The sequence below is a fragment of the Pyxicephalus adspersus genome, chromosome 1 (assembly GCF_032062135.1).
Source record: "Pyxicephalus adspersus chromosome 1, UCB_Pads_2.0, whole genome shotgun sequence".
Lineage (NCBI taxonomy): Eukaryota > Metazoa > Chordata > Amphibia > Anura > Pyxicephalidae > Pyxicephalus > Pyxicephalus adspersus.
Window position 1 is genome coordinate 76,035,641 of NC_092858.1, and position 72,089 is coordinate 76,107,729.

Here is a 72,089-nt window from a genome sequence, read left to right on the forward strand (position 1 = left end):
TTTCATTGAAAACAATGGGGGCTTTTATAAACATTTTTTGCAGGACTTTGGGATCTGGAAGCCCCCTTTAATAAGGAGACTCCCAGATCTCCACCAAATTATTTTATTAATGTGTGTGTTTGTGTAATTTAACTTTTTTTTTTTTTTAAAGGTTATCCCAATGACAGGAGGATTTCCAGGGTTGCAATGAACCTGGAAATCCTCCTGACAGTGAGGGATTGCAGGGCACTAGGGGTTAAATGAGGACAAGCCTCTCCATTCACCCCTAGTGCTCTGGCTGAGGTTTTATATTCCTCAGCCATTCAGCACTAGAGATGAATAGGGAGACTTGTGCCCATTCATCCCTAGTGCTCTGTGATTGGCTGAGAAATAGGAAATCCTGATGACAGCTCAAGCATAATCAGGGTTTCCCTTTCCTCAGCCAATCACAGATCAGTAGAGGTATGAATGGAGATAGTATCTCCATTCAACCTCTATCGCCCTCGTATTGCCTCCAGGATCAGTGGAGCAGAGCTGTCAGCATAGTAAAGCTCCGCTGATTGCTCTGCTCCCTGAGGAAAGGGAAACCCTGATGACAGCAAAGGCATCATCAGGATTTCCCTTTCCTCAGCAACTCTATTCAACCTCTATTGCCCTCGTATTGCCTGCGGTTACAGCTAATTGAAGGCATCTGCTTTTAATTAGCTGTGACCGCACAGTTCCCATGGTCCAGGAATCCCACAATGACATTATGATTCATAATGTCATTGTCGGATAACCTGTAAAAAATAAAAAAAGAACAAGTTTAAAATAAAAAACACATACGAAATAAATAATTTAAGAAAATTTTTGCTGTCGAATCCCGTGTTTTTCGGGTCGGGTCTACCCGAATTCGAACAGCCATATTCGGGTCGAATATAGGGACAACCCGGATTCGAACATCAACACTACTATTTACTAGCCTAAATTTTCATTTTTTGATTGTTACAGCTCAGGATGATGGTAAATGTTCTTATATTATTATTAAACACTTTTTTTATTAGTTCCAGTTACCATTAACAAGGCTATGATTGTCTTGCATTTCTTCTTTTGATAAACTTACAAATATTTTCTCATACTACATGATTGAATGCATTGTATCGGTCTAAGAAATATGGAAATCCAGGAGTACCATATGACTTTCCACAAACAACTACTTATTTCTAAAGACCTAAGCTCATGGCATATGAAAAGGGAGAAAAGTTGATGAGGGGTTTCTTTGGCATTTAAACAATATGGTTTAATTGTAATATATGTGTGTTTCAGTACAAATCTTTACATTCCCCTGATGAACCCTTTTTGGGGAAACGCGTTAGGTAAAGATGACTGTGTTGTTATTGAAATTATCATTATTGTATTTTTCTTAATTGTAATTGCTACCCCTCACCTAATATTATAGCTTAGGTGAATTTTGTATAGTTAGTAGTCACCTTAGATGGTGTCCAACCTGAAACGCAAGTATATTACAATTAAACCTCATTGTTTAAATGCTAAAGAAACCCCTCTTCTTCTTTTCTCCCTTTTTATCTGTCTGAGCCCAAACCAGTTCTCTAACTCTATTGTTTGTCTTTTAGCCAAAAAAAATACATGTTGGAAATCCCACTCATATGTGACCATTAAAATTTAGTCAGCATCCTTTTTCAGTTTTACAGTTTGTACATCTGTGCATGGGAAATTTGATTCCAGATTTGGGTCATATGCAATGTTGCTCTGACCTCTCAAAAATTAAGAAAGATCTATTCTAGCATTCTCGATATCGGTAACAGTGTGTTTGTGAGTGGTTTTATTCCACGTTTGCGTTATATGCATTTTGTTGTTCCTTTTACCAAAAAATTCAAATGTGTATGTGTATTTTTGGTTTCTGTAACTGTGTGCAGATTTAAGAACATGGAATTTTGTTCCACATTTGGGTGACATGGTTGAAAATGTAGTTATCATCTACAGTTATTTTCTATCAGCTACTGTGTCAGTTTACAGAAAATGCAAATTGTGCAAAGATGCTACCAGCAGTGATGCTACTTCTATCTGTGGCATCTCTGCCACCCATGGAAGAGCCTTTATGTTCTGTTCAGGCAGGTCTAGTCACAGTTAGCACCCACAGGCAACACAGAGCCTTGGAGTCTTTGATCTGCAGCTCACCTAACTATAGGTGCCTGAACTGAGAAATGTCTATATGTCTTCTCCTTGATAGAAACTCTGACTGAGAATAAAGTAAATGCAATTATTTCAGTGGTACATTTACCTCTGTGTTTTTTTTTTTGCTTACATATACAGCTATTTAGGCTAAAGACAGGAAGGAAAAACATACCTGTAGTAAGTCAACAGGTTGAACACAACAATTAATGAATATGAATAGTCTAGACCAGTGTTTCTCAACCTTTTTAACCCAGGGGGACACCTTAAAATAACTTTCAGACTTTTCAGCAGATTTTCAGATCTTCGAGTAACCCCTGATATAGTTACCATATCTAGAGCTCACTGTACATTACTATGCTGGTCAGTGGGGAAGTTGCTTCTTAAAATGCTGGCAATTGGAAGATTTTGACTAGTGTTGGTGTTTAAATTCAGGTTGTCTTTATATTCGACCCAAAAATGGCTGTTCAAATTCGGGTAGACCCGACTGAAAAAAACGAGATTCGGCGGTAAAAATTTGGATAAAAAAACAATGTGTTAAAAAAAATAAAAATTAATGGTAAACATATTTATTGAGTGTTTCTGTTTATTTAACTAAATTTTTATTTCATTTATTTTAACAGGTTTTTCTACAATGACATAATATCTCTTACTCTCTAACACTCTTTCCAGCATAGTAATATTATGATACATTTGTTACATTTTACTTTTATCCATAGTGAGAAAAAAGTAACAAATGTATCATATTACTGTGCGTGTTACACAGTAAGAGATACTTGCCAAGGCTGCAATCATTGAGAAGAGTGTGCGATCCCCGGGACACTACAGGTTAATTAGCCTATAGTGCCTAGGGGATCGTAGTGGAACTGCAATTGAGTTGAATGTGCAATTCATTTCCCACAGTCACATGACTGTGGGAACTTTGCGGTCACAGCTGTGACTGCAGGCGATCCCCGGCACTGGAGGTTGAATGGGGAATGGAGAAACTCTATCCAAGAACACATACAACTAGTAAAGGGCTGCAAGAGCAATCTGATTGGCCTCTGATCACCCAAACAAAATCCCACTATTCGATCGAAAAGCTGTCGAATCGAATAGTGAGATATTCGACCAACACTAATTTTGACCCCTACAGATAGCCAAAAACATCATTGGTGTTAGACTAACTTGAGAGGTACAAATTGCTCATTGCTAAAGGAACCCCTAGCAACCTCTGGAGAAACCCTAGAGTTCCATGGAACCCTGGTTAAGAAAAACTGACCCAGACATTTATCCTAAAAAATATTGTGTATAATATATGACATCTTACAGGTAAAATTTTTATTCTATTAATAATTTTATCACAAAATATTTAAACATTGTTCACACAATACTTCTTTTTCATAGTTTTATTATTTTTTTTTTACTTTTTCATTTAGCTAAGTATAGTTTGATTTTCTAAATCAATATATTTGTCATCAATTGGGTGAATTAAAAAAAAAATCTGCTTTTATATTCCTATGTTTTAAAATAAACAAAGCACTTGAGTGACTAATGCTATGCAGTGGAACTGAAGTGTAAAGGGATTTAGAAAACAATGTCTGTCTGCGACAGAGGATGAAGCATGTCTGTAAAAAACATGGAGATGATCTCTTGGAAAGTCTAATGTTTACATTGCTGTCATGTCAAATTATAAATTGTAAGGAACTCTTTGGGTACTTGGCTGAGACCTAGTGTGTGCTATTTGTTCCAAAGCATCATCTTCCCTTTCACAAACTGATGGATGGAAACACTTTAATTAACTATAAAGCTAAAATTCATCTAAAAACAGATTAATATTAACAATGTGCACAGCTTTGGTATCACTCCAACTTAATAGCAATTTGTGATTCTGCTGAGAAACGCTTAACAGCCTTTCCTGGAAGTATTCCCTTTATTACAGTGTTTGGGTCTGCAGACACTGTTTTCTCTCAGTAAATTCCCAATTCTGTTTTTTTAAAGTGTACCTACTATTAAGATTTGCTTTTCACATGTTTAATCTATAGGACACATATCAGCACTACCAAATCACTTTAATATTGTGATGAAAAAATAAACTTAGACATAAAAAAAACTATCCCTACCAAGAAACCTACTGAAAGGGGCCATTTATACCCCATATTGGCACAAAAATCACACCAGACATCTACAAAAGACTGCTGTCTTTTCCTCTCTTAACAATTCTCCTCCTCTTAACAATTTGCTCCCTCCTAAACCCCACACCTGCCCCCCCTACAACTACCTCCTCTGCCCAAGACATAGCCAACCTGCTTTAGACTTTAAAGTTGTCATAATCGGGCAAATTGTCTCCACTCACCATGCTGCTCCAACCATATCCACTCCTTCCACCTGTAAATCATCACTAACCTCCTTCGGCCCTATTACTGTGGATGTCTCCTCTTATCATCTCCATCTACTTTCTGTTGGCTTGACCCAATTGCCTCTTATCTTTTCTGTGCCCACTCCTCCACCCTGACCCCTGCACTAACCAAACTATTCAACCTCTCCCTATTTACCCCTCTGCTTTCAAACATGCCATTATTCTCCCTATCCTAAAGAAACTTTCCTTAGACCCCTCCTTACTTTCTAGCTACTGTTTTATCTCCCTTCTCCCATGTATTTCCAAACTTCTTGAGCGCCTTGTCTATTACTTGAACACCAACTTTTACTTGAAGACTAACTCTCTCCTTGACCCTCTCCAGTCTGGCTTTTGAGTTGCCCATTCCACCGAAACAGCCCTTATTACAGGGGCCAATGATCTCATCAGAGCTAAGTCTCAGACACTTTTTCCTCCTTCCCCTAGATTTTTCCTCTATTTTTGACTCTGTTGATCACCCACTTCTAATCCAAATCATGAGCTCATTGGTATCAACGACACTTCTCTCTATTAGTTTGCATCCTACCTGTCTGACCACTCCTTTCAAGCTCCTACCTGTCCCCAGATACCACCAAACTCCTTGTACACGCCCCTATAATTTCTTGTCTGGACTATTGTAACATCCTTCTCTATGGAATTCCACAAACCTGACTCTCTCCTCTACAATCTATTATGAATGCTGCAGCCAGATATATCCATCCTCCCCACCATTTCTCGTCCATTTCTCGTCCGCTGCCTCTCTTTATAATTCTCTTCATTGGCTTCCACTACACCTTAAAATCAAATTAAAGCTTGTGTGCTTTGCCTTCTTTTCTCCACAGTTCTTGTCCCACTTACCTTTCTGATCTGATAGAAAAATACACTCCTAGCGTCTCTCTTCATTCCCCCAATGACCTTGTCAAATGCATGGGCATGGGTTTCTAGAACTGCCCCTTCTCTCTGGAATGGTCTTCCACATCCTTTTTGGCTTGTTCCTACCTATTGCTCATGTAAAAGAGCCCTCAAAACCCATCTTTTCAAATTTGCCTATCCATCTTATTTTGTCCTAAAACCCTCACTATTTTCCCATCATTCCACCCCCCTCCTATTGTGTGCTACTTCCCCCACCTCTTAGATTGTAAGCTCTTCTGGGAGGGGTCCTCCCCTCCTCCTGTGTCACTGTCTGTATCTGTCTGTCATTTGCAATCCCTATTTATTGTACAATGCTGTGTAATATGTTGGCATTATATAAATCCTCTTTCATAATAAAATATAATAATTTTAAATTAAATAATTTTTAAAACAGTTTTTATAGGCCAAACTTATGGGCCTAATGCACTATTGTGCAACTTAGAATATAAAAAAATACTGAAAGTTTTTAAAACTCAAAGGCATGTAATGCTTTGCTGGCTTTAGAAGTCTGAAAGCGATGGTGTCTGGTCGCATGATCTGACACAGTCAGAGTTCTCTATGTTCCCTTTGGATACTACTGCAAGCTCAATGTGGAGGACTGTAGTTCTTTAATGGTGTACAAAATTCAGGCTGTGGAATGGAATAAGACTTCAGAGTATAACAGAAAATAGACAGAAATACTGCTAAAACTATATAAACAAAGATAACCAGAAAACTCAGGTAACTGGCACTCGACGGATCCACTTTCTTGATTCTGCATCCAAAAACACATACCCCACCTCTGCTAGGGCTGTGGGAGCAATCAGGAGAGCGGGGCTGTCAGGAGAGCAGAGCTCCGCTTACTGCTCTGCTCTGTGTTTGGCTGAGAAAAGGGAAACCCTAATGACGGCTAAAGCATCATCAGGGTTTACCTTTTCTCAGCCATTCAGCTATTAAGCACTTGAGGTGAATGGGGACAAGCCTCAGTTTCACCAGTTTGAAGTTTCAAAGTAACCTCAGTTAACTGCAAACTACATTTTTCTGGAATCGGCCATTCCCCGTGGGTGCAGGATAACCAAGGTTCCACTGTATTGTAATGTCTGTTTTGTGATTACAGTGGCCTGCTAATTTTGAGATATTACATATTGCAATATCATTGATTCTCAGCTGTATATGAATTTAAATGATTTACAATATATTTTTATGTAAAGCATCAAGAGTATCCATAGAGTCATTTTTATCCTTCCTTAATCATAACTAAAAAAGGTCACTCCTTAGAAAGTAGACATCACAGAAGATTTTTAGCCTGATCACCACTTTATGTTAGTATTTGTCACTTTGAAAGTGGAGAATGCCACAGGCACAAGGTTCACCTGATCAGCACTTTTGAACTTTTAAATGTAATGTTGGGAAGTAGTAGTTACAGCTACTGACATATTACTAACAAACATTGGCTGCAGTAAGGGCACTTATAGGCACTCCCAATGATGGCATTAAGACTGGAAAAAAAATCATTATGGCTGGAAAAATGGCTATGAGTGCTCCATTACCTGAATGGAGTTTCCCATTTACCAATTTAGGGTACTTATAGTATGACAATCAAACACTGATCACTACTGTAAGAAAACAGATTACTGTTTCATAACTGTTGTGTTCTAAAAGTGGTATGACGACAAAACAGAAATACATTTTAACGTGGAACTCTTTTATCTGACTGTCCATTTTCTTATAAAGGCCCCTTAATTAGTCAGTATAAAAATAGGATTTAACTTGTTTTGTCCTCACATGAACATGTGTAACCTTTTTGAATAGGAGTTTAGGTGTAGATACATTTTAATATTATGTACATGCATGGTATAATGCAATATTGAAACCTAATATTGTATTTAACAGCAGTTTCTCCAACCTTCTCATGCTTATGTGTAGCCAGAAACATGTAATGTCTGGCTATTCACTAGAAGACTGCCTTCTGCTCTTTGGCTGGTTTTGATAACAATCAGGATCAATACTTCTGTTACTGTATGTGTAGCAGCCTCTCCACGGTGTCTGGGAATCTTACATTGCATGTCCCACAGAGACAGTTTCACTAATGAAACCAAGTCCTGGAACAACATTCTAATAGGATAATATTGATTTGGAATCACACATGCTGGGAAGTTCAATAGAATAAAGCTATCTTGTTTACTTTTGTGATGAAAACGTAAGTGAAGGTTTCATTTATTCAGACAAGGTGAAGAATCATACTGTAGTACATGCATGAAATCCAAAGTCTTATCCAGTGCAACCAAAGATCTATCTATTTGTACTTGAAGATGAAGACAAACTTTCATTTTAATTTTCCTTCTTTTCTAAATTCATTTAATCTTCATTTTTCTTCGACCAGTAACATATTTAATTTGAAAATGTTCCAGCAGTCAATGCTGAATAATCTTTTCAGCACTCCTAAAAGAAAATCGCTTTTCAATCTTCTCAGTGCTACTTAATACATTTATTTTCATTGGGGAATCATTGATATTGTTCTACTATTATTTGCCCATTTGGAGATTTGTAGCTGAGAAAATGTACATAGAATGCCAAAATATGACATTATAAGAATTTCTATCTTAAATACTGCTGACAGTGAAAATATTGTACAGTAATAAACAAAAAAAAAATCAACTGCAATAGGAATAATTCTAAAAGCTCTTATTAGACGGATTCATGGAAAATTAACCTGTAAATAATATATTTTACCTATTGATGTTACTTTGTTCTATTTGCATAGAATATACTGTTTGTTGAAGTGTGGCTTAGCAAGTCTTTAACCACACTTATGATATTCACATTATTAAATATGTTTTTGCAAACCAAACAAATATTTTAAATGTTTATTTGTAAAATGTTGGTATACATTTTCCAAGTTAAAATGAAACAAAATAACATTAAATGTTATTTTACTTTTTCCATTGAATGACAAATAACTAAATATTGTGGTATGGAAAATCTAGACGTAGCTACAATTACAAGTGCTGTATGTCAGATTGTAGTGCGGCTTACATTTTCATAATGAAACCTATGGTTTTTTAGTTTATCTATGAATAAAAAACACTTTGGATACAGTCTATAGCAGTCTACAGCCTATACTAAAACCATAAATCAGCTCACCCTAAACATTATTATATCTAATTAGTTATGAATTATGGTAAAATGGGTCCTAAGCAGAAGGCTTTGTCTCTGCTGCTTAAGTCACTCATTGCCCTAAAGTATTTTGGGCATGCTTAAAAGAATGTGTCTGTTCTTTTAACTTACTTTAGCATAAAGATATGATTCCACCTTTATTTTGCATATGAAGCAGAGATGTCAGTACATGAAATAATTTAAAAAGGTAAATTTTCTGCTAAAGTTTTCACACACACCACCTAACAATCTACTTAAAAATATAGTATCCTATTCAACATATGTTTCTCAACAATAGCAGATCTGTAGGCAAAATCATGTTTTTTTTTGTGCGCTGCTTTTCTAAAACCAAGTTATCCAGTCCAACATGTGTTTAGAATGTATCCAAAGTTATCCAACGACCATATTACAAGCATTTATAAATACAATCAATTCATTATTATTTATAATATTTCAGTCCAGACCAGTTATTATGTAAATCCTGTTTAAAAGCATTAAACACAATACATGTCTAATAGAAGAGTGATGTTATGTTTGATCTCTTTCAATGGGTCGGATTTATTAAAGTTCTCCAAGGCTGGAGAGAATACACTAGCAAACCTGGGATGGATCTGGTCCTGGATTTAAAACATTTGCTAGCAAATAGCAAATTACTTTCAAGAAATACATTTCAGGTTTGCTGGATCACCCAGCTTCACTAATGAAAGTGTATCCTCTCCAGCCATGGAGAGCTTTATTAAATCAGGCCCAAAAGATCTAATCTTATATTTGGCTGTGGAATCTGCTTTTGGGCAAGAAACTCTGGTTTCAGCAAAAATACACACTGTCCTTACCAATCTGGTGTGGTATGATTGCTCTCACAATGATTAACAAGTATTTCCACCAATGATAAAGTTATATAAAGGTCACAATATTCAAGTCAGCCATGGCCAAATGTAAATGGTAGCTAACATACGGGTTCCAAAAGCTTGTAAACTGCCATTTTTGTGATGATAGGTATTTTGGCTGTATCATGTTGCCAGGGTCTCCAATTCACCACAAGTTCCCTAATACATTTCTTCCAGACTTTTTCAGAGGGGTAGACAAATTGGTGTTTCACACACAATTTTAAATACCATGCTACTTAAAAAATATATTGTGATGCAAATATCTGAAAACCATATACATCTTGATTTTGAAACAACTTAACAAATTTCCCTACAAAAAGCAAAAAGTAGATACAGAAGGCTGTTATGTAAATTGGTTATTCCCTGGGCTGCATAAATAGTAGAAAGCAAGAGGTAGTATCAATATTAAAAACAAAGCAAAAGTTTGTTGCTTGACAGGTAAAATGTGAAACAGCATATAAATCATGGAAGCACTAAAAACTTGTGATGGTTATTCAGCGCATGCTGGATCAGATTAGGAATTGTAGAATCATTTACAGGATATTTAGGCACATGTAGAATAATCCAGTTAATTGGAAAAGTAAACAGTAAGTAAATAAAAGTGTCACCTCTGAAACAAAATCTGTCCAATAGGCAAAAGTCCACCACAAAAGGGTGTCCATTTCACCATGCATTTGCTAATGCATTTTCCCAGACTTTTTTAAAGGGGCATGGAAAAAGGTAAACAAATTGGCATTTCACAGATGATTGAATTCTGACCTTTTTAAAATGCAGTTTATATGTTTATTTTTATTTGTTTACTTCACATGCTTATGAGATTGCTGTACAAGTAAAATAACACAGTTGCAATACAAGTGATTACAATGTCACTGAGTATTATGTGCTTGTCCTTTTTATAGTCCAGTCTATAGGTACTTATCAAATCTATAATTATTATATATTACCTTTTTAAAAAATAGCTGTGCCTAGAAATAAAATACATTTTATCAATTATACCGTGTTTACAACAGTTCTTGGCAGTCTGTTGTATTGGTAATTGCTTTAGAAAGCAGTAGTGTTGTAAACACAGATCAATGGAGGAACAGCTTATTTCTACTGTAATAAATTAAAGTAACCAACCATTAAATAATGATGTGGTCTGATCATTTTTGCGCTGATTATATTTTGATAGGCTTGGCCATGGAATCGATATGGTTGTTACTGCTGTTGTCCACTTACATGATGTCAGTGGGTGCACAGTTTAATGGCTACAACTGCGATGCTAGTCAACATAGCAGATTTCCAGGTAAGAAATGTTTCCAGAATTTCTACACATACATTTTGATATATACAAAAAAAAAAAAAAACAGATAAACTATGATTTTTTTACATGAAATACCAACACTAAATCCAGTCTATAAGTTATAGTAGTCCCATATAGTTCCATATCTTACATGCAGCTGCATTGATCTTAGGCAACCTTAAAATATACTGATCAATATGACTGAACCATATACTACCAAAAGACTTGTAGTCTTTGAAGTTTATGTTAGTATAAAAAAAGTTCTAACTAACAACTTTTTTTTATTCCAATAAAGTGAGAGACATTAGAGTTAATTTATTAAAGTAATAGAGCATCCTTACTTTGCAAAGTGAGTATTAACCTAGCTTAGGAAATAAGTTTTGGTTTTGTTCAATTTATTCATTTAAATGTCAATGCAAAAGTCTATTGTACATTACTGAGTATTCAGAACACAGCTTTACCTTAATCATTATTTACCTTAATCATACACGTTGCAAAGCTATTACAAACTACAAAGTGAATAGCCATTATTCCTTTAGTAAATCAACCTCAATGCAGAAACTCAATGTAGAAGGTAGTGAGATGGCCAGCCACTAATATCCTAAGCATTCAGGAAAACAGGGTGTGCTATTCAATCCAAATATATTTTAGTTGTTGGGTACAGTTATGGTTGGCAGAATGTCCACAAATACTCTGCTATATAGTATTTTAGAAACTCATCTACTCTTAAACATAATGTTTATTTACATGCTTTTCTTAACAAGCCCGGGGCAGCTGTTTAAAAGCTGGATAAGTAGATCTGTTTCAGACAGTATAGGTGGAGTGATTCTGACCATTTAAATGGCTGGCAAAGAAAAGCTGCAAAAACAGCTGTACTATACTATATGTATACTATTTTAACAAATGTGATCAAATTAGAAATAAAAATGACTGTTAGTGGGGAACAACATTCTATGACATCACTACCCTGGTCCTTACATTTGCCCACCATTTTTATTTGTCTATGCCCATGAGCTGTATCCATAATACTCTTGTTCTTCCTCATAGAATGTTCTATTATGTGTTTATTCACAAGAAAGAGGACTGAAAAAAAGAACATAGGCTAGTGAAATTTAAATTCCCTGCGCTTAGTTATAAACAGCATATAAGCCTTCTTTTTTAAAACCTTGCAGTACATTTTATTGATTGTACAAGAATTGCATTGGTTTTAAACAAATGGAACTACAGTGAATGTACAAAAGCATAACATTATGAAACTTACTAGCATTGTAAACACTGAAATGCATTCTAAATAAGCATTGATTTTGGAACCACAGCACTGATGGACTCCATATGAGCAACATTTAGCAGTCTGTAATGTAATTAGGCTGGCCTAGACTGCAGACAAAGAGATAAAACTGCAGCATCCCTTCACAGATTCAGAGATACTTGCTGTCAAACTAAACTTGATTCTTATCTACATATATTGTTTTAGTGTTTAGGAAATTATTACAATTATTAGAGGAAAGAGAAACAATATGTCAATAATATTATATGATCCAAAAAAATGTTAATTACTGAAACAATTTTACTTAAACTTTGACTAAAACATAAGCTTAAAGTACATCTATGCCAAAATTTTAGAGTTTAACATATTTTCTTTTCATTTTACCAATTCCTATTGAAAAATTCATTACCTGTATTGGAAAACTTGACAATTATTCTGTCATTTTTTTTAGTGATGAATATTCACTTTTTAAAGTGGTTCTGCTTGTTCAGAATGTGTTAATACTTTAGTGAGTTTAGGATGGGCCCCGGGTACAAATTGTTAACCATTCAATTTTTTTCCTTTAAGGTATTCCAAAGCATTAAATTATAATTAATCTCCTCACTGAGGGGATGGATTTTAGAGCTTGACAAATTCTATTTGGAAATTAACATTAGGAAGCTGGAAAGTTCTTTAACACTGTGATGTACAAAACATATCCTTCAATTTATTTCTTTTATAATGGAGCTTTATGGGTAAATATAATTTTATAAATTACAGAAACTGTACAGTACAAAATAAAAGGAGGGGGGGGGGGAAGGAAACATAAGTAATAAAACATGTAAGTATTGCACAGCAGCGTACATTCAACCAATGAACAGTTTTGTAACAACAAATATGCAAAAGTAAAAAGCAGGGGGAGCAGGAATAGGGATAGAAGCAACCCTGGGGGCAAAATGGAAGATGTTGTGGGTACTCTCAGATCAGGTTAGAACTGGGATGGGTCAGACGTCTGGATCCACAATAAAAATAACGGGAGGGGGGAGAAACCAGGACTTCAGGACCATGCAGGGGTGCCACGTGTAAAATGACCTAAATTAATGCAGTAGAGGTACCATAGTGTTCCCAGCACGCCCACCGGGTGGTAAAGTTAACATAACAGTCATTATCAAATGCCCTGATTTCCTCCATTCTCATTATGTCATTGACATTACTAACCCAATAGGCTAGGGAAGGAGGTATTGTTTGTTTGCAAAAAAGGGGGATAAGTTGGTGGGCTGCCACTAATAAATGGCAGAACACAGATTTTTTTGTGAGAGGCTGGGGGACCAGGGAGAATAGACAGCAAACCCATTTCTGGGGTCGGGGTGTATGTAGTGGCATACAGGTCCCAGCAAATTGAGAAAATATCCCTCCACAATGGTTGCAGAATCAGGCAGGTCCATCAGATATGCAAGTAGGACCCTCCCTCTGCACCACATCTCCAGCAAGTACCGAAGGGAACATGCGGTGCAGGGAGACTGACTCTCTATACTTGCGGGATAAAATTTAATAGAGCTTTATTTCTAGTTTTGTGATCCTTACTAAATATAAAGCCAATACCTGTGTCCTTGGATCTATATTTATCATGTAAGGATGGTTTATTCTATACGGTAACTTTCTAAAACTAACTACTGCCATAAAATCTTCAGTGTTCTGTCAGTAGTAGTACACAGCTATTTATATCTGACAAAACTTGTATCTCTGAATTTCTGCTGTTATTATTGTGATTTGCATCATACTCTGTACCACTCTCCATTTATTACCCTTTGCATAAGGGTAGCAAAGTAAAGAAAATGAAAAAAAGGAGGGAAATAAGAACCCATCCCAACCCCCGTGGCTGACTCACACCAGATTAGTAGTAGAAGGGTCATTTTTAGTAACATGACAGTCATGTCAGATGTGAATAATCCAGGGCTGCAATACCTTTCGTAATTATTTTGAAAAAAATTGCCCAGAGCTTTTTATTTATGCACATAACACACTACAAGAGTAGTGTTCTAGAGAGCGTGGCTCCCTCGTACTTTAAGGAGTTTAAATATATAGTAAAGGGGTGCAGGGTTATTTGGAGTGGAACTCCAAAGTTAATGGAAGAGGTAGTATGGTTGGTGCCAGGTTGCATATTAAAAAGGTTCACTGTTATATAGAGTGGGGCTACCTAGTACTAGGAAGGGGAAGCCTAAGTTGGGAGAAGGATACTTAGGGTGCAGTACAAAGTACACAGTAGATTTGTTTGACAGCCCTATTTTAGAGGTAAAGTTATTCTTAGATATTTTAGAGAATGTTTAAGAGAAGGAGACACAGGAAGATAACAATTGGGGATAGTTGATAGAGATAGTGCCTGAAGCATGGGAGTCTTAGATACCATACAAAATATTATCAAAATTGAATGTGCCACAAAGTTATCCACATTTAAACTTTGGAACAGTAAACATTCCAGTGAAATTCCTAGATGTACCTTGACAACCATGGGAGGTCATAGCTCACAAAAAGTACACTGAACACTCTGCTTATATTCAGAACTGATTAGAAACAACCAAGACATTAGTTTGGGAAGATATGCTTATGTGTGTTACCAGCTTTAATTTGATTTAGAATATTGTTCTATACAACAATGAATGACACAACCCTGGACGTTTCATCAAAGCCAAAAATATGAATATATTTCCAAATATTTCATCAAATCTGAATAAATTTGTGATAGCAACATTTATCATTTATCACAATTTTGGACCTGTATACCTTTGCTATAGGATGCTTGAGAAAGTAAAATGTTTTATTTATTACAGCTTATAAACACGTACAAAACATTTGGCAGCATACCGCCGAGCTGATAAAAACATCCTGGATACTTTGAAATAAGCAATAACAATGGACAATACACTTATATAAATCCATAAAAGTTTTTAAATATTGTTTTTTTAATTTACAGGAAGAGTGAGAGGAATTTGGAGGGCAGTAATTGAGGAATTTATACATCTTGTCTAAGGGCAATTGCAACATACAGCTTTATGAGGTTTTTGAAAACTATATTGAAAATGGCTAAGTGGATATGAGTAGGCACAAGATATATATATATATATATATATATTATACACAACTCTAATAATCAGGGCTCCATACAGCAAATAATACCATTTAACACACATTAGGTACTGGAAATGCTGGTTTTAAATGGTCACTTGTGCAAAAAGCTTCATGAAGTTTCTATTTATTTGTTTCAGCAGCTCTTAGCCATTATTTTTTTTTTTTTAAACAATATGATAAAGAGTATCTGTCTTTTTTCTAATATTTAAAAATAAATCATAAAATGTACTCACTGCTCTACAGTTTTTCTTTCAGCTTTTCATATATCTTTTAAGTTGCCACAAATGCTTGTTTAATTATATCAATAGTGAAATATTTTATACATGTATTTATTATATGTGTGCTTTTGAACTCCCTATTTCATCTGGCTCTGGGCTTTTCATCTGGTAGATTCAGTTTAAGCCAATAAAATTATTATAATTTACTGAAGAAGTTGACAGGATATGTGGCATTACTTTCTTCTAAAAACATACGAGCTGTTACAATTAAAATGCATTCTATCAACAGATATTTTTCTAGAAAACAAATAGGAAAATGTACTATTAAAAACAGTACCTTTACAAATGCAAACGCAGGATACAATACAATAACACAGAAACAGAAAATGTTTTTCCTGCTTTATTAAATATAGAATTTAAGTATTAAGGGATAAAAATCATTATGCAGTCATAGCTCAAATTTTAGACTGCAATGGACTCAAAACAACCAAAAGACCTGGCTACTTAAAATAAATTTTCATGAAAAACAAAGTACCACTTTTAGACATATAAAACCGGAGAGAAATGCTAGGAAGTTTAACAAATAAATATATTATATATTAAAAGATCTATACAATGCTATGAGATATTAACAGTTAGACAGTATAGGTGTGTCTTTCTGATTCTCAGGACTGAGCAGCCTAATAAGGGACCATTTACTGTAGAAAATTATTTCTCTGACTAATTAACTTGTATGTACATTTGTATACCAGGTAATGGGCTTCAAAAACTGTTCACTTTGCAAAGTAAATGCTCACTGTATTTTCACTTTGTATTGAAAATATAGTGAATCAGATGTCACTTTAAATATCAAATTATGTACAAGAGCAATAAACAGTTATTTTTGTGAACACAGGGATGGACGATTAAAGTGAACAAGGCTTTATCTCATTAACTCACTTGCATTTGATTTACAAAGTGAACACGATACATCTCCTAATACAACAGGTCATATGTGAAAATGAGAATAAAGCTCCTCCAGTGGGCACAAATATATATGTTAGAAAAATATATGTGCTGTTTCCTTTTTTTAAGTTCACAGCATTAAAAGAAAAAATATGAAAAACTGAACACAACTAGACAGCAGCACATCTGTTACAGTGTTTCAAAACAATTTGAGCTACTACAGAATTATCATTTTTATTTTATTGAATGCGTTCATTCGATACTCAGAAGTTGACCGGGAAAAACATATTTAACCACTTATTTTTATTTCTGCCACCTTTACAGAGTGTGAAATAATAGCTTGTAATGCTGCTTTGTGCTTCAACAGTGCACCTAATAATGCTACCTCAAATCTATTCTTGCACCTCACCCCTATTATGACCAAATGGCCAATAGGCTGCGTCAGGCATGGCCACTTTCCTAACATAGGTTAAATTTACATGGAACATCTGTAAAACAACTATCTGTCCCCTTGTTACCCCCAAGCAGAAAGAACTTTTATTTATTCAGTGGAATTGTACTTGCTGCTGGGGTTAGCAAAGGCTAAGGAGGCAGAGCAGCGGTCAGCTAGCCGTTCTGCAGGCACGTCATGTAAATTCAGCCAAAGAGTTACCATCACAGTCCTTTAAAGCATGACACTAATGAATTGCACAGATTTTATAGCGGATGTTAAGGTGGTAACTTCACTCACTGTCACCTACCTGCAGTTAGTTATCAACAAAGCCTATATAATTCTTATCTGTTCAGTTTTAAAGTTAAGAGGCAGCATCCCTATTTTCAAATATCTAAAGTATCAGAATTAGAATTTTAAAATGCTGTTTCAGGGCTCTCTAAGTTTTCTTAACGTACATAAAAAATGTCAATATACCTCTATGTGTCTGAAATGTAATTCCATTATCAGGTTTGATTTATGGTTAAACAGTTAATGAACACTTTGGTCAACAGAATGAAACTTGGTGCCAAAGAAGAAATAGATGAGTAATATTAGGATTGTTAATAATAAAGTAAAATATTATGCACAAACTGTATATTTTTCCTATTAAAGAAATCAAACAATAAATCAAATATGATTGTAAAAAATATGAAAAAATGATTGAAGTATGTGTCCGTGTTATGAAAGAAAATGAGAGATCCTAGCATCGCAGTTAAGCACTCCCCATTGTGGTCCACAGGAATAAAAATGCTGAAGTAGAAATCTCATCACCAGGGCAACTCAATTTTCTTTATCAGAAATGAGGTACTTAGAAGTAAAGGTTGTGCAAGAGGCATCTGCTGATCTGTTGATATATGAATATTGCCTAATTATCTCCTAGGTGTACTGAAGGCCACAAATAAAATAAAGAACAGAAAAACTCACTATTTATGAAAGCTGCTCTCAATTATCTTTCCAGGAGTCAACATTATAATATCTGTTTCATTACACATATTCTCAGCTACTGCTTTTAAAGAATATACTTACTTATTGATTCACAATAAGGACCTAAATAAAAAAATGACTACCACAGAAGCCTTGGAGCACTGGCCATAGGGAAATAAAAGTACATGATCTCATAAAACATAATGAAAACACCTTATGTACACCTTTCAGTGGAAGACTGAATTCTTTATTTCCTATTCACATGTATTCCCCCTCCAACAATAACAATACCTTGCACACCAAGCATAAGGGTTGCTATGCCGGTAACTGTTTGGACCACAAGTTTATTATGTGCAATCCTAATCACTAGGAAGGATTTTATTTATTTGGGGGCCCTATATGTATGTATGCAGGGAAAGAGGTAAATTGTTAATCTTTGGTAAGGAGTATTACTTGTCTGCTAACCACAGTTCAACCAAATGTTTATGACAAGTATTTATTGGAATAAAACAACCTTCTGGTTTATAGGTTTCTTCTATATGGGATAAGGTGTAGGAAAAGTTAATATCTGGGTATATCCTTACATCTATGAAATGTATTTGATATACAGACCGCAACTGTACGCTCTCATTAATCAATCGGAGCATACACACGTAGGCTCTGGGAATATTTCAGAAGTGGTAGGCTCACAGTCCTTTATCATTAGTAATAACAGTTACTACGCAATACTATGCTCTAAATTCTGTTGGATAAATTATTATACATAGCTTATGTTTAGGTTTCTGAAGTAAGTTTCAGTTGACATTTTTGGAAAATCCCCCAACAGTTTATTATTTTTCATTTTCAGCGGAAAGAGATATCAGCGTCTACTGTGGAGTGCAGACAATTACAATGAAGATAAACTTTTGCACGGTTCTGTTTTCTGGATATTCAGAATCAGACTTATCACTTAATGGAAAACATGGGGACGCACACTGCAGAGGATTTATAAACAACAACACATTTCCTGCCGTGGTAATTTTTACCATCAACCTGAGCACCTTGGAATCTTGTGCAAATAACCTAGTGGTAAGTAAAAATTATACTTAACATGAAACTCCCCTAAAATCTAATGTGCTTTTGAAGGAATTTAGGGAGTCAAATTACTGTTCAGAAAACTTCCTTTGTCTTAACTAATAACCTTAAACATCAGAGAAACATGGAGACTGCCATTGATATGGCAATTGGTAGGACAACAAGGCTCATTTTAAGTATAGCTGAGAAAGTACTATCATCCACAGCATCATCCATGTAATCCAGAGTCTTTGGCACTTATAACAGCTTCCATCTCCAAACCATAAAACCCAAAAGTACTTTTCCAAGTACTGGTAATACGCAATCTATTGTTCAGTGTTGATGGGACCCTGTAACTGTAGCACTCCATTACTGAAATTAGGTCATTAGCACCACTCAGGGTCAAGATTGGACTTCTATGTTCCATTTTTTTCTAGTTTGTTTGTAGTGTCAAAAAATACTATAATGAATACAATGGCACTTTGTCCAGCTCACATGGAATACATAGAAACAAAGTTGCATACAATGTGAAAATATGTACGTTTGTTGGCTTTTTTTTTAATTTACTGGATTCCTTAATAAAGTCCTGCAATTAATATCAGAAACTGTTTCTACATATCTCAGTATGGTTAATTTGTATTGATGATCTGCCTGTGAATCAGTAAACATGTTTTAAAGAAAGTATATGCAAATGATAATTATCCAAAATCAGTACTGCATTTATTGTATTTTTTGCTATTTGCATGCTCATTCCCTTCATTATTTCCATTCCCTCAGCCATTCTAATAGGGAAATTATGAAAAATTACAAATATTTGTAAGTCCATATGATGTTTATTCTTGATCCAACATCTTTACTTATTTTTGACATTATAAAAATATAAATAATTATAGGTAATATTATTCAAAGAAATGTTAATGACTGCTTATGGTTTGATGAGTCACAAAACCAAAAAATTCCATACATTTTTTTATATTATGTTTAGAGGGAGGCATATTAGTTAAATTTGCTTACAAAAAAGTTACTTAGCTGCTGAAATAAATGTATACTATAAAAGTAATCCAGCACAGTTATCAGTTATGAGCAGACTTCTGCAGCATTATTTTACTATGCATTATGAACACTTAGTTTCTGTATTAAAAAAAAAACCATAAAGAATTTCATAACTAGTAAAGCTCCACCACCAATATATAAAAAAGAGCCACTAATTTGGTGTGCTTCCAGTACAACATAGATAGGTCTACATGATACATATTCCTAATCTTGAAATGTTTACAGACACAGGAAAAAAGATGTGGGATAAAGAAACTATTAGGCTTATTTGACAAGGCTGTGCATAGAGAAACAACAATATGTAAAAATGCAGTAACCCATACCATACAATGTGTGTTTTACAGTCAGATCAGTAAAATGTGATCTCTGATTTTGATGGGCTACTGCAATTTACACATAAATGTTGATCTTTGCAATGCCTTATTGAATAAACCTGTTTGTGTTGTGATCAAGAAAAAAAAAGCATGTGGATTTAAAAATATTTGTTTTATTTTTTAGGCTTTCTTTTTGTTTTGCGTGGCTCTTTTTTTAATAAAAAGAGGCTGTGGACTGAAAAGAAGGGAAAGGGTAAGTAATCAAGGGAAAGGGTAAATATTAATCAAAGTTTGCAAATTTTGGTACCTGGACCCTTCTTAAAATAAAAACAATTAGAGAGCAAAGTAGTCAGCCCTCTCTAAACTTTCCATAGGTATGAAGTAATACCGTAGTTGTTCTATCTAGTTGATCATATGTCTATGGAGAAAGCCAGATACCTTCAAGCCCAAGGTCATTTTGCAGTAAGATGCTTAAACAGGTTAGATAATCTATGGAATTCATATTTTACCCCATGAGACACACAGTTGAGATAACATTTCCTATCCTCATTGCAAAAAATGCTTATCCCAGCCTAGCTTTTTTAAACTAGATAATATAGAGGCCTGAGACTGGTTTCATTATGCCTGCATATCTATCTGGTCCCAGAAGTCAGAAGATGAGCACAATTGCTGCTAAAGACCCTTGAAGTTTTAAAGCTCTACTAAAAAACAACTGTTTACACAGTCATTAAAAAACGAATATATATATATACTGTATATATATATATATACTGTATATATATAATATATATATATATATATATATATATATATATATATAGGTGGTGCATTTCATCACCATCATTCAAATAATATGGCCTACTCTAGACCAGGCCTACTGTAGACGCTGGCCAACAGTGCAGCATTTCCTCTGCCCCCAATGCAGCAAAAATGCAGTAAAGTATGTGTCAACAAATCATATCAATCACAATTAATTTAGCTGACTTTTGACCTAAAGAATTTACTTCGTAAAAAGCTTTTTTAATTTAAGGCCCAAATTTAACAAAGGCTTTATTTTTCTTGGACTGGCAAACTGTCTGCCCCATGTTATCATTTTATTATTGTATTTATTATTTTTCAATTTAAAAAAACCCTGCAACAATAAAAACTAATGAGCAACTAAAATTTCTCCAACGTATAATGATTTTTTTTCTACATAGTATACGTAATATATAGATTATATATATGATCTGTGTTGATTGTTTAACAGGTGTCAACTGTACCTGGGGTCAATGCATATGGAGAAGCGTCAGTTATACAAATAGGAAATATTTCTGGATATATAGATACCCCAGACCCTCCAACCATTATTAGTTATCTGCCTGGACTTTTATACAAGTTTAGCTGCAGTTATCCCCTGGAGTATTTGGTAAACAACACTCAGCTGGCTTCGTAAGTATACAGTACAATTATATTTATATATAAAAAGCAAAAAGGCAATACCACCAGGAAAACCATAGGCATAGATTACAAAACAATTATTTAAAACTGTATAAATCTGTTTTGTAAATTACAAACATAAAGGATAACCTAATGGGCAAATATGCTAGGTGGCATAACCTATAGCAACGAATCAGAATTCAACACAGTTTTTTACTTAGTACAGTAAGTAAAAAATGAAAACTGTCTGACCAATATAGGTGGCTATCACAATTGTTACTATTAATAAGCCCCAAAAATGTAAGTTTGCACTAAAATATGTATTAGGAAAAAATTATATTGGCAGAATATAATATAATAAATATTTTCTACCTACTTGCACATTTGAGTAAATATTTAATTTTGCAAACTGAAAGCATTGCAGATTTAAATTCCAACATAAAACTGCATTAAAAAATCATATTAGCGTTGGTGCCAATGTAACTAATTAGAAAGTGTTTACTCCCCTGATTACTATAACATTATAAAACTTCACAATTTGTTATTTCTTATGCTTTAGGTGTTTCAGAAATCATCATTTTTTTCTGCTTATACGGAATGTAATGATTTATTCTTGTTTGAATAATGCGAAGTGTATTTGTTTTGCTAAGTACCTAGCTGTAAAAAAAACCCTGTTGTACATTATCACTTACAGAGGTCTCTTTCTTCTGTTTAGAATTATATAACCCCTTAAACATTTATAATTGGCAGTTTGGGGCAAATCTGTTATTGTTGGGTAAATTTAGGCATGCCATATTTACCAGAGTTTATCATAGTCTGCTATAACTCAGTGTACATTTTCTATATATTTATTATGCTGCTTACAGCTCCCAGTGATATTGAGCTGCAGCATAACGTTATAGGGCAAATGAAAAAAAATTTGTTGCAAATGTAATTCTTTAAATCAACAGGTAATCCATGTATATTTTAAGCATGTGGCACAAGAGCGATAAAGCAGCTTCCTAATTACCTCATTAACTGTTATACAAAACATGAATAAGTACTAATGAATAATATATGATAATTTAATTATTAATGCATTTATAATTATAGCATTACCTCAATTATTATTGATAAAGCTTTAATAGTAAATGTAGTCCTATTTTATGGCATTTCTTCTCTTTATGTAATGATTTTTCACTACAACACTCTTGCACATTTTGTACTTTTTTTATTTAACTTAATGTTATAATCATTAGATGTATTTTTTTTTAATGCATGCAGTGTAAGCCTGCAATCATAAAATTTCAGCCTTTATGTTGAAGATCTAGAATGAGAGCGGTAGTACAAAGAATCAATCAGTGCATGCGTTTATAGAAAGAACCTGAAAGGGGGAGGGGGTGCAGGTGAGGTAGATGGACTCCCTATGCTATTTTTAATTTCACTCTTTGGTGACGGGCTGGAGCAGGCTGGACAACCAAGGATTAGAAAAAAGTGGGCTAAATAATGTTTGGGATCAGACTAAGGCCATCTAGGGGCATACAAATTGCCATAGGGCAAATATCTGAATTTAAATATTGCACCAAAAGCTGATTTTGGTTTTGCTTTAAAAGTTTATTTTTTTCTTGCTTATGTGGAATTCTGCTCTAAAGAAAAAAAAATGCAAATAAAGAAAACATGAATACAAAAAATGTTACAAGTGTATGTATTGTTATAGTACAAAAACAGGGAAAACAATATAAAGGGAAAGTTCAATACAACTAATTATGGTTGACTGAGGGATAACAAGAGATTATTTAGAAAAAATTTGCATTAAAAAATAAACCTTTACTAACCTCCCTGGCGGTCTGATTTTGACAGCATTTTTGCATGTCAAAGCGGTACTTTCTGTTAAAATTTTAAAAATGCGGCCAAGGGACACAGATGCCGGGCAGACATCGCTAGGGGTACTGAAAATTAACCCCCTAGCCACACTCAGGAATACTGCCATAGAGGGTAATTTGTGAGGCTGCTTTGCTTTTTTAACTGATGTTACATCGGATCATCCAGATCACACAACTACACTGATAAAAGTGTATCCTCCCCAGCCTTGGAGAGCTTATAAATCAGGCCCAAAATGTCTACCCTCAAGGGATACATTTAACGGCAGGAGGGGGACCACCATAAAAATCCCCCTGTGTCAGTGAATGTACCCATAACAGAAAAGTTGTGGTTCACTTAATGAAGTTAACAACTTGCATGCAAGGAGCTTACAGGACAGGGCAATTAGCTTCTTGAAGCCAGCAGGAAACCCTTACACCTTTGTAGTTCAACAATGTTTTAATGTTTCCTGCTGTATCAAATATTTTTAAAATATATTAACTTTGCCTTTTACATACAGAATAAAGACCACAAAAATAGATATAAACATACAATGTCAGTTATCATAATTGAATTTCACCTAAATGCATTTTTTTTACTTATTTTCCATTGTAGATCTTCGGCTGCCATTTCTGTTAGAGAAGGCAATGGTACATTTATCAGCACTCTGAATTTACTCCTCTATAATGTAAGTAGAAATACCACAATTTCATGTTGTACATACTAGATTTTATTTTGAAAAAGATGCCTCACTTGCTGCTTGTTGGAAGATCCTTGTCAAGCTTTATTGAGGTCTTGCTAAGGTTGCTGTCTTACTTAGCCTCCTTGTAATCCTAACCATATCTCCACCCTTACATGAACTAAACTTAACACCTCATTTCCATGCCTACCTCTCCAGCATTGAGATCCTATGTACAGGAGGTCAATTTTCCCATACCAAAGCTTATCAGGGCCAAAGTTGGGTTGCTGGGAAATTCCTGCTTTTTGTTATTTTCTCTTTCATGTTCTGCTCTCCACTACAGCCACAGTCAATGCAAAACTTTACAACAAAGTCCCAATCCTTTCATTTATTTTATTTTCTAATGTAAAAACATGTAAAGAGTCAAAAGCAAGACAACATGAAAAACACTACAGACGGATAGGTCTGGATCCAGAAACCTTTCAGACACCACCAAGAAATAAAGTTTAAAGCAGGCTTTTTTCTTAGGAGGAACCAGTAAAATAATTTGCAGGTCTTTGAAAAGCCTTCCTAGAACCAATATTATGAGAGTTAGTAGGGAAAAATACCTCTTAAATTGGTAGCCATTGGCAAATATCCCCCCCCCCTTATATTCATGACTAGAATAATCCCATATTTATAAACATCTAAAAACATTATTGGAGTCATCCAGCTGGCTCTACCAAGTGATGGGGACCCGAGAACTATGTAGACATCATCAAATGAGAGGTCAATGAGTGACAGTTTGAAGAGAAACCCTTGGATTCTATTAAAGCCTGACTGTTTTAGACTAAAGACTGTAATAAAAGCAGAACTGGAAAATGTCTTCAGGATGGACAAATCTTTAGCATAGGAGAACACATACATAAAAACTATATCAAGAACATGCTGCTTAACTGAACAAGTTTCATGACAAAATCAAAGAGAAAGAGAATATGTTAGTAATATTATTTCAGTATTGTTTCTGCTTGTGTATTGATATGCACAAATTTATACTCAGTAATTTTTAAATTATAAAATGTTACTGAAACTTTTTATTTAGCTTGCATAAAGATAGATGTTCATGTCTAACAGGAAAAATGGATTTTTATAGCATGTGATTGGTTCATCTAATAATTTATTGAATCAAGCTTAGTATTGTTTATGTTTATGTTTACATGTTTAAATAATTGTACAGAAATATATTTGCTCACCCTTTTTAAGCAGTATTCTTTGTCACGTATATAAAAAAGGTTATTGTAGTGTTCATTTTTTAATTCAAACTATTTATAATGTGTAGAAATGTTCAACACAAGGTCAGAAAGTTTTTCTGTGGTTAGAAGCAAATCAGTATTATCCTTTTTCTAGTCTCATTATAATTGTGCCATGAATTGCCATATAATCGAAACTGAATGTATAATATTAAAGATTCATATTATTATGGCATTTTTTTTATTTCCTACTCGTACAGGATTCAACCTACAGCCAGCAGTTGCTGATACCAAGCTCTGGATTGCCATTGAAAACAAAAATATATGCAGCAGTGAGGGCAACCAACCTTGATGGACGGTATTTTTAACCAGAATATCACTGTTCTTGCTCATGTTTTGTACACTGATTTTGTACTGTAATAGCTCAACATGATCTTTTCAAGTCACTGTGTATATTAAGAATGTGTGAAGCCATTTGAAGATAAAACAAGGACAGGCATTTAAAATACTCTGAAAAGAATAAAGGGTGGCCTTTAAGTTTAGCACATAACATATAACCTCTAAAACTCTCCTTGTTTTGCTGTACATTATATTTTTTGAGCATATCTTTATTGCATTTTGTACCAAAGTATAAAATAGGATTATTACAACAGGAGCCAGTAACATAACAAACATGGTTAAAATACATAAAGTAAATACACTTACATAAAGTAAGTACATCAAGATGTACAGTTACTCATGAAGATAAAGCAACACAGCAAAAAATTGTGGAAAGCATTGCATTTGTTATACATAAGTGTACGTAAATACATAAGTGTTTATATATATATATATATCATATGTGTATATATATATAAATATTCTTTTTTACAAAAAATATGTAAGAAAGACTGGTAGCAATAAGCCTTATTTAGGACTACTTAGGAGTAAGGAGTTATTAAAGGGTTACATAGGAAAACTTTTTCCATTTTAAGATTTGCTTCAAAATATGGGTAAAAATATAGATACAGTATATTCCAGTTAGTATCTCAGAGAGACTAGCTGGAGTGTTTAGTATTGTATACATTTGGGCCTGATTTATTAAAAGGAGAGGATACACTTTCATCAGTGTAGCTGGGTGATCCAGCAAACCCGGAATGGATCTAGTCAAGGATACAAAACATTTGCTAACAAATAGCAAATAACTTCTAAGAAATGTATTCCAAGTTTGCTGGATCACCCAGTTACACTAATGAAAGTGTATCCTCTCCAGCCTTGGAGAGCTTTAATAAATCAGGTCCAAAGGAAAAAGCAATGAGTAGAAACTACTTCATGTAATTACTGTCATATATACACATCGGCAGGGGATTAGCAATGAAGAATTTTTAGGGGGAATATCCTGTGTTCCATTTTTTTTTTCTAGTTATAGACTGAGGAAGAATTCGAACTGCTGTTGAATTTTAACTATTGCTTAGTGCCCCAGTGGAGAGATAATCCATCGTCTTCTGTCCTGCTGACAAAGTTTTACCAGTCAGTGGAGGAAATCTGCAATAGAATCTGATAGAGATTCTAATCTTCCATAAAATTGCATTTTATTTCTGTATATGGTTGTTTAAACCTTTTACAACTGTGTGAAATTGACCAAGGCTTATTGATTTAGGTGGAATGTTTTAATGGACTACTGTTACACCACCCCATCAGGAAATCCAACTGATGACATCAGATATGATCTTTTCCTCAGGTAATATGTTTTGTTTTATAAAGCTTGCAAAAAGTACCATATACATAGCATGCAATTAGTATCTTTTCATTTCAGCTTGAAGAAAATGGACACTGTATGGTTTTACTGAATTATTTATAATATTCTTAATGATCCATATGACTTTTGGGTGAAGTCATTATATGTGCATTGGTAAATATTATCACACCGTTCGTTATTATAAATTAATAGGTTTATTTATTAAGGAACTGAATATTATGCACAAGGATATAACCCCGGTAGGGTCTAGGCAGCTTGCAATCTAGGCAATTATGAATTCTGCATGATGTATCAGTTGTTAAAATGTTGCAACAAGTTCATCTTGCATCCGTAATGACTTTATGTCTAGTTGATTTAGATTACAGATTTAGAGGATTGAGCAATTTCAAAGCTGAGCCTAGCTAGCAATGAACCCTATTGAATATCTAATGCTATGTTAGGCTGTGCTTAAAATGGTTTGGCTGTAATACAGATCTAATGGCTTTCTAATCTGTCTAAATTTGTTATATTATTTTATATTTACTTTTAAAATGATAAATTAAAAATCTAAATTAGTTATCTTGTTTAATGGATCTCGTTTTTTGGATGTTTTGTTCCTAAATACAAAGCTGTGACAAAGACCCACAGACAACAATATTTGAAAATGGTAAAAGCCAGATGGGAAGATTTTCTTTTGAAGTGTTCAGATTCGTCAAGCATAAGAACCAGAAAATGTCCACAGTTTTCTTGCACTGTGTAACAAAGCTGTGCCGATCAGATGACTGCCCTTTTCTTACACCTGTAAGTAGTCAAACATAATGTTTACTGCTTTAAGAGATTTGTATTCTATATTGTGAAAAAATAGGATAGTTTGCTTACTGCCTAAGTTTTAGATGTTAGGAAAGACAATCTAAGCACCATCAGAATAAGGGTAACCATTGCCTGGGCGGGTCAACTGAGCAGGTAACCCTTCACTCAGTAATCATCATGTGTTTAATAGAAACAAAAAACATTCGTGACATTTAATACTGCAAATATAAAATTGTCAGTCAGTCAATGATGTCACAGATATGTAACAGATCTGAGAGGCAGAGTTTCTTTTTTCTAGTTTAAGCATTTTGGAGATTCAGCCCAATGTTTTAAAATTTTTATTATTAAATAGGTAAAACAGTGCAAAGAATGTTTACACAACAGGTAACTCAAAACATATGAAAAAAAGACGCAAAAAAAAAAGGTTTAAAAGAAAAAAAAAAAGAGTCCCATTGGCTTTCAACAAGTGGCAACACACCCAAGCCCTGCTGGGTGAGTTGAAGACGTGCTTTAAATGCCCAGTGTGAACACCCCTACATAGGACAAAGCTTCACAATCAGTAAAACAACATCATAGTACTTATTAGCATGAAAATATAAGTTACTAGAGTCTATTACAAATATATGATGTGTATTTCTCTTAGGAGTTCAAAGGTGACTTACTAGCCTTCTGGACCTTCTGTAAGTAAATTCCAGGGATTTCAGCAATAGGTTAATATACGGGGGTTGGGGGGACCGAAGTCCTTTACTTCGGAACTAATCAAAGTTTATAATTCCTACATTCGTTCTAAGTTAACTTCCATGTATACAGTCAGGCAAATTCAGTCTGACTCACTGAGGACTTTTTTTGAGAAAATTAGGGTGGCATTGTACTGAGCATCCCAATCACCTCAAACAGGTATATCAAAAATTATTTCTAGATGATCAAACATTTCAGCACCTGTTTCCTAACTGCCCAAATTGCTGATATGCTAAAATTTCATTATAAATATGATAAACAATTGCAGCAGCTAACATTGTTGAAGGCCTCATAGATCTTGCTACATCTTCAGTGCCAAAGTCTTCATATTGAGGAATGGCACGTCACTTATTTAAAGTTGAGTATATTGGGCACTCCTCATTTAATGTTTGTATAATAAGCTCATGGGCTTCGTTTGGAGTTTTCTTTTGCTGATACAAGAACATAATAATGGCCCCAAATTCCACTCTTCTAGTTGACATTATTTTGTCAATAATATGAAGAACAAAACAATCCTGCAAAGTGCCACTTTTCAATTTAAAATAACATTTTTAGCTTCACATTCGTCTTCAGAGGCTAAATCAAGCTCAGATTTTGAAAAGCAGGTTGGGCAGAGAATTTTTCATTGGGAACATGTTTACTTTACAACTGTAAATGTCCAGGCAGAAATTCACTTCTATTAAATAACCTGTGTTAAAATGACACCAGAATGCACTTTGCTAACAATATATTAAAGTAATTAAAGTTTTAAAAAATGCTATAAAAGATTTTAAACATTTTAAAGATCACAACAAAAAAGGTTTCAATTAGAAATATTCCATTCTGTATAATACCTATAGAAACTGCAGTCTTGCTATGGCAATTTGTCTACTAGGTATACCGAGGTAAATCCTTCACCCTTGATATAACTCAATTTTGCATTATTCAACAGCTTGAACATCACAGCTCAGATAAATAATAACCTGGAATAACTTTCATGATATATTGAGACTTGCTATACCCCATTGGCTGACTGCTTGTATTATAAGGGAAACGGATAATGCAAAATGATTGGTTTACCTGTTAACAGTTACTAATTTATGCCATTTATTTTCTGTTTCCATTTTTATTTTAATTATTTTAATTCCTTGTGGACTTATTAGCTTGCCATTCTTTTTAATATAGCACATTATATTAAATGAAAGACAAAATAATGTGATGAATATAAACTTATGCATGTACTTGAAGTAAAGTGTTGAAGAAAAGAATAATATATATTCATTAGCTCAGTAAAATTTCAAAATTGTGTTATTTTATAGTATGTCATTAAAAATACTTAAGATGTGATTATGCTCAGAAAAAAAAGGAGTGGGCATATTACTGGCTAGAGCCAATTAGAATCCATCTGTTTTTCCATGTAGGTCACAAGCTGAAACAATTCATGTTAAGGATATTTATGTTTATAAAGTACTTAAACATTTTTTGAATAGCTGTGTTTTGCGGTATATGAATAAACAACATCTTGTTTAACCAGTAACTGTTTTCACACATTCCTTTTTCACTCCACGAGATTGAACGTTGTATGCTCCCCCCTCCTTTCCATATTTTTGACTTTATTAAATTCAAAAGAATGTTTTAAATAGAGTAAGTTCCGTTCAATTTTTTTGTTGTTGATCAGATCAAAACCACAAGTTTATGTTTTTCATTTTATTGTGATTTTTAACTTTAATTTGATTTCAGCCAATCAACTTGCCACATGTTGTCAACTTTTTACACAATCTATACCCATAGCTTGTAATTATCTTTAGACACATGCCTTTACATATGTTCCTATTTTGGCTGACACCTATTTTTATTCAGCAAACAATTTGTATTTGCACATTAAGGGGTAAATTAGAGTCCAACACAACCTAAAATTGAACAAGGATAATTATGACAGCAATTAAAATGATAAGTGAATACAGTGTTTAAGGGCCAAATGCATTTGCAAAATTAACTAAATTCCATTTCCAGTTATTCTGGAATTCAGGGAGGATCCATCACCAGTATAGCGTGTATGACCCCAGTCTGTCAATAGAAAAATAAAAGTCATGTGAGGTCCGGCAGTTGCACATCTACAGACCAAAAAAGGTATAAATTTGGAAAGTTCAGTTCCAAAGGTAATACTTTTCACCAATCAATAAAATTTAATAAACTTTAAGAATTTTCCTTTTTCCATTTTGGATTTAGTTGAATTTGAACATATACCTACCTTCTGGAGTTTGAACATATACCCACCTACAATTCATTTTTTAACTTCTAAATTTCCTAAAGATATTATTATTTCACACAAATTGTATTTACCTAGGTCACATTAGCATATTCATAATTATATTCATTGGTATTTTTTTGAAACAGAAATATTTATGGAAAAATACTGATTTTCAGTAGAAAATATAATGTTAATGGTGTATGTAATTTAACTCCCACAGAGCTGCCACAACAGAGAAAAAAGAGATGTACATACAAAGACTACATTAGCACCCCAGGGTCTCTCTGGAAATGCAGTTGTCTCTGCTGGGCCAATCATCACAAGAAGTGGTAATGCATTTTATCATTTTTAAAATGTAAAATGTTGGCATTCGACCAATAAATCTACCTATCTATCTATCTATCTATCTATCTATCTATCTATCTATCTATTGCATATATCTTATTTTGTTATATCTCATTCCTTTCCCTCCAATCCAATCAGGTTTGAATTTTTGTAAAAGAATACATTAAGGTAGACTGCTAAGAAACATGTAATGAAATGTAAATTATTCATTTTGGCTATGATGTTCAAGGGTTCAAAATTATATTGTGACATTGGGCTTTGTATCCAATCAAGGATAATGATACAGGTAAAAAGAAGTACATATTTTTTTTAGAAGCAGCAAAGTTGAAGGGAAGGCAATCTAATTACATGGTCATTTTTACTTGGCTTCTTTTGTTTTGATAACATTTGTGTTATAGGCTTATTGTTTTTTGCTCTTTTAGCTACCTATATACATTTGGAAACATTTTTTACTGTCTGTCCCAATGTCACTGTGACAGAAGGAGACCACAGAGCAATACAAAGGAACTAACCAAACATCTTACTCTTTCTAATTAAAATAAGTTTGGCTTGAGTTTCAGTAGTGGATAACATTTAGATGACTCCACTAGGGGCCACACTTTTTAAAATCATTTACTGCTAATGATAAACTTAAGAGCCAAAAGCCAAAATCAAAAAAAAATGGCTTTTAAAAAGGGCAAACAATGCTTCTGGTGTGATCATGAGTCTCAGACACTAACGCTCTCTGCATAGTGTTTGTCCACTGTACAGAACCTCTTGGGTTATCTATAATGGTATATCTCTCTGAATTTGACAGTGTGGAATAAATTGGTACATTAGCTGAGTGGCTCTATATGCAATTTATGAAAAGGCAGCTCTGGGGATATGCTTAGTGAAATGTGGGCTCCAAGTGAAGTTTCCAGCTGTGCTTTATACCTGACGGCCACCAAACCATCACAGTAAGATTGTAGTGATCCAGCAAAAAGCAGGATAGGATGGACGCTGGCAGGCACAGGAATGAAGAGCGGACAGGGGGTAATAGGTGTTCATATTCTCCACTCTACAGTGAGAAAATACACTGCCCCTTGGAATTGAATAAGTTTATTCTGCGTGCCATCAAAATATATTATGGCGGATAAATTAAAACCTTTTTATCTCCATGAGGACCAGCTTCACCGCCTCCAATATTTAATGATTAGGAGTTTTAAAGTGTAAACCACATCATGAAAAATTCACAAAGTATCATATACATGGGAGAATGACTTTCTGATATAATCAGTATGAAGGCTCCTTAAAATGATCTTACAATGTTCTTCACCATGAAATCAAATTGATCCAGCAAAAAGTGCCTAGTGCTTGGTTATTCCTCAGAGGTGGGACACTGAGGATCATCCAACTTCTTATACTATCTCTCCTCCTGTCACTTATACTAACTCCTGTAATTAAGGATAGTATTAGTGAAAAATGGATGTGTACATGCCTGTGTCATTTTTTTTTTACTGATGTGCAGAAGGAAAACAGACAATAGCTTTAAATAAATATATAATGACAGCACCATACATTTAGAAAAGATAGACATGATGATATCACACAACTCCCATTGTGACATTGTTTAAATTCAGCAAATAGAAGGTATATTCTATTTGTTGGTACTGTTGGAGATCTACAACTTATGTTCTGTCCCTGTTAAATGTCGCATTTATAGGGAGTCACAGAATTTAGTATTGAATGTGAGTCATTTTTGACTTGGGATATGTTTAAATTGACAATAAGGGAAATAATAGTAAGCATGAGCTTTTATATTTATTGAACGCAAAAGTAGCAGGAATTCGTTGTTGATTTATACTAGCTTAGGTGTACCAACATTTAATTGCAATAGTTCCAAACTGTAAAAAACTATGCAATGGGTTAATTGTGCTCACAGAGCATTATGAGCTACCTAATCAATCTGAAAGTATGTCTGAAGTTATTGCAAAGCGTTTGTGAACACCTACCTGTGACTTATGTAATCACCATATTCAGAAAACTCTTAGGTGTGAAAAATGTCAGCTTTTGTAATTTAAAACAAAATGTTAAGAACTCATTTACTAGTTTACATTGTTCAGTTTCTGCAGAAAGCAGTACATTTAGGTCAAACTGTTGCTTTTGTCTACAGTTGAGATATGTAATGCTTGTTAAAGCTTTCTGTTTACAATGCAGCAAAGAAAGAAATGAAAGCAATAAAGACTGGTAATAGAACTGTACAATGACAAGCATATATCCAACATTCACTGTAGTGTATAACACATTTTGCTGTTTGATTACTTGCATGGTTTTCTTTTTCAACAATCCCCTTATATAAAGTTTCTGGGAAAGAAGAGATGCAGTTGATTTAACTAAACGTCAGTGCATGAAAAGTCTATAATGAAGTTATGCAAGCAGGTTTGTGGGAGTTTAATTTAATGTGCTGATGCATGAAAAAATATATAGAACATTTAAATGTGGAAAGAATCAGTTTGAATTATATGCATCTATTTTAATAATTTATAAGCCTTTGTTTAACAACAGCACTGCTGATCTTATTTTCTAAACGTTTTCTCTAAATGAACTATGCATCCACAAGATAAAAGTACAGTGATAGAGTACTTTTGAGCTAATCAGTCTTCTGCTTCTCCCTAAATAGTCCAATCACAGTCTGGGGGAGAGACAAAACCCATATATATTACATAATTGCAGCACATAAAATATAGGTCTCTGCAAGATGAAATTGTGCATCATGGAGGATACATTGGATTGATATGAATCCATATCCTTTGTCAGATCTTATATTTGTATTTTATGTGTTTTTTATGCCGATACCCATAATGTAGGCTTAACAAGCTTCCGTTAGCTGTTTAAGTAGGCTCTTATGGATTCCTATATTTACAATTTATTTTCTCCACACTAGTTTCAGGGTAATAGCTCAGTGGAGAGGTTTTCCTTTCTGCCCCTAATGGCATCTGAATTTCAGTTTGAATATTTCCATCAAACCCATTCACACAGGTCTTTTGCTTAATCAAGATTTCCCTTTAAATATCTGCACAGTAAAAGAAGAGGAAACATCTAACACCTTTTCCACACTTAGACAGTAGTACTCTGGAAAGCATTCCTCTGATCCATCAGTTTCTTTCAATCAATATCACTATAAGCCACTAATCAATATTCTAGCAAACAAGTACTTATGAAATGAAGTGCTCTTACCATTTTTCCAGAAGATGGATTCTTAACAGATATTTGTTCTGAAGTGAAAAACACTTTATAGCAGACCTACAAAGATAACATACAGAGCACTATTAATTAAAGCCTACAGCCACTGCATTTTAATGTTAATAGGTGTTCTTACAGCCTGTTCTGCTCTTTCAGTATGGTATTTATTTTTTAGCATAATTAGACTATAAAAACTAAAGGACATGGTGACAAAATTGGTATGTGTACAGAACTGGCAGAATAATGCACAATGTATTGTAATTAATGTTGCTGCTCCAAGGCTAAATGATTCAACAAAATACTATAAGCCCATTTGGAATAAACAAATAGGAACTATAACTACCGAATTTAGAGCCAAAAATCTGACTATTGTAAATGCTAAAACACATCCATAGAGCAAACACAAATAAACAGTGTACAGATTAAAAAATAACAATATCTTGGTCATTTCTGTTTTTTGTGTTAAATAACTACTAACAATTGATAAGTTGTCAGTTAATAACAATATATTAATATTAACACACAGCTAATAAAAATAAAATAATAAGTGTTCAATACAGAATTGATCAACGTGCGTCAGGATGTCTTTGTTGTTTTTGTTTTAATGTTATTTTGCTAAATTGCTTATTCAAAGTGGCAGGGAAAATCAGCGGAAATAAAGGTAGGGGATCTTGTTAAGTAATAAAATATATTGGATTTGAGGTAATAAGAGTAAGGCGAGCAAAGATGTTTACGTTTGTAAATAGTTAAAATGCAATGTTGTTTACTAGCTCAGCTTTATATTTTTTATGAATGGAGAGGGAAAGCTTTAAGAGAGAAGAATCAAAACCATCAGATAATGTCAGGTGGGAATTGTATAAATTGGGAAATACTGTGGTAAGAAAGTTGGGCCTCTGCAGAGAGGGAACTATTTACCATTAGTAAGTTTAATGAGCATATTTTCATTTATATCTGATATACCCAGGTATATCAGAACTGGGTTTTAGGAAATGTATGTATTTTTTCTATATTTACATTTTGTGTTTATGTTAGGTTAGGTTTATTAGATGGTAAATTTTGGATATCCCCTGCGTATTATAACATAGGCACAGCCAATCCAGACAGCGGATTTTGATAATTTTCAATGGACCTGGGCCATTGTATTGGCTGTTAGTATAGCAGTCATGGTTCGTCTAATCCAGGGAGGCATAAAGTCAATTCCCTACAGAGATGCATAGTTTAAATTTATAGCATTCTGATATACAAGACCTGAATAACACAAATATTATTTTACATGTTTAACCCCCTTAGCGTTCCAATTCTGTTCGTATTTTCACGCAAAAAGTATTACTTTTTTTGCATGGAAATTTATTTAACATTGTAGGCTTATAATTCTTAGGCATAACTCATCGTATTATGTCCAATATTTAAGATATTTAATACATTTAAGAATAAACTTAAATCAAATCCAATTTGAATCCAATACAAAATTATTTGAATTTCCTGCTACCCCTCCCCCACATACTGACGCATTAACCAACATCACCGGGAAACCCCCGAAGAACGTCTCTGCAGTCGCCGGGAGAATATCGAAAAATGAGGATCTGTCCCGAGGACCTGGACGGACGAGCAGGACGCCGGGGGACTCCAAAGGAACAAGGTAAGTGGGTTTTTTATTGTTTTTTAGCGACCCCGAGTGTGATTTGGGATTACCGCTTTTTGCAGGTAAAAGTCACACTCAGGATTACTGCTAGGGGGGTTAGGATGCTTGCAATAAAGCCTATGGCCACCGAGTTACCTGCAAAGTGAGGACACTTATGAGCATATGTTCCAAGTTAAAAACATAAAAATAAAAAAAAATTTCTGTAATTCAAAAGTTAAAATAATAGCAGGGACACATTTTTGTTTTTGCTATAGATTTTCACCCATTGCCACCACAGCACTTAATTTACTATTCCTTTTTCCTCGCACACAAACTGACTTAGGAAAAGCTCATTGAATAGTAGATACATGCGGCCCGATTGGACTTTCATCAGTCAACCTGGGTGATCCAGCAAACCTGAAATGTATTTCTTAAAAATCATTTGCTATTTGTTAGCAAATGTTTTCAATCCTGGACCTGATCGATTCCAGGGTTGTTGGATTACTCAGATTCACTGCTCAGATTCACAAGAAAATGTGTCTTGGCTCTGAGTCTTGGAGAGCTTTAATGAATCAGGCCCAAAGTATCCATTCACTTGCTGCCCCTTTATCCAACCATTTATGCCTGTAGAAAGATTTTGACTAACTATTTAGGGGAACCCAATGTACATTATAAATTAAAAACACCTTATAGGTTTTTATGTCAGTAAATATCCTTAATATAATAAACAAAAAGTCAGAAAATGTCCTAATTTCTTGATCAACTGGACAAGGAAAGGAATAACAGAGTAGTTAATTCCTGGCAGGTTTTTATTTAAAAATTCAACATTTTATTAAACATCATAAAAAAGCATTTAGGAACAGACAGATATATTGACCTAATTATTGGAATAGTAAAAATTTTAGACGGTAGGCTTTTTTTCCTGTAAGCCTTAAAACGCTAAACAAAAAACCCACATAAATACATCTTTAAATGCACAAAGGGAGAATCTTAAAATAATTAGGGTGTAATATAACCGTCAAACAGTGTATGTTGATATAGAAAACTATACTGTGCAGGTTGAAAAATATTCTTATCTTGCACAACACAATACCTTGTCATCTGTTTGCTGTCTCAGAACAGAAGTGCTTGTCTTCTAATTTATGTAGTACCTTTGAGGACAGATTAATCATTATTACAATGTTCCATTTGTGAAAAGGGCAGGAGATTGGTACAAAGCATTGCTCCCTAAAGCCACAGAACGTTGACCTTTATAAAGTTTCAGCTGCTGTATGTAATATAATTAAATATACTTGTAAAAAAATGTAAATATATCTCCTTTAAATCACATTTATTGTTGTATAAACATGAACTGTAAGAATGTAGAGCTGGTAACATCTTAGAGATTTTTAAAACTTAAAATGTTCTATTTTGATGTGGAATGTAGCATGGCATGGCTGTTTTTTGTTTGTTATACAACAAACTGTTTCATAAAGTGTGATGTGTGTCATTAGTGGTGCACTGTTTTTTCCTTGCTGGGACATGACATTAAAAATTAATTCACCCAAGTTAAAGCAAGCATATAATAGAAAGATAAATGATTTTAAAAGAATGGGTGTTTTGCCTATAAATCCATTGGAATAAAAATACTATAGCCTATACAGTTGCTTCAAATTTAATTTATTCATATATTGTTGATTGTTAATAATATTGAGGAACTACTTAATCATTTTTTTACTTTTACAAAGATGCAGAATCTGCAGCTTTCCTCATTAGAGCACAGGGTGTACACCCAACTGATTATATTGAATTTTGGCACTGTCACTGAGGATACATGATATAGGAGGCTCAGAGTTCGCCTGTTCCTCCTAAATAGTCATGTCCACCACCATCCCCAAAAGGCACACAACACATCCTGTGGGTTAAATGTTCGTATTTGCCGTTTATTTTACATACAACTATCTCCTGTATTCACATTCAATATTACCATACCAACAACAGTACAGTCAAATGAAATCCCACCCAATAATACCTGTTACCCCACCTTGAGCATTGGTGTTACAGGTTCTGTTGAGGCAGATGGGTGATCAACTTCTTCTCCTTCTTCTTCTCAGGAAAATGCACCCCTCACTTCCTCCTTCTTTTACCCAAATAGTCTCCTATCTTTGGCCTTCCTACCATCTCCCACAATCACCTTCCTCTTCCTGACACCACCTTTCACTTAACCCTTTCCTCTCCACCTCCCAGAGCCCACTGTCATGGCAGCCCTCCCCTAACTCCTTAGTTGTGGCTCTGGGCTCCACTTTTTGCAAACAACATGGTGGACCAAGCAGTTTTATCCTCTGAACCAGCAGTAATATTTAGGAACAAATAAACTTTTTTATGAATGTTTTATAGACAACTAACTATCAATATTATCTCTGTGTATTACAGATGACACGCCAACAAACAACTCCCAGCTTGGTAAGTCAGTTTATCAATATCATTTTATTGTTAAAAAAACAGAATAAAGTAAAAAAGAAGCAGTGCTCTAGGCACACAACTAAATTAAGAGTTTAAAGATGGTGGGAGAAAAAGGTAATCATTAGGGTGATAATACCTTATAAGAAAAAATGATTCATAGCATAGTTGTAATGTAAATTTACTCAAACTTGAGCTTGTCCTTGCATAGATGTAATAGTTTTAAATGAAAAATAAAACACACTCTTTTTATTTTTACTTCAGTTTGCTGGATAGTGTATAGAAACAGTTTTCTGCTATATTTATAACATGATCTATAAATTATACATTTCCATTTGAATAATGATGCTGAATACCAAACCCTACAACTGCATATAACCCTTCCTATTTACAAATAATCATATGGTTTCACTCTCTGCACTTATTCACTTTGCAGATGTATTGGGAATAGTTGGCAAATTGTAGTGTTTGCTAAGCACCTGGCATAAAACTTTTTACTAATAAATTAGGGGGGGGTGTAATTATAACTTTGTACCAGGCCATGGATAGGAAACTAAAACTGCCATAAATGTGATAAATAGTTAAGACAGCAGGCATAGTCAGCAATGTTCATGTATTCATTTTTGTACCATAACTATTTTTGCATATTTTGCAGGTCAGTCGCAGATCCCTTCATTCCAAATGAACTCGGTGACCAGTGCACTCATCTCAGGAGTAGTAATTTTTGGTTTCACCAGCTTTTGTTTTTTCATTATTTCGCTTGTACTCTTGAACAGACGGAAGAAGAACAGCTTGGTTTTATGTGGTACACGTAACCCAGCTTTTAACTAAAGAAAAAAATTGCACTCTTTTTTTAATATAATTTTGAAATCTTTGTGTACTGAAAATGTACAGCATGTGGATATTCCATTAACATGTTATAATGTCAAGCTAATTTTTTATTAAGTTTTCATACTTAGCATATGCACTGTATTGATGAATGCATGGACCAAGAAAGAAACAAGGTGTTTGTGTAATAGATGTGATTTATCATTTAATGTTAAGAACATTTGCCTGGTTTCCGTTGACTAGAATAAGGAATGTTTCAATTAGGACCAACATGACATATACCCTAATATACCAGACATTCCTTAGTATTTATCTAATCTATTTATTATATTTCTGCATGACATTAATTATAGTTATATGTTATATAGTTAATGGCTTATCATAATCAATTACAATCAAAATGTCAGGTTTCCTGTTTTCAGCAAGCTCAGTTTGAAATAAATTGTAAAGGATGTATCAACTTTTTCTTATGTTCTTGCAAAGGTGATTTGCCCTTGCAAGCCTTTAAGTTTTTGAGTCAGTTGCACCAAATGCCCGGATAATTCTTAGCTTAAAGACAAAAAAGCTGTGCTTTCGGTTTTAGTTAGCTATATACATACCACATGCATCAACCAAAGCAAGAGTTAATCTTTCGGAAACATGATCTTGGCTGATTTCAGGACATTGGTCTGACTTGGTCAGAGGAATGTCAAACCTCTTTGCTTCCACAAAATGTGACGCTTCTTCACAATAGCATGCTAGCAGGGGACAGGCTGTGGACGCTTTCTAAAGAAATATAAAAAAATCTAAGACTTTGCACACCTTTTTTTTCATGCACTAAGAATGCATTTATCTATTTTAAAATAAAAGTTACAATTGGTTGGCAAAGTAGTCATACAAAAATTGTACATATTGTCTGAATATGATTCACATCAACTGGAAATATACAAAATTAAAAAAAATTGTTTATAAGTTTTCTAGTGTCCCAATCAATAATGCAGAGCTGCTAAATACAAAAAAATTGGGCTTTCTTAAAAGGGAATGGAACCATCCTTTGCTCTTCACACACAAGTGGAAGATTTAATTGTCAGTTACGAACAATAGTTAAGTAGTGATCAGGGGACTGGCTTTAAATGTAAGACAAGTGACATGTGGCAACATGTCTGTGTATCTTATCTTGGGTTTTTGGAGTGTAAGTAATCCTCACAATCCTTTCTCTAACTGAGAATATATATGGAAATAGCACAGGCACAATAAATGTTTAATCACTTTTTCTCCAAAGAAAAGAGATCAATTGGCATATGGGCACTGGTAGATTTTCTGACAGATTGGATATGCTCACTATATGACACCTTCCATGTAAACCCTTCTTTTTACGCTCTTGTTAATTAAATCTACTCTCCAATGTTACTGACTCTTAGGGTATGGAACACAATATTGCACAATATAGGTGCAAAGCAAGTCAAAGCACAATACTGAGGAAAATGATTAGGCACATGTTTCATAATAGTGTAGCTGAATTCATACATTTACCCCTTTTTCTTTTTAACAGAAGAACATCAGCGAAATACCACATGCCTCTAGCTACACCATAAAAATGTATGCGTTGTGAGTTAAAAATAATCCTACATGATTGTCAAACTGCCTTAGATCTGTCTCAGATGACTACAAAACTGTTGCAATTGTTTGGCCATTATTAATATTATTATTATTATTATTAATATTATTATTAATATTAACAAACAGGATTTATATAGCGCCAACATATTACACAGTGCTGTACATTAAATTGGTGTTGCACATGACTGACGAATACAGACAGTGACACAGGAGGAGAGGACCCTGCCCCGAAGAGCTTACAATCTGGGGGGTGGCAGAATTAACACACAATGGGAGGGGAGCTATGTAGTGGTGGAAAGTAGTGACGGTTTCGGAACGCAGAAGAAGATGGGTAGAGAAGTTTGAAAAAATGGGTTTTAAATGAGCAGAAAGTAGGAACAAGCTAAATAGGATGAGCAAGACCATTTCAGAGAGTTGGGGCAGCTCCAGAAAAGTCTTGGAGCCGTGCGTGTGATGAGCTTATGAATTAAGAAGTCAGTTGTAGGTCATCGGAGGAGCGGAGAAAGCAGCAGGAGGAGTATTTTTTTACCAGGTCAGAAATGTAAGTGGGACAAGAACTGTGAAGGGATTTGAAGGCAAAGCACAGGAGCTTGAATTTGATTCTAAAGTGAAATGAAAGCCAATGAAGAGAACTGTAAAGAGATGCAGCAGAAGAGGAGCGGTGGGAAGGATGGATAAGTCTGGCTGCAGCATTCATATTAGATTGTAGAAGAGAATGTGGGGTTAGGGGAATACCAGAGAGGAGGATGTTACAGTAGTCCAAATGAGAGATGATAAGAGCCTGTACAAGGATTTTGGTGGTCTGGGGACAGGTAGGGGCAGATTTTGGAGATGTTGCCTAGGTTAAAGTGACAGGACCTGGAAATGTTCTGAACATGGGGAGTAAATGAGAGGGCAGAATCAAAGGTGATGCCAAGACAACATGCTTGAGGGGAAGGACGAATAACAGTGTTGTTAACAGTTGTGTGTGTCAGGGGGAGATTTGAAATTTGAGAGGGGGGGGGGGATGATGATGAGTTCTGTTTTATCCAGGTTGAATTTCAGGAATCGGTCAGACATCCATGATGGGATGGCTTATAGGCAGCACGAGACCTTATCCAGGACTGAGGGAGACAAGTCAGGGGTGGACAGATAGATTTGAGTGTGAGGAGGATATGAGACTACCGATAGAGGAGGTGTACAGAGAAAGGAGAACTAGTCCAAGAAACACCAACAAGGAGGAGAGTGGGAGAGGAGGAATTACCATTGAAAGAAACTTGAAATGAGTAGTCAGACAGATAGGAAGCAAACCAAGAATAAGCAGTGTCACTGATACCAATTGAGCACATGATTTGTATTAGAAGGGGGTGAGCAACAGTGTCAAAAGCAGAGGAAAGATTAGGAGAAGGAGGAGGGAAAAGCTGCTTTTAAACTTAGCTCTGATGAGGTCATTGGCCACTTTAGTAAAGGTTGTTTCGGTGGAATGGGCAGCTTGAAAACCAGACTGGAGAGGGTCAAGATGAGAGTTGGTGTTTAGGTAATTGGTGAGTCTTTTGTAGACAAGGCGCACAAGAAGTTTGGAAACATATGGGAGAAGGAAGATAGGACGGTAGCTAGAAGGTAAGGGAGGTCTAGTGAGGGTTACTTCAAGATAGGGACAATTATGGCATGTTTAAAAGCAGAGGGGTAGTGACCAGTAGAAAGGGAGAGGTTGAATAGATTGGTCAGGGTGGGGGCCAGGATGGAGGAATGGGCACGGAAAAGAGGGAATTGGGTCAAGTGGAATATTATTATTTACTTGTATTTTTATAGCCCCAACATACTAAACAGCGCTTTACATAGTACATAGTCATGTCACTAAGTGTCCCTCAGAGGGGCTCACAATCTAATGTCCTAACCATAGTCACATGGTATTCACACTGTCTAAGGTCAATTTGCGGGGAAGCCAAATAATGTGGTGCTAATATACAATAAAGGTGGCAGCTGAATTTGAGCTAATTACAAGTTATGTTGGGATGAGTGCACTAAGTGAGATGAACCAGAGCTAAATTTTTTTATACCTACTGCAGTAGGTCATGTTGCGCTAGTGCATAGCTTGTTTTTTTACTTTTGTAAAAATAAATCTTTAGAAGACAGTATTACTGCTTTTCTTTTAAGGTTTTTTAGCCACTCCAGTAGTAGCCTCCAGTCTTGACTCTAACTAGCCCTGGCAGCAAGTGCTTACCCAACCCACGTCTATCCCTGGTATAGGTGCACCCTTTTTTATTCAGGGATCAATGCTTATCCATGGGGTAAGCTATGGCTGGGTTGGTATTAGGCTAGCTTGGTTTAAGGTTGGAGGTTACTAAGCAGATGAACCCCCTGCCAGCAGTAATACATTTTATTTCCATCAGTACTCATTTTAAAAATACAGTAGCTTGAAAAACAGATTACTCACAACGGCAATTTGTGACAATTTGTAGCATACTTGCATTGCCTGTACATTCTTTTTTTAGTTTATACATTCTTTACTTTTTATATACATGAACTTGCAGTAAAATAGTCAGATTTGTTACAACCAGCATGATAATACCATTTTTTTAAAATACAATATAATTCATCTGGCAACTAACAGTTAACTAACAGTTAACGCAAATGTTTTTCAAAAATTATTATTTTACCAATACCAGTTGTTATCCCATACATGTGTCAATACAGTATCAGCAAGTGTACTTTTTAGAATGTTATTTGTAATATTTTTTTATTAAACAAAATGTGATGTTATTACTTTAGCATTTGTCTAGCACTATAGGATGTAGCATAGTTTACAAAATGTTAACATTGAACCATTCATACAAGGTTGTAATTTTCCTTGATGACAATTACTGCATTGTATATTTTACAATTTGTTTTTAAACTTTATTTTGTTTTTACATTTAGGCTTTTTACATTGAGTGTTTTCATCCTAGGAATATTGAAGTAAAACTTATTATCTATAATTTGTTTGTGTGTTTTTAATTATTTCTTATTTTGAGTGATATACACAATTCCCCTATAATAGATTTTTTGTAAGAGCAATGGCAGACATTATAGCCTCCATTTCCATAGGAAAAGTTTAATTTATTAACGCTTAAAAAGTTGTTGTAGTAGCTGTTTTTATTTTGCAAGATGAAAAGTTAAAGTTAGTAAGTAGTTTGAAAGTAGTCTGAAAAGCAAATGAAAGGAGCATCATCAATAACAAATTTTCTAAACCAGCAAATTTTCTAAAATTAGTCCACAGTAACTGCATGGTACATGGTACAAGCTTATCTTAATCTCACCATTTTAAGAATGTACACAAAAAGAAATGGTTGTTTCAACTTCTGATTGAGTTTATTTATTTTTAAATTTCACTAGACTAGACTAGTCTAACTAGACTAGACTTCTGCTAGTAAGTAAAAGTTTTATATAAACACTTTAAATTGCACAAAATTCTCTTTTGAGAGGGATTTGAAGTAAATATAAAGCAGGCTAGGTAAATACCAATGCATTTTTTTCTTTTCTCTTTGTCAGGAAAATATGAAAAAGAGAAAAGGGGTTTGGGGAGTATCGTACCCCTTGTCACTCCTACCTCTTCCTTGCTAAAGTGCAGACACATCAATGATAAGTAATCACTTCTGATGGTTGTTAACATTTAGAGGCAACTAACAGTGGGGTATATACTGTTGCCACATATCTTTGCAATATGCAGATTCTTCAATAGTAGGGGTATTTTTACCCCACAGTGTTCCAGGTAAAGTTAGACAAAAGTGTGGATCCTTGAAGAAAGGGGTCACAGATCCCCACAGGACAAAAACATCTATGTCCTCTTCTGTGCCACCTACCTTGCACTCGTCTGCAGCCAGCAGCAGCAGCTCTGGCCAGGAATCCTATCCACTGGTTACTTACTGGTTTGAATCATGTGACACCCTAAGAGCTGCCCCTTTATCCCAGAGTAATAGACAAAGTTAATTTTTTTAAAGAAGCTGTCTATTATATGTATCAATGTTGACTGGCCATTCCATTGGATTGCATTGGATCCTGGAGGGTAACCGATGAATAATGACAAATATTAATGATTGCAAATAAACGTTTTAACCACCTGGGCGTCTCACTGATGTCTGGATTTCTGTACAAAAAGCGGTACACTGTTTTTCATGAATTTTTTTTTTTTAAATTGTAGACCTGTAACTTACAGAAATATGTCCAAACAAGGGTCTAGTAGATTTTCTGAATATAATAAAGTTTGAAACACACAACCATGTAAAAAAAAATAGTTTTAATAATAAAATTAAACAAAAAAAACACAAAAACAGCTTAAACAAGATTGCATAAATAAAAAATACTGAAAATGCAATATTCTGTATACTGTATGGTACTATATTTTTCTAAAACACTGGTAAATTTTAAAAGAGTCCAACGTCACATACCTATAGACAAAACCACATAAATATATTTTATAATATTTTGTATTGGATTGGATACAGGACTTTGTATTGAATCCAATACAAAATATTTGAATTTCCCGCTACGACCCCCATCGACGGGCGTATCCACTGTCATTATCATTATCGCCGAGGGACTTGTACGCGAACGCCAAGTGTTCTAATTCTTTCGGTATTTCCATGCAAAAAGTGTTACATTTTTTGCATGGAAATTTATTCTAGATTGTAGGCTATATTTCATACGCATAACTCACCGAAATATGTCCAAAATTTAATAAATTTAATAATAAATTTAAAATAATTAATTTATAAAACATTATAAAACAAATCTTTAAAAAAAAAAAAATAGCGTATAATGTAATGTAACTGTACAGTAGCTTATATAATATATATATATATTAAAAATATATATATAATATATATAGATTTCTTTGTATTGGACTCAATACAGCATTTTTATATTGAATCCAATACAAAATGATTTGAATTTCCAGCCCCGCCTCCTCCCGTCACCGACGCATGCACCAACATCACCGTGAAACCCCGGAGATCGTCACTGCACGCGCCAGGAGAACACAGAAGAGAGAAGACGTCTCCGGAAAAGCTGCGGTTACAAGGTAAGTGTTTTTTTTTCAGTTGTAATCCGATTGTTGTACAATGTTGTATGACAATCAGATTGCACTGTAATGCTTGTTTCTATTTTTAGCTACCCTGAACCTGGTTCGGGGTAAATGCTTTCAGCAAGTTTTCTTACCCCAAACCAGGCTTGGGGTAACCGCCCAGGTGGTTAATACCTAATGTACACAGAATAATTTAGCTTAAAATGTTTAAAGCTGTATCCAAAGCATAATGTACCAAAACAATCAATCAAATATTCACTACAGATCTGAGAGCACTTTAATATACTGGCAAAATATATTTCAAAATATTTCAAATTGAACTTGAATACTGAAACTTATCAGCTATCTTGCACACCATAGTTTGTAGGGATGAGCGAGATTTTTAAATTCAATCTCACGGCGAATCCGGCCGTTCTCGCTTACCGAACATGTAAGTGAGAAGGACCTTGTTTCGCCGCAAGTTCGTGTTCGCAGGCTAGCTGAACTCATATGACTTCTCAATAGAGATTTTCCATTGAGAGGTCATATGATTTCAGCAGGTTCCCATGCTCCCTGGGCTGTACTTATCAATGAGAAGTACAGCCCAGGGAGTGTGGGAACCTGCTAAACTCATATGACCTCTCAGTGTAGATTCTCCATTGAGAGGTCATTTGAGTTCAGCAGGTTCCCATGCTCCCTGGGCTGTACTTATCATTAATAGCTGATGGCTAATTGATGACTGATTTATGTATGTGAAACCCTTCTGCCTGTGTTCTTTTCATTTTTAAAAGAAAGTCATAATGCTTTAAAGTAAAATATTTACTAATAAATTTACTGCAAAACTCAAAGATAAGGAAGCAAAACTGCATTAGGATGTAGACTGATTTTTTAACATTGCAATCTAAAGTATTTCAAGTTTACATGCTTGTTATTTTTTCTTTTGCTTACCTCTTCTGGAAAACAGTTTTAAGTAATAATGAGATTTACTTTGCTGGTTTCTGAGAAGCAAATGAAGGTCTGGTATTGTAAACAAAATAGGCCTTGAATTTTAGTACCAGCAAATATTGTTTTTTCTATGTTATTCTTATTTGTATTTTTATATTAATCAACAAGCTCCACAGAAAGGGACATTTTAAACAACACGTGAAAGCATTCAGTGACCTACTGATGCTAAACAGAAAACATAGAAACTGTGCTAAAGTCAGAAAGTTCACAGTTAATAGCAGATATGTATAATCCCCCGGAGACAACATACTTTTAGCTCCACAGAGGGTCAGTGGGGAAGTGGTAGGAGTGTACTACCAGATGTCTGTGCCTAAAGAGGTCACATCTGATAGGAAGCTGTGAGAACCTACTAACATTTTTTTATTATTAGGCTGCCTAATGTGAGAAGCAGCAAGAAATGTGCCCCAACCTTTGCAGCAGGCACATACCAAAATTATTACATTAAAGATAAATAATATGTAGTGCGGATTGGTGTAAAGCAGCATTGTTTGAATTATTTTGGATTATTTATTGGGTAGACAATGCATTACATAATTTAATTTTCATTTTGGCTGAGGTGTACCTTAAAGTATTTTAAAGAAATCTAACATGTTTATTCAACATCAAATAGGAATACATTTTAACTTTTTAAATGCAAATACTCATACAAAGTTCTACTCTGTGGGATATTATACATCTCCAAGTTGGAATTTTTCAGATATAATAAATTTATCATTATATTTCTTATGTCAAATCGTATATTTCCTAGATCTTCACCTCTTGCAGCATGTCTCTATCAGTGAACAAAGTTTACATTGTATTCTATAGTACCTAAAATATGAAGGTGTGAAGCTGAAAATCTACCCTAAGCAAGAAGGCTTTTCTCTTTTTCTATGAAAAAGAAAGGGAATCATTAAAGTTCCATGGCCATGTAGCCTAATACAGTTGGCTGTTAAAACAAATAGTATGTACTTAAAATGCACTTCATTTTTTTTATTTTCAATTACTGGGTGTAACATAAAGCTAAATACAAAAGACAGATGTTTCATACAATTATTGTTTCTACAGAATTCTTCTTCTCCATGGTACATTTGTTTTTTGTTGCCCTGTTTTACTTAACTGAATATATGCTAATTTCAACTGTTTTAAAAAAATATATGTAATAAATAGCATGTTGATATAAATAACATAGCTCAACAAAAAACACTTGCCAAGGTTTTTTCAAAATATTTGGTGTATTTCAGGTCTGCTGTATCCAGAAATTACATCAGTTTAATTGAATTGACTGTAGTTCTTGTGATACAGGAATCGGGAATAGATGATTTTACCAACAACAAATGTTAACACAGCATATTATTATCAATCTTTATTTACATCGATGTTTTGCATTTTATATATTGAATGTAGCATTTTTTTTCATGAAACTTTCGTTTGCCTTTTTTTTATTGATACAATTTCTTTTTTCAGAAATTTGAGTTCTTTAAGAAGTTTTTCTGAGTCAATCTTTAGTGCCACCACCAAAAAGGACCTTAAAAAAGGAGCTCCCTAACAAAAACACCTTTATCCCGAGGGTAGCGCACATTTTTTGTAGATTAATATGTTCTGGTCACGACTTGTATGCAGTTTAACTGTTTATTATGGACCTGATAGAAGTTACAATAGGATCAGAGTTAATACTCCAAAACTTGATCATTTAGTTCCAACACTTGGAGTAGCTGGGTGGGACTGAGCATCCTAATGCATTACATAGAACTTTGTAAGCATTATGTCTGCTTTCAGAGGTTTGGTACACCTTTTAGGACTAGGTGGTTGGGGGAGGAGGTCGTGGACATGTTTTTCAGAGTACAGGAAGGGGTAATTAAGGGGCCTGGTCTTACCCAATTCTGACAAACTCACCAGTGGTTGGCTAACTAAGACAGGCAAAACTATCAGTACTACCACCCTAACACAGGACTCTGGAACCTCTCTTCTACTGACTGAAAGCTAAATGCCGTACATTGTCAATAAACTTGAAAAGGTCCTATTCCCTTACCACTTACCCAAATGTTTTGTCCAGAGTTCACATTTAATGTCAAGATAACTTTATTTAAAGAGGCAAACAAGTTTGTTTGCCACAAAATGGCACCATTCTCTCCATGTATTCAGCTAAATTAGTTTGCCATTGTTAGACAGTTTATCCACTTTTAAAAGATCAAGACTTATTCAAAGATGATGTTAACCAAATTTATAAAGTAAAGATCAATGTGATTACCAGAAAGGATTCTCTATTTTTAAAATATAAAACACCATAAGCCACAATGGAATCAGTGGTGTTTGTTTCAAACACCTTGAATACCACATTTTCTGGATACTATTGGATAAAATGTAATTATTTTTAATGGCTTTTTTTTGTTTGTTTATTTGGATCCCACAGAAGCAAATAGAAAGGAAAAAGTTTTTGTGGACCATTTTTTTTATTTTTGCATTCTGAAACAAAAATGCTGACCCTTTTAAAAAGGTTCTTGCAGTTACCAGCTCTTGTACTATATAATACACATAAAAATAACAAATTTACATGAAATCCTATCCAAAAGGTAAGAACGCACTCCACCTGCTTTACGCACTCTATTTTTTGTCTGTTTTAAGAAACATGCTAGTGAGAACTTATTAAAGGAAATATGATAACCTTTGCATCCGGTCTGAATAATGCCTTAATTCAGAGGATCTCTAAATTTGATGACTCCCTTTTTATCAAGTTACAGGGCCAAGAAGGTTATGTATACTTTGCAGTTATTGCAGTAATTGACATAGTTTTTGACACCTTTATTGTTACCCTACACAATTGCTTTGTTCTTGCATATCTATGTCTACAAAAATCAGTTTTGTTGACAAAAGAACAGACAAAAGAATAGGTATCGGTGTCAGGAAAAACAACAGGAAAAGACATATACTGAGAGCCTATATACATATGGAGCTTCAGCACACTGATCATTTTTAATCTGATTCCCATCTGCAGACCATCTGCAAAGAAATTTCTCCTTTTTCTTCAGCTATGGTAAGTGTATTTTTCTTTGAAATTAAAATAGAAGCATGAAGAACTTGACTAATATGACTAATAACGATAAGGGTCCATTTCTCAATGTTTTCACTCACGATTTACATATTTTACCTTCGTGATCTTGTGTATTCCAAAAATTTATCACCCCAATTATTTTTGGGGTAGAGGTATAGTTCCATATAAATGATAACAAAGTTCTGCTCACTTGCCATTAAAATAATCAGTCCGTCTGTCTTCATAGTGCTTTTCTTAATTTCCTAATCTATCAAGCTATCATCAAACAGTCCAGAGAATAATTACTTTATAAAACATATTACAATACCTTATAGAAAACCATATACATTGTTAGGTTCACTAATTTGACTATTGTAGATAACAGTGTGAATATTTGTCTTGGGTTACTGCACAGTGCACAGTCTTAACATTATGTACTTCTTTCGCTACCTTTTTACCGTAATCATAATATTTTTTATTTATTAGTAAATATTAGTAAGAAAGACCTGTTTCATTACATGGTCATCATTTGATATAGAATGTCTATCATTAAATAATACAAACTAAGCAGACCAGGGAATGTCTAAAACTGTCATTGTAAGTTATAATATTATATTGGTGTATTGATTTTACAAATACGATTACAAGACCAGAGGGATATCCTGACAACTATCTCTGCAATGATAAATCATCTAATGGCATTAGCAGTAGAATGTGGACCCACACCATGTTCCTAAGAAGCATTATTGTGCATTATATGATGAAAAATATACTTTTTTGTCTATTTGTAATGCTCAGAATTGCATTTTTGAATTTACTTCTTAGAAGCCAAGTTTAATGCCACCTTTGATAAAAGCCATGCAATTATTATGTATGCTGTGACTCATTTGTATATAAAAAAAGTAAAGCATTGATTGACCAGTCAGATTACTTGAAAATAATGGGTTAAACATGAATGGCCACTTCTAAAATTAAAAAAGTACCAGTGGCAAATGTCTTTATTAAAACATGTAAAAGAATAAAAGCTGCCATAGAAAGTCATGTTTTGCATTATATGACTCATAAGCATGACAGCAGTCATGGAAAGCCCATTAATGCTAACTATTTACTCACTTAGAGCAAATGGCAGGAAATAAAAATTTCATTACTTTCATGTCACTGGGAAGCATTACTGTATGATATGACATTACAGATTACTGAATTCACACCTTTTTTTGAATTTGTTTAACTCTGTATGTAGCAGACTGCTGCAAACACAGTTTTTTGACACTAACATTGTAAAAAAGATGGATAGAATTCAGTATTCTAATGTGGAATATAGAAAAATGAACTAGTTAAAAATAAAAGGTAATAGGTAAAGAAAAAGCTAGGAGCATAATAATGCAATGTTCTTTCCCCAGCGTTTAACCTGAGGCTTTAAAAGCCCATGTTTGAAATCCCTATACATTCCAATGGGGTAATATACACCAGGACATTTGCTTAAGGCATGGTATTGCGCGTTATAGATAACGCTCCTTGCAGCATTTTAAAAATTTAAGCAAAGGATAAACGTAAAAACGTGGGAAAACACAGGGAAACCCTGATGATGGCTCAAGCCTCATCAGAGCTTCCCTTTCCTCAGCCACTCACAGAGCACTAGAAGTAAATGGCGAGACTTGTTCTCATTTGCTCTCTAGTACCTGGGGATCCCACACTGTCAGAAGTCCCACGGCTGTGCTCATATCATGAATGTAGCTGTGGGAATCATCCTTTCATTGTGGGATAACCTGTAAAAAAATAAAAGTTTAAAAGTTACACAAAACACATATATTTAATAAATTACTTTACCATTAAAGTCTGGCCTTAATTTTACGCATATTTTTAACCCTTTCAGGGAATGAGTAAGGGGTTTTATGTAAACGGCAAAAATCAGCATTTATAAGAGCTTTTTAACGCTTTAAAGGCATGCTTTAAAACGCATGTAAAAGTGCATAAAAACGCATATAAATTTGGTAGGAACGTTTACATGCATTTTTAAAACCGTCTATGCAGACCCACCCTTACCAAGGCAATCCACAATAACTGGCCTGTTTTTTGAAACCCCTTTTTCTCTATAATCTGGTAATGGGGTTTCTTGGGCCATGTAAATCCCATGAAAATGCTGAAATATAATTTTTGCCTGTGTTCTCTTTTAAAATTGAAAGTGATTTATTTATATAATTTAGTCCAGCTAAAACTTTATATTTCTTATTTTGAAATTTGCTGGAAAAGGCTAAACATCCAACAGATTTTTGTTTTGTTTTGCTGTTTGTATATCTTTAGAAGGTTTCCTTTTATGTCATGTTCTGATGACAACATGATCACAAGCTTCTTGTAGATCTTAAGATAAAATCTACCAAATGGTAGAGATGCAGCAGCAAAAAAACCTCATGTTTCCAGCTCTATATAAAATTTTTTAGGCTGGAGTAAATATAGCATACAAGAAATATGGGCATGGTTTCGATTTTCTTTTTCGATGTAGTTTTTGTTTATTTTTTTATTTTACAGTTCATGCAGACTATAACTTTTTTTTTAAATGTATGCTTACAGTAATATAAACATTGTTTACAGTAATTATTATATATTTTAGTAATTTACTAAATAGAATAGAAACTGCTCACTTACTAATGATTGGAAATGTTCAACATTTTTGTCAATAAGAAAAAAACCATGTCCATTACAATTATCAATTTACCTATAGATAAAAATGATTTATTTATTTTATATGTCCTGTTGCATGTGATCAGCTATTCAATGTGAACACATTTTGACTTCCGCTGTTTACATAGACATACAAAATAATAAATTATAAATTATATTATATACAAATATTATTATTGAAGATCAATTTTTCATGATATAGTACAGTACAAAATGCAAATAATTCATGTTTTGAACAGATTACAATAATTATTTTTTTTTACATGTGTTATTTCATTTAAGGCTTTTCCGATAAAGGGACTGAAACAGATGCTCTTTTATATTGTGTTAGTTTATCTAACTCAAGAACAACAATGTCTCGACGTAATCAGTTGTGGAGATACCTTAAGGTTACCAGGTATGCTTATTAGTACATTTCTTGTGAATGTGAACTCTCTGTAAATCTTATTTGGTGTTATAAGAACATGCACCTTCATATTTGCCATTACAGATAATTTTTTATTTGATCAAATACTGTTCAAGCTAAGTAAAACTGACTTGTTTTTTTTAAATCACATATTTTATTGTCTATAGTTTTGTGTTCTTCAGTGCAGAAGTTCCAGTGCCAATAAAAGCCATCTACCTATTACATACAAAATTTAAAGACCTTCTCAAGGAATGCAATATTGACCCCTATCCCTCATCCCCCAAACCGAGTATGACCCTTTTTTTTACCATGAGAAACAAAAAATAGTCACATAGAACCACCATGTAGGTCATTTGACATTACTGTTTGTGGGTCTGCATCATCTTCTGGGTGCTTACATGATCCCACCACTAAACAATGAAAAAGGAAGAGTATACTTAATGCAGGCGAAGAGTGAACCTACTGGAAGTTAGAAAAGAAAAAAGAAGATGGAGGACTGGAGTGCTATGGGACTGTGGCGTGGGCTTCTATATATCTTTTTTTCACTTAAAAAGAGGAATGGAGGAATTACTATTATCTTAGAGACAGAGGTTGGACTAAGTAATCACCCTTTAAGTCCAAGTTGAGTTCCAAGTCACTGACACCAAGTCTCAAGTAAAGTCTCAGGTCACCAAGAATTCTCCCAAGTTGAATCCCAAGTCAAGTCACTTCATTTAACCCCAATTTATCCCCATATAGAAACAGAGCTCTGATCCTGTTTTTGAGCACAGGATTACATTCTAAGTCCACAAGTTTCTCTGCTGACAGCTGAAAGGGGGAAGCGAGGATGCCAAAGAGGCATTTGTAACACCCCCCCCACTTCAGCTGTCAGAGGAGAAAACTTAGACAACAGAGACAACAAGTTGTGAGTCCAGTTGCAAGTCGCTGGGGAAAACCCGCAGTTGAGTTGCCAATTGTTCATTAGGTGACTTAGGTTAGACTTGAGTCCAAGTCCTGCAACTCAAGTTCCAACCTCTGCTTAGAGATAAACTATACATTTATTTAAAGTGCATAGGAGGCTGTATAGTCTCCTAAAAAATTTCTGCCTTTGAATATTTATGGTTAGCTTCCGTGGCTAGGATTTTCCTCAAAATGTTGTTAGAGGAAGTGAATATATAAAAAAAGACAGTCTCCAATGCTTAAAACTACTAGTAGCTATATTTTTCAATCAGACAGTTTTGTTTTATATATATCAAATGACCACTGTAACAATCATGAAAAATTTGATTATTAGGGCTAATGGGGTGGGAAAATAAAGACACAGATGGCAGAAACCAAATGGGCCTGATTTAATAAAGCTCTCCAAGCTGAAGAGGATACACTTTCATCAGTAACACAAAACCTAGAATGGATCTGGTCAAGTATTCAAAATGTTTGCTAGTAAATAACAAAAGACTTTGAATAAATCCATTCCAGGTTTGCTGGATCACCCAGCCTTGGAGAGCTTTAACCCCCCCAGCGCTAACCTTGAGTGTGACTTGTTGTAAAAAAATAAGCTGAAAGCGGTAACCCCGGGTAGTTAAAAAAGTAAAAAACAAACACTTACCGGTACCTCGTCCTTCAGGCTCCTGCCATGCTCTGATCGCGTCCACCACTTTGATCTGTTCCCGGGCGAGTGCGCTGATGTTCCCCAGGAGTTCCCAGTGACGTTGGCGTGTACTAGCCGCCGCTAGAGGCGTGACGGGAATTTCAAATTTTTTTGTATTGCATTCAATACAAAATAACTGTATTGAATGCAATACACTAGATTTGTATGTCTAATCTATGTCTATCTATGTCTACATTGCCTTTTATGAAAATTTTTTTTACAGTATATTTTAATAGTATGAGTATAAGAAAGTTTGAAACACAAAATCATGGCAAAGTTCAATAAATAAATGTTTTGTAAAATATATTTTTTTAATTTAATTTATTATTTTGACATGATTTTGTGTTTCAAACTTTACTATTATACTCATTAGAATATATTATACTGTAAAATAATATTTTATGAACAACAATGTATCTGGGCAGTAAATGAACCACCCAGGAGGTTAATAAATCAGGCCCGATGTGAAAAGCAATGTCATAACCAGATTACAGAGAATTAGAAGAGAGAAAGTCTATAGTGGGAGAATATAAAGCATGTAAAGGGGTTAATGTAAATGTCAAGACATTAAAGCCAGGAAATGATAGGCAAATGACAGGACAATCAGGACTACACAAGAGGAGTGAGGATAAACAATCTAAACATATCAATGATAGATAAAGAAATGAGATATAGCAACTACAGTAATTATGGAAACCTATAAATGGAAACTGTGAATTACAGTAGGTTACAAATAGAAATGAATTGAATTTGCTAAAATGTGATTTGATTCAACAAAATTCAATTTAACCTCTGTATCTATGTTACCCTTTGAGTGAGAATTACAGTAGAATTCAGTGGTTGGAGACTGTATTGAAGAATACAGACCACAGAAAAGACTGACAGATTTTTTTCTTTTAGGTAGAATTTGATCACTTTCTTGTAGAATTGTGGTTGCATCAATCAGTGGAATCATTCTACTAGGCACAAATTCAACTTGTCCCACTTGTTCACATGTTTGTTTTTGTGGTCCCACTCCCAAAGTGTACAATGTATTTACACAGTAGAACTGGGCCATTTTCAAGTTGAATTCAGGTAGAATCAGGCCCTGCAACCTTAGGGACACATCTCTGCAATGCTCCAGTGAGCAAGGACATTCATTAGGGGAGAGGGTCTCATCTAAGAGAGAGGGATATCTGGGAGCTTTCTTATTTACAGAGGCTTCAATATTCTAAATAGGATCCCCATGCAAAAAATATTAGATATTATTTATTATCCCATAAATTACACAAGCATTTTTAAGCTCATATATGGGTTTGATGTGCCTCGATTGTAATCTGACCAATAGCCTTTAGGGTTTATTATTATGGTCCAATAAACCATGAAAAGACATTTACATTTTCCTATTAACAGTGTGTAGCATTAAGCCCAGATTCAAAGTCAGTATTAGCAATTCAGCATACAGTTTAAACATATTTACACTATTTGGCAGTGCAGTTCCTATTATTTCTGTTTAGCTGTCATGTCAGTCAAGAACTATATCGACACTCTTGTAACCAATGGTTTTAAATGGTCCATCTCTGCAGAATTGAATTTGAAGTGGAAAATGCATTTCTCACTCTGCAGAATTTCTGTGGAAAGGCATCTGAAATGTTTCCATGTTGGCATTTCTGCTGAACTATATCCAAATGCTTTTTTCCTAAGCATTTTCTCTCTCACATTTTCAATATGAATAGAAATACATTGAAAATTTGTGAGTGTGTGTTAATGTTTGTGTTTTCAACTATTAACAAAAAAAAGAAAGAAAGAAAAAAGATAATTGCAGTAAACAATCAAACACAGAGGTGTTAGAGTTTACACATAGCATTAATGTATATAATAATAAAGAAATAAGAAAATTAATTATAAAAAATCAGAGTACAACTTGACAGCACAAGATCTGCCTAGTGAACAGTGGGAAAGGAGGCTCCAGGCTTCATATACGGAGACACATACTTCCATCCACTTACTATTTGAAATCTGAAGGGTGGGGGGTCGGAAGGAGAGAAAAGGAAAGCACCAGAAGACGCTAAGAATTTGGTGACTTTAGTAGGAGTGACAGAGGTTGGGGAGGATTTATCTAATAAAACATCAGAGATAGGGCTGAAATCCTCTGCTATAAAATTATTGGGCAATTGTAAGAGCTCATGAGGGTTGAGTTAGTTGTGTGAAAAAGGCTGCATTGGCCCCAGTAGGAGCATATACATTAAACAGTAAATAAATAGTCCCAATCATCTATGTAAGTATATATGAGTTGCTAGGGCATGGCCTTTCTAGTAACCAATGAATAAATAACCAACTAATAACAGCAAAAGGTAATAGATTGACCTACGACACTAAGGCTGTAAACACAAATCACATTCGCTGATATGTGTACAGAAGATTCCCAATGTTGTCCACCAATCTATCCTGATGGCACAGTGCATTTCCAAGGCAGAAAGCACAGTAGGGTGCCCCCCATTAATTCCCTATCCAGGGAAGGGGGCACTGGAAATGATCACAACAGATGTTTTCCAGAGAAAATTGTTCTATATGTGTACATATGTTAAGAGTGGGTTGGTGAAATGGCCTTGCAGGATTGCATGAACTCTAAATCACAGATTGGGAATTAGCTATTTTAGATTTATAAATTTGCTTTCTAAAATATGCAAAACTGTACAACACATGCTTATCTCATGCTTATCAAGTACAGATATTTATGCACTGAGCACACACCACAACCAACGTTATCGCAGGGTAACAACAGTGACCATGTACAAAAATATATTCCAGATAATTGCTATTTTATTAACACAATACATTAGCCAGAGATTGCACTGCAGTGTTTACAGTTAAGTTATAGACATGTGATTCTTTCCTAATCCATTTGTTATGTAGACCAGCTAATAATCATCACACGTGTATACGAGTATCTCGTATATATATAAGAAGCCTTATATGTACAATCTACAAACATTTTTTTTCTGTATGCATTACCTAAATGCATGTTTTGCATGAAATTTTAATGAAATGAAAGTTTACTTTTTCTTGCAGAATACAATGACATCTTTGTGACATGTGGGCCACAGGAAATTGAATTGTCTGTTTACCTGTGCCCTGTATACTTCTCTGGTTATAATGAAACTCAGCTTTACATGAATGATATTTTTTCTAACCCGGCCTGCCAAGGAACAGTCGATTTATCATCCAGCCCAGTTCCTTTACTGAAATTTGTTTTTTCAATCAATGACAGTTCAACGTGTGGCAGTTCATTTCAGGTAAGCCTCAAATTTACCTTCTGAACATTTCATAGCAATATTAGCATCACTGCATGTTCCAAAAGGATAATTTACTAGAACATTGTAAGTGGTATTTGAAACAAAATATTCCTTGTAATCTTTCAGGTGTTCAGCGATTTATTATAAAAATAAATGAGCTCTAAGATTCATAGGAATAAGACTAACACAAACTGAGCTGATTTACTTAATGCATGTATCTGCAAACTTTAATCAGTTTGTTCTCAATGTTTTCCATCATTTTAGCCCTTGATTACTTGTGACACATTCTCCCAGGCTACTTTACATATCCATCTTCCCTTGTCCCTGACTTTTCACATCTAGTCAGGTGGAAATGTGTCATCACCAGTCACAAGATCTAAATGTATGATAAAATTTAGATGCCAAAACACATGCAAAAAAAAACAGCAGACTCCATTTTCAGGATGGATTGGTGCTGGATAATTCCTTACTGGGCTGCACCAGAAAAAGTCACAGTGCATTAGGGGCTGAAATAATTTAGTGCTATTTTCTTTATATTACTTTTTACAACAGACTGTGTTTGTCTATTGCCAGTATCTTATTTGTTTATTGTCTGCACTAATATTTTTTTAAATAAAAGCAAACAAGCAAACCCATTTCACAAAATTTACCTTTTGATAAAACTGAAATGGAATAGTCTAGGTTACAGCTTTATTTTCAATAAGCCTGGACCAGCAATGAGGGTGTTTGCTTCCTGAATACGCTGATGTGTGCATTTTTATTAAATATCTCTCAAGAAAGACCTCACAGCAAATGAGTATCTAATCAGAACATACACACTCTGGGTAAATAAACCAGACATAGGTAAATCTCAATTTAATAAAGTTTATAGATAAAGACTTGTGCATGGCAGATTAATAATAACATTCTAAACCTAACCAAAATGTTAATAATATTTTTAATATTATGTCATCTAAAGAATTAAGAAAAGAAGAATCTCTTCTACTTGCATAAATGCAGACTACATAGGAATGCTTATGCTTTGGTGGATATTGCAGTGTGCTATGATATGCCCCCAGGCACTGCAATGACACTGGTAGCCAAAATAAGAGGAGGACTACAATTACAGTTTTAGTGTTTTGCTTCTAAAAGACTTAACTGTTTGCTGGCAGCCACTTGAATGGGCTGAAGCTACACAGAAAACTTTTAGCTGCCCAGTTCTGCTAATAAAATTGATGGAGACGTAATAGCTATTTATAGTGATGATCACTAACTAAGGGAACAAATGGCTCCCAACAGACAACACAAGCTTGTACTTCCAATCAATCTCACATGTTGACATGATGTGTCTGATTTACTGAAGCTCTCCTAGGCTGGGGAGGCTACACTCTCATAAGTAAAGCTGGGTGATCCAGCAAACCTGAAATGGATCTGGTCCAAGATTGAAAACATTTGGTAGCAAACAGCAAATGACTGAAGATATCCAGGCCCAATTAGGCCCAATGCTCTATTCATGTGTGATTTATCACTACGAGATGTTATTATATTTTACTACTATATATATATATATATATATATATATATATATATCTATATCTGTTACTATTACACTTTCATGAGCAGATGATTAAAGTGACCACAGATTCACCATACAGGTAGTCCCCGAGTTAAGGACATCCAACATACGGACGACTCCTAGATACGAACGGGGCTTCCTTGTGTGCTTTGTGTGCAGGACGGAGGCTCGATAGGGGGAGGGGGCAGTTTGCATGACTCGCAGATGGAATCTTTTGCTAAACACAGCTGAGGTTGTGGGTGATCCTAGTGGGGCGAGCTCTTTCTGTAGCCTCTTGTAACTCTTTAATGACCAAGGCAAACTCTGCAGTTGTTTTTCTTGCAAATCAAAGCACAGCTTGCTCCAGAAGTTAATGAATGTCTAGGCTTCAAAGCTTTTTATTTTGCTTTGTTTGTGAATAACTCACAGTGAGGATTTTATACAGTAACTGGCACCACTCTGCCTAATGATATGTTAAGACAAACATCTGTCCTAATTGCATGTATTAAAATAATGTACTTGTTCCGACTTACATACACATTCAACTTAAGAATAAACCTACATTCCCTATCTTGTATGTAACCCGAGACTACCTGCAATAAATAAAAAGTGAAAATCTATATTCTGGTAATAAATGGGCCATTTTGAGTTCTTGTCATTTATCCTTTCAGCTTTTTATGGCAAGATGTATGCACATTTTATTAGGGCCCCCCTCTACCTCATTCTTTGATGGGTAGTTTGTGACCTCACCCTCAACAGGGCAGAAGCAGGAGCTAAGTATATATTCTAAGTTTTTTTCTGAATAGGTATGTTTTGCAGTGACACAGCTAACGTGTTTATATACAGAGAGAGAATAGGTATAATAAAAATTAAATGATTTAATATACAATTCATCAGGATTCAGTGGTCATCAAAATATAAATTATATGCTTAAACTGATCAATTATTTTTTGAGGCATAAAGTATACAAAACGGCATTTTAAAATACATAATTGCCTTAGGGCAATGTTTTTCAAGCAGATCTTTGAGATATGTCCTAACAGGTCACAGTTTAATGTTATTCTTTTTATATGACTGACCATCTGATTGATTTGCAAATGTTAAGAAACAGTGATATTCTAAGATCTGGAGTTTCTACAAAACAGCTCCAATAAAATGCTTTACTCATGCAAATTAATAATTTTTTTTAAAGGAAATGTTGTTTTCCTGATCTTGTCTTCAGTAATTTATGAGTCACAGAGACAGAATGAGAATGCAGATAGAGAATGCAGAGTAAAGCCGCAGTATTGCCATACTAGTTCCTCATCAATGACATGATGAATTTATTGAAGCCATTAAATAATTCTGACAGCCAGGCAACCAAAGCTGTAAGGGCCATTTCAGTCCCACATTAAGCCTCAGCCTTCTGCCGTAGACTGAACCACAGTTCAAACTGGAGAGGTGTTGTACTATTTTTTGCACATGGCTGTGGCAGATCATTTTTTGTTTAAGGATTTGTGGTGCAGCAATGACTGTCAATGACCTATAGCCCCTGTAGGTCATCTTGTAGAACTTTAACAGTGTTCTTCCTTTATGTTCTCGCAAAAAAATACAGATACCAGTCCTGTTGTTTGGGTTGTTGCCCTTCTACAGCCCTGTCCAGCTCTCATTGTGGAAAGACCTCTCTTCAGGTATCTCTTCCATGCTCTTTAGACTGTTCAGGGAAATACAGCAAAGCCTCTGGCAACAGCATGTGTGGATGTACCTGTGCAACCTAAGTGGAGTACTGTCTCATGACAAGACATTACAAAAATGCAAGGCTGATAGAAAATCAACCAGGAAGAATAAGGGGGATAAATGGTCTGTGGTAAAATCATTCCCATTTGGTGGTTGACTTGATGTTACTCCTCGGGTCCCCCTATTTTTGCTTTTGATTGCACCAAAGTGGGTTAATTTGATGGTAATGGTCATAAACAGGAACCTGGTCATTAAGGGGTTGATTCACATACCCTGAAGACCTTTTGCTGAGGAGATAATGCTCATACAAAGGAAAGTGGCCACTGATTGGGGTTGATGGGAAACCTGACTAGTGAGGTCTGTGGGCAAGGAGAACCTACTATTGTTATGGATATGGACAAAAAAAAAAAACAAGTGTACTGGGGTATGAAACAAGAAGGAGATCAGTGTGTTTATGTTTTTTTTCGTATAACAAGGTTAAATGTATATGTTTGAGGTTCCTTTATTTTGTATATTATATTTTATAACCTGGATATACCTCTGTATACAATAAAATCTGTCCAGATAAGTACTCCATTGTCTCCAACATGGTAGAGATGCATTTCTGCATTTTTATACTTTAGATATTGATATGACCCAAGCTGCCTAAACATACAAATGCATATTGAAGCAAAAATACTTCAAACAGATCAGATCCCCATATTTCTCTCAGTACATGTTTCCCTTTCTAAAGTGTTTTACTTTTTACTGTGTAAAATTCCCAGCCAGATGCTTTCTTCACTAAACTGTTTTGACCATATTGCCATCTAAACCTACCATTACAAAAGACAATGATCTGTCTACTGTCATGCTTTATGTCTATAATACACTACTCTGGTAGTATACCTAGACAGCCAAAGGAACAAAAAGTCAACTACAGCTATTGCAGTAGATTTACATATGTGACTTTATAGGAATGAATGAAGTAGGAGAATTGCTGATATGCTACTTTTTTATTTCTGCTGGATATTTCTGTGTAAATTTCCTGCAGAAAATCACACACCAGAGGAAATCAGTTTATCATGACTCATGAACAGTATTATTCTCTAGAAACTATACAGTCTTGCATACATATAGTCAGATATGTATGATTCAAGTATTTCGATAGTTTTCTAGTTAGTTAATACTAAAAGTTCCATGTATAGGCAATATGAGTTTTAGTAGATTGGCCGTTGGTGATTTTAAGCCTGTAATTGTTTTATATTAGTATCTTTATCTCAATATCTTTATTATCTTTATGTTTTCCAAAAAAATGTTTGTAATATTTTTGAAACAGTTAAAAATCTGCCACTGTTTCCACAATGTATAAAATCCAGCATGTTTTGACAAAACAGACAGACATGTTTTTATGATCTACATTGCAAGGAAACCTGAAAATAAACATTTATGATCTTGTTGTGACCAATAAATGTTTTATTTGCTGTCTTATTTGTGACAAGTGTTTGACCATCTTTCTGACTAAGCTGTTTTTATGAGTAGCTCTGAAAGTCCTATGTGTTATTCTATTTTGTGCTAAAAACAATGTTTCAGGAGTACAATTTCTCTTAAAAGATCACTGGCTTATAAAATGTTGCATAGTAACCCACATAATTATCTTGGAGGAAATAACTTAGTAAGGAAGTGGCATTAAAGAGGAATAGGTAATGACTGATTGGGGATGATGGAATTGTGATACTATATTTTTATTACCTGTATATTGGTAAAGAGATAAGTCCAATATGAACACTTCTGCAGACTGAACAAACCTGTTTATATATATTCATGTAAAAAACATTTGTAATTCATTATTTTGAATACTCATTCAATTTTTCCAGCTGACATCTTATCGGTTTCTATGTGTTTCCTACACAAATGCAAATAGACAAAGATATTATATCTAAACAATCACTTATATATGTCACTTTTTAGCATTGAAAGTTTCCTATATAAGACTAATCTGTTAACAACCCATTTAAATCTAGAATTACTTGTCTTTATAGGAACCTTTTTCAGTCTTAAAGTTGCACAATGTAATGCATTGCGGTGCTATGACATTCCAATGCAAAGTAATGTAGGTGCCTTTGAACCTGTAGGTGAAACATAGGGCATACGCTGTACTCTAACATTTCTAGGTTTTTTGTATTTCTAACTTCAGTCAACTGTTGTGATATAATGATGTGTCATATTCCCTAAAACATTGACTTACCCTATTCTTGGTCTATATATGCAAACTTAAACAGGGAGACATACATTTTCTTAACCCTTTCTTGTTTGCTTAACAAAATCCCTGATAATAGCTAGTAAAAGTTAGTAGTAGTGTGTGAAGGTTTCCATTTGTCTAGGTCAATATCTAGTATCTTAAATAGCTAGTAGTGGTTAGTCATATTCAGCTAAGCTTGTTCTTGCAATGTTTAGGATGTTGCTGTATCTTTCTAAGCCACTGTATCAGTTTATGGCCTGGCATAGAAAAATGCAAAACACCTTCAACTCTACGAAAACAAGTATAGCTAAATGTGACTAACCACTACTAGCTATTCAATGACCCAGATAATCAATTGCATACATTCTTGCTCCTGAATGGGAGCACAAAGCTTCCTGAGATACATACCTCAAGACTCCCTGGAGATCTTGGGCATGCACAGAAGGGACTTTTCTGTCATTGAAAAAATGAAAGATAGCAATCTCATGCAGGCGCAGTGAGATCTGCACTTTTTTTTTTTTTTTTACAACTACATCAGTATACTTTACACAATCTCATGCCTGTGCAGTGTGAGATCGGTAGGTGAAGGCAGAAGAAAAAAAGGGGGTAGAAAATGGCGCTTCCTCTGTTCTGTTGTGAAGCAAGAAACTAGAACGACATGTGACCATATGGAAGACAGCTCCAGGGGATTGACGGATCTGTGCAAGGAAAGGTAAGTGTAATTTGTTTTATTTTCACTTTTGTTCTGCTTAAAAGTGCTATGTCCAAATGTCAGGCTATACTGAATGTGCAAAATTTTAAAACGTTTATCCAAATGGAGGTAATACTCGCAAGTTTCCCCTATTTTTATTGACCCATCATTATGACTACTATTATGACTGTAAAAAATTGACAAACACATAAAACATTGTGGTAATAATATGATTTCTTTTCTTTTTTCCTTTTTCTATTCGAAAAAAACAGATTACAGATGTTGTAGGTGATGGAATTTTTGAATCTTTTTCACACATCCAGTATGTTAACATTAGTGGAATAATTAAATCAAAAGAACCAACCATTGGCGTGATCACCCGAAGCCCTGAACTTAAGTATTTATACTCCTGTAGCTATCCTCTTGAATATCTTATGAACAACACTAGACTAGATGTGTAAGTAAATGCAGCTTCAATTTATACTACAGTAAAAATCTTGTTATATACCGGTATTTATTTTGTTTTAAAGAATTAGATAATATCAGTACCTTATGAAACCCCTTATAAATGTTCAGAGCCATTTTCATGAGTCTTCTCCATAAAGCACAATGTAATATCCTCACCACGCACAAATGCACTATAAAAATAATATGAACAGGGAGCCTATAGACGTATCTATTTTCTTGGCTTGTGAGAGGAAATGTATAAAGCACTCAAAAGAAAACCCATGCAGACAGAAAGAAACAAATTATTTGAGATATTTCACCAAAGTGTAATTAAAAGTGTTAAACATTTAGCTAATCTGCTGCCATGTTAAATTAGTGTTTAGCAATAGAAAAGTTTTTTACTTTTACTTTAAGATGAACATGACTATATGCATAGGGATAAAGCCATTGTATATCTCCCTGCACTTACTATATGTATGACTAAAACTTATAGTATGATCACAACTTATAGATATATTGTACTATATATATCATACTTATACAGTCAAGATATCATATCAGGATTAGAACAACCCTACTTGATCAATTTGCAGGTTGTCTAAAGGAATCTTAGCAGAAAAATATAATTTGAGTTTGCTAAATGCTACAGAGTGTTGCATACCAATTACAAAATATTTGGCAGTTTACCACACAATACTATTTTTTAAAGTTGTTTTAGAGTTAGCTAAATTAGAACTGCAGACAAGCAGCAATATAGTTCATTTAGCCCCTCGATTAATGCCTACAACATATTAGGCTCTATTTTTAAAACAGGGAATCAGAAATTCTCTATACCATTCCATCGTGGGAATCTTACAGGTCCAGGTTTCAATGTCAGTAATTGATTCCCACCAGGGATTGTTTGAGAGAATCTCAGATTACCTGTTTTATAAGTAAAGCTCATTGAGTTACCAAGCAGATGACACAACTATGTAATCTCCCAGCTTCCAGCTGGAAAATAAATTTGTATTGAAGTTTCTTCCCCTTTGAGTGACACATAGGCAGGGGTGTAGTGGGGCGGGCATGTTTACATAGTACCGTGCCCCTCTTCTTTTTTTATGACTACACCCCTGCAGAGAATACTAATAAATAGCGGCTTTTTTATTTTTGAAGAGTTATATTATTTTTGGCAGACACTAACAAATGGACACCAACTAATGTTACACAGATGGCTGCAATTATTAATCACTCTGATAGAGAGCTAGACAGTGACCATTAGATATACATTCTTATGCTACATTTTCTAGCAATATTTTGCTCCAAGGTACCATGGTACTACACTTACCTCAACCTAAACCCAACTTACTTTCATATGCTTCCCTAATGTGGGGTTTTCTGTTTTAGTGGGCAAGGTCAAACTTAAATGACAAGTAATTTAAATAAATCTCCTTTTCCTTTCCAAAATACAAATTATCCTGTCTTTTATATATTTTATTAAAACAATCAATACATACATGTGCTACATACATACTATATTAATGTGGCTTTTTGAAGAAGTTTAATACTTTTGCTATGTTTTAAATATTTGTTTTTGTTTGTAGGGCTGGAAATAATATAGCTATCACTACAAACAATGGTAGCTTTATCAGTACACTCTCTTTGCAGTTGTATTTGGTAAGTCGTTTGGTTTAAATGGACAAATGTTGAATCCATACCTTGTTATGTTTATGTGTACATACATGAATGATCCAGAGATAGCTATGTTTAAAAGTCCTGTTCTCCCTTTTTACTATTTCCCTCATACCTGTATTCTGCCTTACAGACCTGAGCAATTTTACAATATCTGCTATGCCTGCTTCTTGGCAATAACATTGTTATTTCTTAAGATGCCAAAATAATAGGTATATTTTATAGGAATAACATGCTTTCTTTGGCAAGACTGTCTTGCAAAAATTATTTTTATTTTTATGCAGTACAAAGATTACATTTTTTTTCTAAAAATTATGTTTCTGTATTAAAAAAATTTGTTTAAATTGTATTTATTTATTTGCTTTAAAAATTGACACTAAAATGATTATTCTAATACTAAGAATTGCAACACTATTTACAAAATTTTAAAAAAATATATCCACAAACACAAAACTAATCAACTGTTTATTACTAAATATCCTCTCAACAGTTCCCCTATACTGGAAGGCATACCAGTAATTGGGTTATATGAAAGGGCTAATAAAAACATATAAATTGACATGTTCCTACTCCTACTTTTAATAATTTTTCTGAAAGCCACAAGCTGTTACAGATCAGCACTGCCCTTCTTCATTTGTCAATAGGTTAATTAGGGATTTTTTAAAAAAAATTAAAAAATTAAATATTTTTAAATAACCCACAAATAATGTAAAATTTACACAATAAATAATGATATTGTGTCATTCACTGATGAACAGTAGCCCAATATTTACCTAAATGGCATTTTGGTAAATGCTCTAAAAATGTAATAATCACCTAAGAAGGTTGTTAATATCTGATCTTTTAAAAGAATGTTTAAATGGTGTTAAAGAATGTCCTCAATGACACACACTTTTATTTTTAGGATGAAAATTATAGAAGACCTCTTCTTATTCCACCAACTGGAATCAAATTAAACAGTACAGTATATGTTGAAGTGGTAGCAAGCAACTTGACTGAAAAGTAAGTAATTGCTTGGGGAAAGGTAATTGAAAAGTAATAGAAGAGCAGGGTCAGACCCGAAAACAGGGTAGCAAATAGAATGCGGGTAAGGAGCTAAGTTAAGATGGTCACAGGTGACACAAACACAGTGCATAGGCACAAAATGCTTCTGACAACAAGTAAAAAATTGGGTGGGGTTTAATAGGTTCCATGTAGCCGACATCAAGTAGTGCTATTTGCTTGGCTGTTCTGGTTGTAGGGTTGACATTGTAAATAGCAATACCAGACCAGCAGATTCCTAGCCAATGATTTTGCTATATTAGAAGGTTTGCTGCAAAGCATGTAAGATGCTACATGACAGCAGTTTGCATGCAGAATCTTCCACTTTACAGAATAGGGGCTTTGTGTTGTTGTAAAAAATAAACCTATTCTGCATGGTAAAAATGGTATTTGTTGAAACGTCACAGATCCCATTATCCAGAATAGTAATTGATAGTGGGGTTAAACATGTACACTAGAGCCACCAAAGCTATTGTCATATGGCCTGCTACTTCTGTCAGGTAAAACACATGTATAACTGGTTAAAGACCAGCTAAACCCTAAATCCAACAAGGCAATCATATTGATTAGGTATGTATTGTTTTTCCTACTTTGAGTGTCACATAGGCACGTATGATTGGCACACCCACTGACTGAATTCAGAAAAGAGAGGAAATAGTTGTAAAGCAGAGAACAAGTATGTTGGCCCATGAATCAGATATTCTCTCCACCACTTTAAATTTGTTTTGTTGAATTCTGGGATTAGTTGACTTTAAAGGATGTGCCTTTGCTAGAAAATGAAAAAGACTGATAACAGTTAACAATGACACTTGCCTTTACTTCAGGAATAAAATATTTATTATGGTTGTCCATTCAACCATAAACATTTTAATACATTATTTGGAACCCAGATCTTTCTGGATCAAATAAATAACAATAGTGTAAAAGTTAATTGAAGTAAAATGGTTCTATATAAAAGATTTGGTGCAGACTGCCTATTACTCCATGACAAACAGTTTGTTAATGTTATGGTGAATACCTAAAGAAAACCTAAAGACATGAATATGTTGGTAGGCAAACTTACATATGACAATGCATATCTGAGAAGTATATCTGCCCATGTTTTTGACTTGTTAACCAATGTTAATAAGAGACATATGCACGCTGTAAAACAAATGCCTTTTTCCTGCAGGTTCAACGTGTTACTGGATAGATGCTATGCTTCCACATCCCCATATCCAACAAATTCAACCTACTATGATCTATTTGTAGGGTAAGACAACAAAGAAATGTCTTGTTGCATGTCAATAGAGTGTTTATAGAATGGTAATTGAGAGAATTGTAAGTACAAAAACTTTTTCTGTAAGTACCAACTTTGCTGTTGTTTAATATCAGTCCTCCCAACAATGTGTTTACAGAAATGTTTAAATTCTGTTTTCTTTTAATATGAATTGGTGCTGAAAACAAGATAATTATTATATAAACCAAAACCTCTATTTACATCCATAAATACGAGAGAATTGTTCTTTTCTAGACTTAAGTATATATTAATCATACTATACATTTTTTCATTACTGACATTTTATTGCACTTATTATAAAAAAGAAAATGTAAAACAGCTTGTTTTTGTAAAAAATCTATGATACCAGTCAGAAATTTGCTTCCTGGACCCCAAATACTTGTTTTTCGGGGCTGACAGGCCAAGGGTACTTTCTTCCATGTTTGGTGGGGGTGCCCTAAAATCCATAGCTATAGATTTGTAGTATATCAACTTGTATGAGATAGATCTAATTGTAAGAACCCTAAAGATGCCCTTGTCCATGTCCAAATGTCCGTCCAGAGGCATGTACATCTTATCAGTTTCAGTCACTTAATTATTACAGTGGATAACAGGTTTTAGCAAGAGGGCATGGAACACTGTGAAACCCACTGAAACCAAATGAAACGTAAAATAATGTGGTACATTGTATGATTCTATGGAAATGATCCAAAAAATCTGTAAACCCTGGTTCAGCACCACATGCCCTCTAATATAGATTAAGCTCTTTTCATTGCTTTAGGGTTCTTAGAGGTGTAGCCTCGAGACCCTTACATTCTGTAGATTGTAAATGTGTAGTAAATGTGTAAAAGGATCAGGTCCCTTTCCACCCTTACTCTTCCTGGGGTTTCTTCCTGTCCTCTCCCGCCTTTTCTTTTCCTTTTTCTCCATTCCCATACGCGTTCATGGTTTTGTTTTCTAATGTTTATAACTCTCTCTATGTATGCTTCTGTTGTTCTATATTATTATTATTCTGTAGTTTGATACATTATTTAATAAAAAATTTAATGACTATATTCTTTTTTTCATAGATGCCAAAAGGATCAGTATACTTTCATAACAACAAATGGAGACAGCCAGGTTGCCCGTTTCTACTTTTCAGCATTCAGATTCCTTGAACAGTATGAGCAGTCTGTGTCAACATTCTATTTGCATTGTATTACCCGACTGTGTGAGGTGTCTGCATGTCCATCCTTTAAGCCAGTAAGTATTGCAGAAACAGTGTGATTCAGAATGTTGTATATTGCTACGCTTTAACCAGTTAAAGAGAAAATATCAGTAAAAAATCAAAATAAATAAAAAAACACTTAACTTTACTCATGGAAAGACATCAATCCTTTTGTGATCCTAGTTCAGTAGGTCCAGCACTGTCCCGTCTTCCCTCTTCAATCCAGTACAGGCTGGACACCAGGCATTGCCAACTTCTTCCTCTTCTTCCTAGTTTTTCTTCCTACTTCACCCGCTCCCATAATGCGCAGGTGTAAGACCGGGTGACGCACCTTCCAGCAAAACGAGAAGTGCCGATCTCATTGCGGATGCACTTTCTTATTCAGTATGTACAGCCACAATGGTAAAGAGAGAAAGGGAGGGATCACCACTTCAAATGGAAAAAAAAAAAAAAAAGGAAACTAATTGGGTTATTTACCCTTTTATATCAAGTAAAACAAATGGTGATCAGTCTGCTTTAGCACATGTTCAATAGATGTTTATCAGTGGGCAATAGAAATCTAAATATACACCACTAAAAAAGTGTATATGTATAGGTGGTTATATAGGTAAAGATTTTTTTTTTCCAATTGTGTAAATTCTTTGGCATATTTTATTGTACACTGACACTATGAAAGTAAACTTTAAAGACCTTTTTCCACTTGTGCATAAAAAAAGATAATGTGTATACAAATGTCTGATTGCATTATGTGTAAATGGCACCCCTATTCAGTTTAAAGTACAACGATTTAGCACTTCACACCACAACCTATAAACCATGCTTTATGGTGTGCTGCATTTCCATTTGGATGCTTTGGCAGCTGATTCAAAATTAATTGACTGCTGTAACAAATAATATGTTAGACCACTACAATAAAACAGGTATAAATAAGCTCCAAGCATGCAGTGTTATTTTAGGATTAATTTGTTCTTATCTTGAGTATGAACTTTTCCTAAGACGTACATTAATTTCTTTACAGACATGCTCAAAACGAAAGAGGAGTGTTAGGGCAGTTTCAAGCTCTTCAGGGTCTTCTGCACTTTCTGATCCAGCAACAGTCACCTCACCTGGGATCACTACCAGTGCTGCAACTAGTAAGTATAATAGCACAGAACACCATGTTACACAAATTATAAAGTAGCATGCAACATATTGAACTTTTAGAACTTGAAAGTTGAACTATTTTTTCTAAGGTAAAGTGGAACAGTTAAATCAATCTTTATATTATGTGATCTTCACATCTCAAGAGCCTAGGTACCAAATATCTAAGCTTAACAGAAACAGGTCACACCACAAGTCCATCCTCTTATGCTGCTCAAAACAAATTTTGTTGTTAAATCTGAACTATAGTTCATATATTGTATATTGTAGAAAGGATCAGGTGATGTCCTTTCTGCAATAAACGTTATTACCTGCATGATTGGTCTGTGCAACTGTCAAAATTGCTGAGTTGTGCATGCAGGATACCTGGCTTCCAATGCAGTTTTCAAGACTGAATAAACTCTGTGCCTGCCCGGGAAATAGGTCATCCCAGCTCTGCCAATTAAGATAGCCAAAGAATACAACTAGTAAGTGATAGAATGGGCACAGGTGAGCATAGTGGGGTTTAGTTAGACTTTAATTGCAGTTACATAAAGACAAACAAACAAACTAACCACACATATATATATATATATATATATATATATATATATATATATATTGCCTCGCTCTCTATTTATATATATTGCTTTTTGAGGAAGGAGACAAGTATAAAATGATTTTATCAGCTATTTTATTTTCTATAAAATGTCTAAAGATGTTAAAAGTTATAAAAAAAAGTTTATATAATAAAGGATAGAAAAGTCAAACAAAAAGGGAAAAAATAGGTAAGGCAAGAGAGAAGTTAAATAACTAAAAGAAGGTCAGTAAAGGAAAATATTTGTCCTTTTCTTTTTACCAAATGCCAGGGTTTTTTTTGTATTTATTATTTTCTAATATTTTGTATTGGTAAGCATACCCTGATAACCAGGTTTGTTTAAACAGTAACTATTTTGAGCACTATCTCGCAGCACAAATCACCATTCAAAATAAACATCATATGTCATATTAAGAATCAGGTCTAGATGTTCTGAAAATATGAAGATATTTGTTAGGTTCATAAACAACTACCTTTCTTTTTGGGATCCTCTGCTATAATTATTAGATCACAGTACATTAGCATGTTTTTTTAACAAACTATTTACAAAAATGCATTAAAGAAATTGTTGTAACACTCATTTATCATTTCCTTTATAGGTAATCCAGCCAGTCTATCCTCCGGTAAGTATATCATTTTTTTTGGTGATATCAATATTTATTGTCAGATGCATGCTTTAATATATAATAATAAATCATGACGTATTCAATCAACAAGAGAAAATGGATGTTTTATTAACTTAAAGAATAGCAAGAAAAGCATGTGCTACAGTAGCACCATA

The 72,089-nt window shown here is 34.4% G+C and overlaps 2 protein-coding genes across 2 annotated transcripts in view; both read left to right on the forward strand.

Annotated features, from left to right (window-relative positions):
• Positions 1-10,638: 10,638 nt before the first annotated feature.
• Positions 10,639-39,193, forward strand: LOC140321916 (zona pellucida-like domain-containing protein 1). The gene is made up of 10 exons (XM_072398666.1): positions 10,639-10,744; positions 18,520-18,740; positions 21,342-21,523; positions 23,966-24,038; positions 25,519-25,616; positions 26,898-26,978; positions 27,605-27,776; positions 30,974-31,082; positions 38,336-38,365; positions 39,018-39,193. The coding sequence occupies exons 1-10, from the start codon at positions 10,639-10,641 to the stop codon at positions 39,191-39,193; spliced, it is 1,248 nt and encodes a 415-aa protein (XP_072254767.1).
• Positions 39,194-52,856: 13,663 nt separating this feature from the next.
• The window catches only part of LOC140326134 (zona pellucida-like domain-containing protein 1), a 25,724-nt gene continuing 6,491 nt past the window's right edge, over positions 52,857-72,089 (forward strand). The window contains exons 1-10 of the mRNA XM_072404514.1: positions 52,857-52,900; positions 53,077-53,198; positions 57,588-57,811; positions 64,243-64,427; positions 65,998-66,070; positions 66,990-67,087; positions 68,298-68,378; positions 69,455-69,626; positions 70,610-70,724; positions 71,908-71,931. Coding sequence (XP_072260615.1) covers positions 52,857-52,900; positions 53,077-53,198; positions 57,588-57,811; positions 64,243-64,427; positions 65,998-66,070; positions 66,990-67,087; positions 68,298-68,378; positions 69,455-69,626; positions 70,610-70,724; positions 71,908-71,931 — 1,138 coding nt within the window. The remainder of the gene's footprint in view (positions 52,901-53,076; positions 53,199-57,587; positions 57,812-64,242; positions 64,428-65,997; positions 66,071-66,989; positions 67,088-68,297; positions 68,379-69,454; positions 69,627-70,609; positions 70,725-71,907; positions 71,932-72,089) is intronic.

What these genes read in the sequence shown, in the direction of transcription:
- LOC140321916 (XM_072398666.1), top strand. Translation starts at nt 10,639, where the DNA reads ATGGAATCGATATGGTTGTTACTGCTGTTGTCCACTTACATGATGTCA. An exon ending in GCCAATCATCACAAGAAGTG is followed by an intron (nt 31,083 to 38,335) that starts GTAATGCATTTT and finishes TGTGTATTACAG; the next exon opens with ATGACACGCCAACAAACAAC. An exon ending in AACAAACAACTCCCAGCTTG is followed by an intron (nt 38,366 to 39,017) that starts GTAAGTCAGTTT and finishes CATATTTTGCAG; the next exon opens with GTCAGTCGCAGATCCCTTCA.